General features: G+C 36.2%; 4 protein-coding genes across 6 annotated transcripts; 2 read left to right on the top strand and 2 right to left on the bottom strand.

Moving 5' to 3' along the window:
• Positions 1-3,538: 3,538 nt before the first annotated feature.
• LOC127117728 (probable LRR receptor-like serine/threonine-protein kinase At1g07650) lies at positions 3,539-10,503 on the top strand. Of its 3 annotated transcripts, XM_051047827.1 has the most exons (24): positions 3,539-3,825; positions 4,186-4,366; positions 5,104-5,175; positions 5,292-5,360; positions 5,464-5,535; positions 5,624-5,695; positions 5,793-5,864; positions 5,955-6,026; positions 6,268-6,339; positions 6,426-6,500; positions 6,592-6,663; positions 6,767-6,838; positions 6,942-7,007; positions 7,088-7,153; positions 7,239-7,277; positions 7,363-7,418; positions 7,501-7,880; positions 7,980-8,175; positions 8,311-8,472; positions 8,557-8,675; positions 8,787-8,997; positions 9,096-9,336; positions 9,440-9,590; positions 9,676-10,503. In XM_051047827.1, exons 1-24 carry the CDS (start codon positions 3,729-3,731, stop codon positions 10,060-10,062), a joined length of 3,072 nt encoding a protein of 1,023 aa, XP_050903784.1. In that variant the 5' UTR covers positions 3,539-3,728; the 3' UTR covers positions 10,063-10,503. The 3 variants fall into 3 exon arrangements, with proteins under 3 accessions (XP_050903784.1, XP_050903787.1, XP_050903785.1); XM_051047830.1 differs by lacking the exon at positions 4,186-4,366 and having other exon boundaries at positions 3,736-3,825; XM_051047828.1 differs by lacking the exon at positions 3,539-3,825 and having other exon boundaries at positions 4,209-4,358.
• An 11,326-nt stretch (positions 10,504-21,829) lies between these two features.
• Positions 21,830-22,889, top strand: LOC127117730 (uncharacterized protein P8A3.02c). Its single transcript, XM_051047832.1, has one exon. The coding sequence runs from the start codon at positions 21,913-21,915 to the stop codon at positions 22,720-22,722; it is 810 nt and encodes a 269-aa protein (XP_050903789.1). The 5' UTR covers positions 21,830-21,912; the 3' UTR covers positions 22,723-22,889.
• Positions 22,890-23,395: 506 nt separating this feature from the next.
• LOC127117729 (ubiquinone biosynthesis O-methyltransferase, mitochondrial) lies at positions 23,396-28,017 on the bottom strand. Its single transcript, XM_051047831.1, has 9 exons — positions 27,713-28,017; positions 27,367-27,456; positions 26,208-26,286; positions 25,878-25,955; positions 25,611-25,659; positions 24,651-24,700; positions 24,344-24,493; positions 24,009-24,089; positions 23,396-23,633 (listed from the first exon to the last, which is right to left on the bottom strand). Exons 1-9 carry the CDS (start codon positions 27,916-27,918, stop codon positions 23,520-23,522), a joined length of 897 nt encoding a protein of 298 aa, XP_050903788.1. The 5' UTR covers positions 27,919-28,017; the 3' UTR covers positions 23,396-23,519.
• A 38,802-nt stretch (positions 28,018-66,819) lies between these two features.
• LOC127117732 (mediator of RNA polymerase II transcription subunit 16) lies at positions 66,820-68,195 on the bottom strand. Its single transcript, XM_051047835.1, has 2 exons — positions 67,496-68,195; positions 66,820-67,244 (listed from the first exon to the last, which is right to left on the bottom strand). Exons 1-2 carry the CDS (start codon positions 67,868-67,870, stop codon positions 67,020-67,022), a joined length of 600 nt encoding a protein of 199 aa, XP_050903792.1. The 5' UTR covers positions 67,871-68,195; the 3' UTR covers positions 66,820-67,019.
• Between the last annotated feature and the right edge of the window lie 3,894 nt (positions 68,196-72,089).

Here is a 72,089-nt window from a genome sequence, read left to right on the forward strand (position 1 = left end):
ATAGGGCTTTCACAATCGTGACTATATGTATTTTTCGTAGTAGTGAGCTATTTCATGGAAAAGTACTAAACAAACTTTGGTTGCTACTTTTACTATGGAAGTCGGGTTTGTCTCATGTTTTGAAGCAACTTCTCATGGTGTATGGCTTAAGAGTTTTATTTCTGGACTTAGGATCGTTGATTCTACCTTTAGGCCTCTAAAAAAATTCTACGATAATTCAGCTGCTTTCTTTATGGCTAAGTACAATAAAAGTGGAAGTCGGAGTAAACAAATCAACATTAAATACTTAGCCATTAGAGAAAGAGTTAAAGATAAAGTAGTAGTCATTTAGCATATAAACCTTGATTTGGTGATTGTTGGTCCTTTGACTAACGACACGCCACTATTGAAATTCAAAGATCATGTAGGAATTATGAGACTTGGTTCCTCCTTATGATTGTATACATTCAGTTTATCAATAAAACTCTTATATTGTGATATTTTTCTCATATTCATACACACTATAGCTTTTGAGAAAATATATTTATTTGGACAAAAAATAAATATATGGTTTATTCAGTAGGTTTAATTACCACATTACATTTATACTTAAGAAACTAAACACGTTGTAATACATTGATGAAAATACTCACTTTAGAAGAATTATCGTCAGGATTCACGTGTCTATTTGTTAAAGAAGGTACATGATGATTCAGTTTAGACCAATAATTAGATCCTATAGACCAAATGGGAGAATGCAACACTATAATCGTTTTAAAATTGATTATTAGTAATTACCCGAATTTAAGTGGTCCATAGGTTTAGAAAATATTTATGTTAAAGAATCTCAAGTTTAATGGTTATTACGTTGGATGATAACTACTTTTAATGATCATTATATAGGATGATAATGGTTTTTAATCATATTAAATGACTCGTCAATTCTTGATGGTAAAATCAAGTTTGTAAATAGTCTTTTAGTCCTAAACTTTCTCTCATATAACAATTTTTACAATTCAGAATAGACATCATCTATATAGAAAAGGGTAAAAACTTAGAAATCTAAAGGACGTGAATGTAATTATACAATTTTATTTCCACATTTTATTTATTGAGTTTAATGTTCTTTTGTTATCAGAAAAATAGGATCATTATAAATTGTTATAATATTGAGTATCCCTTGTTCACTTAAAAAATCATAACTTGTTTTAATAAAAATACCTTTTATTTTATTGATGTTTATCTTTAGCATGTATTCTTTTTTCCTTGTTGCTCTTTTACCTTGGTTTGTTGTACTTTTTTTTCTCTTAAGTTTACTTTGGTCCCGTTCAAGTCACTCAATTATTGTTGCAAAGTTATCATCCAAAAAAAAACATTTTTTTGCGAAAAAGCTTATAAGTTTATTATTACATTTTTAGTGCTATTAGATTATAGTAACATTTAGATGAAAGAATTTGAATCACTCTAGTGTTTAATCTTGACAAATCCAACCTAGATTATTTAATGACTTTTTTCTAATAAAAATAGATCATCAGCACCCTTATTTGCAGCACCATAATAAACACCAGATTGGTTATTTAGATTGGATTAAAAATTTAATATAAATTGTATCCAATCTCAATTATTTACAAATCTAAATTACACATATTAAATGTTAAAAACACACAATTCACATTTTTTTTCAATAATATTTTAATATTATATTTTAACTTAAATATATTGGGTAAGCTATAAATTTTCTGCAATTAAATTTATGCCCTACTTTTTATACAAATTTTCATGTTAAAATTTTTAAGTGAATTTTTTTAATAATATATCATTGATAAGACCTTAAATATTATCAATTAATGATTTAATTATTTAAAATTCATTGATTTATCTGTAATTTTAAAGAACTTTAAATAACTTTAAATAATTTTAAATAACTTTAAGTTTATAATAAATTAATTGTTTAAACTTTATTAATTTATCTATAATTTTAAATAACTTTAAGTTTATAATAAATTAATTGTTTAAACTTTATTAATTTATCTATAATTTTAAATAATTTTAAATAAAGTTATAGATAATTTAATTATTAAAATATTATCAATTATATATCATAATTATTAATTATTTATTTGTCTATAACTTCAACGATTTTTAAGTAACATTAAAGTTATAGATAGTTTAGTTATTTAAATATTATTCCTTTAATAATTTAATTATTTAAAAAAAATTAATTTATCTATAAAATTTAAATAAATAAATGTTATTAACAAAATACTGTTAATATTTTGTAAAATAATTTTATAAATTATTAAACTATTAAATTATAATATTTTAAGGTCTTATCAATGACATACCATTATAGAAAGACAAGTTAACACATTTAACATGAATATTTGTATAAAAAATTGGGTTAAATTGAAAAAAAATTAAAGTTTAATCAAAAATATATTTAACTTCAAATATAATATTAAAATATTATTATCAAAAGAAAAAGAATTGTGAATTATTGAAAAAAAAAACTCAAGTCCCATTAAGATAGAACTCTCAAAAGATTTACATAGGCAAACGAGTATGTTCGTCCCGTTTAAGTCCGTCTCGTAAAAGTCCGCTAAAAAATAGGACGGGAAGAGCATAATTGAGGATGCAGACTTAAAATCAATCTAGGCCTGTTCTACAAAAAAAAAATGAGGGTGGGACGAAGAAAGTCCGCGGACACTGCATCTTTTAATTATAAAAATACAAAAAATTATGTAAATATTTGTGTCCGCAAAAGTGGGCGAAGAGAATGAGGTGGGACAGACACATTAGAGAGTGGAGGACTAAACCCTTAGTCCTCCCCGCACTAAAGTGCAGGAAAAACAGACATGTTCAACGGGCCGAGCCCATTTTTTCACCCATAATATAGAGTAACACTCTTCATCTTACAAGTCGATTTATAGGGTTGAGTTAGGTCAAACTCTAATTCTATCATGGTATCATGAGTCTATCGATTCAGATCATCCACCATTTATATATACACGCATCAAAACCAAAAAAATGTTGGGTGCAAGGGGTGCATTGGAAAAATCAAGTCTCGTATATCAATAATTCGGGTCAACAACCATTTATATCCATACATTAAGTTCAATAATGCTGGGAGTGAAAGGGTGTATCGAAAAAAATTCAAATTTCACATTGATAAATCCACACATAATTTATAAGAATGACATCTCTGAACTTATAAACTGATTTTTAGGATTAAGTTAGACAAACACCCTAATTCTATAATGAATTGTGTGTTTATTAATGCGTAAATAGATGTGATTTAGATTCATAAATAATTGAGGTTAAATTAAATTTTTAATCGAATCTAACTAATGCTGTGGTTATTAGCTGCGGAGAATCTGAATTATTCAATCTATATATCTATAAATACTTGAATAGTCCTATACTGTTGGAAAGTATTTAAAATACCGCGTGAATCCCATCTCAAGTTCTATAATTGACATTTGATTTGAACACTTAAATGAGAATATTTTTATTTTGTGTTATTGTGGGAAAAAAATCACAATTCCAACGCGCTTATATTAATCTCCCCTTGCAACTTGCAATTTTGCAATCTACTTATTTTGTTTCTTACTAAGCTTTTTTATTTCTATTTTTATCCTATGCTCCCAACCATACTAGCTAACAACATTAATGTCTTTCATTCAACCACAATCTATCTATAGTCTTTCACTTCCCCTCCATCTCATTCCATACTAAAAAAAAGCACTTCCATGGAGCTTAATGTATTCTTTTTTATACTTCTCTTTTGTTCCACTTTCTTCTCACACTTTACTTCAGCTGCTACACCAAAGCTCAACACTCAAGAAGGTAACTAAAACTCTTTCCTCCATTTGTTCATGCTTCTTCAAATAAGCTATTCTTATAAAATTCTAACCAAAAAAATGACTTTTATTTTTTTCTTTCTTTTTATTCATAGTTTCTATAAATCACGGTTGTGTTCACCATTAGATGCAAGAAGTTAGTTACAAAGTTAGTTACGACGGTAACTAACTTTTTGATCTACTAAGTATTGAAGTTAGTTATAACTAACTACTTACCATAGTTAGTTGTAACTAACTGTTGCATCTGTATGCAATTAAATGCGGTTGGTGCAACTTCAATTGCGGTGAAGTTAAGACTATTGATTCATTCATTTGTGATGTTAATTTCTAATTTTTGAGATTGTAGTGAAGGCATTGAAGGAGATAGGGAACAAGATTGGGAAGAAAGATTGGGATTTTGGAGTAGATCCTTGTAGTGGAAAAGGGAAATGGAATGTTTCTGAATCTGATAACTGGAAAGGTTTTGAGAGTTCTGTGATTTGTGATTGTTCTTTCAAAAACAATTCTTCTTGCCATGTTGTAAGCATGTACTGGCCTCTCTTATTTTCTATCTTCTCTTTTTTTTTCCTTTTTCTTTGTGATTTCTTGGATTCTTCAAAGTTAAAACATGTGGCAGAAAATCACATGCAATCATGTGCAATTGGTTAATTTTTATGTGTATTTTTTGGTCACATGTTTTTTTTACTATACAAACTTTGATGTTACCATAAAATCCTCACGTGCAATGTAAAGATTTATTTTTTTATTTCTTTTACATATAAAAAAGAATTTAATAAAAATTTATCATTCAAGTAACTATGTCATATAATTAATTAAAAATGATAATGTAAAGAGTTTTTATTTTTTTAAAGAAAGTTTTATATGGATGTAACTTCATGCTTTGTTGGATTCCATGAACACTAATGACAATGAAAGTTTTTTTCTTTATTTTAATAAATTCAGTGATTTATGCATATCCATAAACATATGTGGCTTGTCAAATAGCCACATTGGTCTAAATGTGAATGATTATTAAACTCAATTATTAATAATAAAAGATTTGAACATTGTGTAACATTGACTTTGAAAAACATAGCAAAACATTGACTTAGAAAAGGATGTGCTGTCTGTGTCTTTTCATTCTTTTGAGAATAAAACTTATTTATTTATTATCTTGTCACAATTTTTTGTTTAACTGAAATTTTTTCTTTGGTATTCTTGTTATGATTAAATTCTAATTTTCTATTTTTTTAAATAATTTCACATTATATTTATATTTCAATAGGTCCTTGAAGGAACAGAATCTTTCTGGCATTCTGTCGCCGGAGTTTTCCAAACTTCGTCATCTAAAAATATTGTAATGTTACTAAATCTCATCGTCTTTAAAACTACGGTTGCATGATTTTCTCATGCAATTTATACTCTTACCATTGATCTGACACCTTACGAACAATGTCATGTATTTTAAATCAGAGACCTTAGTCGAAACATCATCACTGGTTCTATACCTCGACAATGGACTACAATGAACTTGGTTGAGTTGTAAGAACTTTTCTTTGGTTATTGTCTCAGAAGTTTCTTGTTTCTCAAGTAAACTAACTGAAAATGACACACTAAAGTTTTGTTCACTATTGAAAATATGCAGATCTTTAATGGGAAACAGATTATCAGGACCATTCCCTAAAGTTCTAACCAACATTACAACTCTAAAAAATATGTAAGTTAAATCATTTCTTTACTTTCATACAACCCGTGTTCGTGATTGCGAACGCACTTCTTAGTTTAACATTGTAGGAATGTTACAGGAGTATCGAAGGAAATCTATTTTCAGGCTTTATTCCGACGGAGATTGGAAATTTGATCAACTTAGAAAAACTGTAATTCTTCTGAAAATTCTCTGTCTTCTTATTGGAATCGCAATCTCTGATTCTTTCTGTAGTGTTTAACATGAATGAATGAATTGTGTTTGTTTAGCATCCTTCAATCAAACGCATTCACAGGAGCGTTACCGTCCGCGCTTTCCAAGTTGACGAAATTGAATGATGTGTAAGTATTTGGTCTCTTATCAATTTCTGAATCAAAACAGAAATTCGTATTTCTTCGCATACTGACTCATCTTTCGGAAAATTATTTTAGGAGGCTGAGTGACAATAACTTCTTTGGGAAGATACCTGATTTCATTAGTAAATGGAAAGTGATTGAAAAGCTGTAAGTTTCCTAACTAGTTGTTTCTTTTTCAGTTGTTATCTATCGCGAAACCGTGGAAATAACAGTTTGTTCAAATTCTTCTATGCTACAATGAAAACACTAGCGTATCGCAGAATAATAGCGATTTGTTCAAATTCTGCTATGCTAACCGCTATAGCCTCTATTCGATAATACTGATTTGTTTTGTATTATTGTACACTATACTTTTCGTATCGATATTTTTCGAATTTTTTGGTTTCAGGCACATCCAAGGTTGCTCTCTTGAGGGGCCTATACCTTCCAGCATTTCCGCACTGTCAAAATTGAGTGATTTGTATGCTTCTAATGCTTTTATATAGAATTTTTTCATTATAGAAGATGAAATTTTGAACTGATTTTTTTGTTTGTTTTGATACTTAGGAGGATAACTGATTTGAGAGGTAGTAGAAGCTCTACTTTTCCACCACTAAATAATATGAAATCCATGAAGACACTGTGAGTTCAATTACTGACTTAAAAACGCTTTCACTTTTTCTTGAAGTCTTTTCAAAATGACCTATAATTTTACTTGGACGTCATAATGCAGAGTTTTGAGAAGATGCGCGATTAAAGGAGAGATCCCGGAGTATATCGGGGTAATGGAAAAACTGAAAATCTTGTAAGTGATTCAAAGAGTGATGTAGAATGTTTTCTCTTTTTCTTTTCAAATTAACCATTTCCTTATGCTAAACATGTTCATTAATTTATCTTAATTGATGCAGAGATTTGAGTTTCAATAGCTTGAGTGGAAAGATACCTGACTCTTTTGCTGAGCTTGATAAAGTGGACTACATGTAAGCGAACAGACTGAACCGAACCCGAACGAAACATATTTTTGGATCATCTCTTTGTTGAACATCTCGTATAACAAAATACAACTTCTGTCGAATAATGCAGGTACCTTACTTCGAACAACTTATCAGGAACTATACCGGGCTGGGTCCTTGAAAATAACAAAAATATGTAAGTCGAATACCTTCAAATATGCTACATATATTTCAAAGCATTTAGTACTAACATGAGATACATATTTTGGTGCACAGTGATATCTCTAACAATAACTTTGAATGGGAAAACTTAAGTCCAACCGAATGTCAACGAGGGAGCATGTAAGTTTCATTCAAGCTTCGAGTTTTTGTTATCGTGAATAAACATGGTTATCAGTGTAACGAGTTTTTGTTTTTTTTTTTCCAGAAACCTTGTCGAGAGCTACTCTTTATTATCGTCGAAGAAGTAAGACAGTGTGCTTTAAACATAATTGTTTTCATACCTTTTTGCTTAGTACATACATAACCTTATTCTTCGCTCTGTGTTGCAGAAGTAACATTCATTCATGCCTAAAAAAGAACTTCCCGTGCTCGACGGATAAACCTCGTAAGTGTGTGACCATACAAAATACAAAATATTCTTATATCTGATATGCTGCTAAGAATAGAGATTCAAATTTTGTTAACAGGTCGTTACTCCATGCGCATTAACTGCGGTGGTAGTGAAGCAAATGTTAGTGGTAGTATATACGAAGCAGACATAGAACGAAAAGGCGCTTCGATGTTATTTATCACTAACGGTTGGGCTCTTAGCAGCACAGGGGGCTTCATGGACAATGATATTGATTCTGATCCCTACACTGTGACCAATACTTCTAAACTTAATGTCTCTATGATCAACTCGAAACTCTACACAACAGCTCGTGTTTCGCCTCTTTCTCTCACATACTATGGCCTGTGTATGATAAATGGAATCTACACTGTCAAGCTTCACTTTGCAGAGATTATTTTCATCAATGATAGATCATTTAACAGTCTCGGGAAGAGGATATTCGACGTCTACATCCAGGTAACTATTACTTTATATGTTCGAGATGAAAAATAATTGAATTTTGTTGAACCGCGCGTTGATTTAGATGGAATGTATTGTTTTGTCATATGATTTAAGGGGAATTTGGTGCTGAGAGACTTCGATATCGAACGAGAAGCTGGTGGTACCGGAAAGCCAATTGTGAAGAAATTTAACGCAACTGTCACGCAAAATACTTTGAAGATTCAATTCTACTGGGCTGGAAAAGGAACCACCGGAATACCAACAAGAGGAGTTTATGGGCCTTCAGTTTCTGCTATTTCAGTGGATCCTAGTAAGTCACATCCTGCACCTTAGATTATATCTAGCCAACTTCGACTAAGTCATTATTTTTTAGCTTCTGATTGAAGTTTAGTTTTCGATCTTCATTCCTACAAAAGCTATAAATAGATACTTTTCTCTTTCACAGATTTTAAACCTCCATTAGAGCACGACGACAACAACAACAACCGAACCTATGTCATACTACTAACAGTTGGCATAGTCAGTGGTGTTTTAGTCGTTGTCCTCATTATGCTGGCTATCATGAGGAGGAAGGGATTGTTAGGAGGCAAGGATCCAGTTTATAAAGGTATGGAATGCTCCGCGAAGTTTCTTCGATTCTTTTGTTTATAATAAATGCTTCATTTTGAAAATTTTCCATTTTTTTCCACAGAGCTTCAAGGTATAGACCTGCAAACAGGATTGTTCACTTTAAAACAAATAAAAGTAGCTACCAAAAACTTCGATGCAGAAAATAAACTCGGCGAAGGAGGCTTTGGTTCTGTTTACAAGGTATTTTGATACTCAAAGTGTGATGGAAATTCATTAGATCTATCATGCTATATAACATTTAAGATATGTTTAAAATTGCAAGAAAAAAATAATACCTTAATCATGTTGCAGGGGCTACTATCAGATGGTACAGTAATTGCAGTAAAGCAGCTATCATCAAAATCTAAGCAAGGAAACCGCGAGTTCGTGAACGAGATAGGAATGTTATCTGGACTTCAGCATCCGAATCTTGTTAAGCTCCACGGATGTTGCGTCGAAGGGAACCAACTAATACTGATATATGAGTACATGGAAAATAATTGTCTATCCCGCATTCTCTTCGGTAAGTAAGCTTTATAGTCCTAATAAAAATGAATGAACTTAGATATAAATTTTGAATAAATGTGATTCATTATCTTTCTAACAATCGATCACATACAGGGAAGGGATCAGACCGGAAAACGAAACTCGATTGGCTTACCAGGAAGAAAATTTGCCTTGGTATAGCTAAAGCTTTGGCTTATCTCCATGAAGAATCCAGAATTAAAATCATACATAGGGATATCAAGGCAAGTAATGTGTTGTTGGACAAAGATTTCAATGCAAAAATTTCAGATTTCGGTTTGGCAAAACTTATTGAAGACGACAAAACGCATGTCAGCACCCGGATTGCAGGAACAATGTAAGTTCTTAGTAGTTTGGAGTGAAGCTTCACTCCTAGTTTTTCATGAAAAGTGAAATCATAAAGTTTGCACGAAATAACATACTTTGTTCTCTTTTTTCAGCGGTTATATGGCACCTGAATATGCAATGCGTGGCTACTTAACCGACAAAGCAGATGTTTATAGCTTCGGCGTGGTTGCGTTGGAAACTATCAGCGGAAAGAGCAATACAAATTACAGGCCGGACGATGAATTTTTCTACCTTCTAGATTGGGTAACTAGACTCGATTTCAATTTTTGTCATATTCTAAGTGATAGATAACAATACTAGTATAGTCTGAAATTTGAATTTCTGTTAGGCCTATGTTTTACAAGAGCGAGGAAGTCTTCTGGAGCTAGTCGATCCAGATATGGGTTCCGATTATTCAACCGAGGAAGCCATTGTAATGCTAAACGTAGCTCTCTTGTGTACTAATGCATCTCCTACACTTAGGCCAACAATGTGCCAAGTTGTGAGCATGCTCGAAGGTTGGACCGACATTCAGGATCTCCTTTCGGATCCGGGGTATTCGGCGGCTGGTTCAAGTTCAAAACATAAGAGCATAAGAAGTCACTTCTGGGAGAATCCAAGCAGATCACAAAGCATGTCAATACCTACTATTTATACCGATTCCTCTGGCTCACATGTTGAAACAGAAGAGAGCAAAAGTCTTGTAAAAATTAACTCAGTTGGATCAGACAAATGAAGATAGTTTACTAACATGTATTCATTACAAAAAATTGTGATGAACTTAATACAAAAAATAAAAGAGAGAGCAATGCATCACAATTTGAACTGTGTTGGTGAGGTTTTATGTGAGGCAATGCATAAGTACTTAGTAATGAATTAGGTTTGGTGTTGAGAAAGTTAGATAAGTGTTCCTAGTCCTTGAGCCGAGAGAATATCCAAAAAATTACATTTTTCCGGCTAAATACTTTTTCTTTGAATCAACATCAGACTTGTGATTCAAATCATATGATGTTTCATTAATTTCATAGTTTTGAATCCTTAAGGATAGGCATGAGTTAGATTAGGGGGTGTTTCAATATCCCATGCAGACACATTCTCCAACCAAAATGAGGATAATATCTGTCAGCAAAATAACAAAGTTTTCATGATAAATTCAAATCAGGATATTTTTGTGGAACTGCAGCACAAGTTTTTTCAGATATTGCAAACAATATACTGGTACCCATAAGCCTAGAATTTTAGTCATTGTTGAAACTCGGTGTGAACCCATGAAGCTCAAGAAAGTTTTCAAGAAGCTTGGTTTCGAGGGGTTTCTCGCCACTGAAAATCAAGGTTACGCAGGAGGTATAGTTGTTGGTTGGATAGAAGGAGATGTCAGTGTTTCCTTGGTCCATAAGAAATTCCAGTACATGCACATTATGGTGCAGCTCAAACATGGACAGACTTGGCACTTTACTGCTGTATATGCTATAATGGAGGTCAACGCATCTATGAACGTCTCGATAGGACTATGTGTAATGATAGTTGGAGGCTCCAATTTCCTGAAGGGTATGTGAAGGTTCTCCCTAGACTAGACTTTTCTGATCATCGCCCTATAGTTGGCAGGAAATTATGTGATTACATTAAAAAGGTGTGGAAGAGTCCTAGTGAAATTGCCACAATAAATCAAACCAACATTTCCCTTATCCCTAAAATGAAGCATCCTGAGTGTATTAACCATTTCAGGCCCGTATCTCTATGCAATTTTTTGTATAAAGTTGTGAGCAAGGTCCTGGTTGAAAGACTTTAGAAAAGAATCTCTGACCTCGTTTCTCCGTTTCAGTTGGAGTTTGTACCGCGAAGAAGAATTCATGATAATATAATAGTTGCTCAAGAGATAGTTCATAGCATGTGTTAAGAAATGTGGTTGGGCCTAACTCAACCTTACAAAACCGGTTGGTAGAGTGAGGATTACCCCCACTTATAAACACATGTCTAGACCATATATTGTCCGATGTGGGACTCTTAACACACCCCTTCACGTCCAGGACTGGACATATGGAGCGTAGAAATAAATGATGGGTGGCCCACCGAATCTTAAACGAGGCTCTGATACCATGTTAAGAAATGTGGTTGGGCCTAACTCAACCCTACAAAACCGATTTTGTAGGATTGAGTTAGGCCCAACCACATTTTCTTAACATGATATCATGAGCCTTTGGTTTTAGAAAGGGACCGGCTTACTTGTATCGAAAGTCAGCGACGTCAGTGTGGTGAATAAGAAATGTTCTGCTGAAGAGTGTCAACGGCGCCAGTGTGGTGAATAAGAAACGTTATGTGCGGTACAACATTTATAAGTGAGAGAACGCACCCACCTATCACCTTAAGGTTTTAGGTGAATATGTGGTGTGTCTCTCACAAAGGTGTTTCTCCAAAAAGAATTCCCTCACAATGTTCAATGCTCCATAGTGAAAAACTCCCCCAACAAGATGGAATCTGTTAGACTTCTTCTAGCCATTGCAGCCATTCAACATTGGCCTCTTCATCAACTTGACATCAAAAATGTGTTTTACATGGTGATCTTGAAGAGGAAGTATATATGGAGCAACCACCTAGATTTGTTGCTCAGGGGGAGTCATCGAATATGGTGTGTAGCTTACACATGTCTCTTTATGATCTTAAGCAATCTCCGAGAGCTTGGTTCAGCAGATTCAGCATTGTAGCACAACAGTTTGGTATGGTCCGTAGTGAAGTTGACCATTCTATTTTTTATCGTCACTCAGCCCAAGGGTGTATTTATCTTATTGTGTATGTAGATGATATTGTCATAATTGGTAGTGATCAACGGGGTATACTCTAGTTAAAGCAACATCTCTCGAATCAATTTCAGACAAAAGATCTTGGTAAACTTCGCTATTTCTTGGGTATTGAGGTAGCCCAATTTAAAGATGGTTTGGAGATTTCTCAGCGGAAATATACTATGAATATTTTGGAAAAAACATGTTTGTTGAATGTTATACCAGCTGATACTCATATTGATCCAGGTGTCAAACTACTACCCAATCAAGGGGAGCCCCTATCTGACTCAAGAAGGTATAGAAGATTGGTTGGAAAGTTGAATTATCTCACAGTCACTCGTCCATACATTTCTTTTGCATTTAGTATGGTAAGTTAGTTCTTAAACTCCCCTTGTCAGGAACACATGGATGTTGTTATCCGGATTCTGAGATACATCAAATGTGCTCCAGGAAAAGGTTTAGTTTATGAAAATAAAGGACATACTCAGATAGTTGGATACTCTGATGCTGATTGGGCAAGGTCACCCATTGATAGACGGCCCACCTCTGGGTATTGTGTACTTGTTAGAGGAAATCTTATATCCTGGAAAAGTAAGAAACAAAACGTAGTTGCAAGATCAAGCGCCGAGGCAGAGTATAGGGCCATGGCAATGGCAACATGTGAACTTATTTGGTTAAAACAGTTGCTCAAGGAACTTCAAATTGAAGAAGCAAGACCAATGACACTTATTTGTGATAATCAAGCCGCATTGCACATTTCTTCAACTCCAGTTTTCCATGAGAGGACCAAACATATTGAGATAGACTGTCACTTTGTCAGATAGAAAATCGAATCAGGTGACATCGTCACAAACTTTGTCAACTCTAATGATCAATTGGCAAACGTGTTTACAAAATCTCTGCAAAGCCCCAGAACTAATTATATATGTAACAAGTTTGGTGCATTTGACTTATATGCTCAAGCTTTAGGGGGAGTGTTGATATTTGTAAATATAGTATTAAGAATATTTGTATATCGAATAGTCTCACATCGACTATATCATGTAATTAGTTATAATCTATCTATATATAATAAAGTTTCCATAGTACTTTTCAAAACACACGGTTTATTCAAATGTCTCTTAGTCTCTTGTATTTCAACATGGTATCTAGAGCCTGCTAAGAGGCAATTATTTCTTTGTTGTGCTTTACCCGGTTGACCCACTGTCTTTTGGTGAGAATTTTTTTTTTGCAAACCGTGTCATCACTCTGGTTTGCCTCTCACTTTTCAAAATTCTATGGTAACCTACCAGCAGAACCGCCTCTTTCGATCCAGTCGTTCCCCATTTTTCATCAGCAGGAACCTTTGCACGTGACAGCACGTCCGACGGCCAATCCCGACAATTTTCCCACCGCTCCACTCTCCATAGGGCAATTGTTTCAGATTTGATACTCATGGCTGCTCCTCATAACTTTACGCCAAACTATGAGGATTTCCTCAGGTGGTATCAAAATTATCAGAACTTAGACTCTACTACTTCGGTAGCACATATTGGTAATTCATCTGCTTGTCTCTCTCAATCATCTTCTCTTGGATCTTGGGTCATTGATTCTGGTGTGTCTGATCATGTTATCGGTAATAAAAATCTTTTCTTTTCCCTCTCTACATCCGGTTTCTTACCTACTATAACTTCTGCCAATGGTTCTCACACCCGATCTGAAGGGATTGGTATGTTCAAATTTTATCTTCTCTCTTGGTTACTTTTGTCCTCTATGTACCTAATTGTCCATTTAATTTACTTTTAGTCTGTCGTTTAACTCGTTCTCTTGATTGTAGTGTCACCTTCACAAACAATAATGTTACCCTGCAGGATTGGAGTTCGGGACGGATGATTGGTGTCGGATGTGAGTCTCAAGGCCTTTATTACCTCTCAATGTCATCTCAGACATGCTCAGCCAAAGATTCTCCACTCGCTATCCATGCTCAGTTAGGTCATCTTAGTCTTTCCAAACTACATAATTTGGTGCCAAATTTATCGAAGGTATCTAATTTACATTGTGAGTCGTGTCAGCTAGGGAAACACACTCGTGGTCAGTTTCCCAATCGAGACAATAAACGAGCTTCGTCCCCGTTTGCTTTAGTTCACACCGATGTTTGGGGTCCCTCACGTACTGTCTCTACTCTTGAGTCTAGGTATTTTGTCACCTTTATTGATGATTTTTCACGTTGCACGTGGGTATTTTTAATGAAGAATAGATCTGAATTATTTTCTATTTTTGAACAATTCTATCAAGAAATAAGAACTCAATTCGGTGTGTCTATCCGTACCTTAAGAAGTGACAATGCCCGTGAATATTTATCCCAACAATTTTAGAATTATATGACATGCAATGATATTCTCCATCAAACATCTTTCCCTCACACACCTCAACAAAACGGGGTAGCCGAACGCAAAAATCGGCATCTTGTAGAAACCACTCAGACCATACTTCTCCATGGTAATGTTCCACTTTGGTTTTAGGGGGATGTTGTGCTAACGGCATGTTACCTTATAAATCGCATGCCATCATCTGTCTTTAACAATAAAATCTCTCATTCAATCTTTTTTCTCAATTCCCCACTTCACCCAATCCCCCCCCCCCCCCGATTCTTCGGGTCCACATGTTTTGTACACAATCTCTCTCCTGGCCTTGATAAACTCACAGCTCGATCACTAAAGTGTGTCTTTCTTGGTTATCATCAATCCCAAAAAGGTTATCGTTGTTATTCACATACTTTACAACGATACCTAGTATCGGTCGATGTTACCTTCTTCGAGTCGGTTCCATATTTCGAGTCCAGTCACGTAACTCCAAAACCCATTCAAGAAAGTACTCCCACATCTTTTTTGGCAGTTATTAATGTCCCGCCTACCATTATCCTCCATCAATCTAGGGCTCCTGACCCACACACTTGGAGTTATTGTATCAACTTCTTATCTAGAAATGAAGTTTCACTTGGAGACTGAAGAGATAACCATAATGAATTAATATCATCAAATATCTACAAATTTTACATGATTATCAAAGATGTCACATCGAACGGGTTCTCCTTCAAACATGTAAGTACAAAAAATTTAATTTCAAAGCTTACCGGATTAGATGGTTGAATTCCTAAACATATCTGCCTTGAGTCTATCCTTCTACAATAGTCCTCTAAGGTTTGATGTGGTGTAACATCCATCTCTACTTTCTCTTCTTTTACTTCCTCAGTAACTTTCAATGCTTCTCGTTTTGCTCTACAAATTCTGCATGTTATTCTTTCAATTTTAGGATCAATCGGTATCAGTGTCGAATTAGTATCTCGCATAAACAAACAAGAAATGCCTTAGTAGTATTGCACCAAACAGAATAGTAGAAAATAAAACAAAATAAAAAATTGCAAAATCAAGAACTAAACTAAAATTAAAAACTAAAGCATCGCGCTAAGTTGCCCTATTGAAATCAACAATCCCCGACAATGGCGCCAAAAACTTGATGACCTATCGGCAAGTGTACCGATAATGTCGAAATAATAAAAAAAGATAGCCTCATGAGGATTATAATTTAACGAGAGAATTATGTGCTAATTTAAGTAATTAAATTTAGGGGTTTCGTTAGAAAATCGGTTCTAAAATGAGAAATTAAAAGGAAGAAGTTCAAGATGAGAGATGCGATTAGGTCTTTGTTATCGAATCTCCTTATTTTTATTTGTTGATGAATTGTGTATTTATAGAGTTTCAATTAAGTTAGTATCTAACTGTGAATTAACAAATCTACTGCACTCAATTCCTTGGTGTGCAACTCACTAATTTATAATATAATTTGCTACTCCCTCCGTTTTTTATTATAAGTCATTTTTGACTTTTCACACATATTAAGAAATGTAATAATTGTGGTATAAAAAAGAGAAATTGTAAAAGGTTTTACAAAATTATCCTTCATTAATGATATTGGAAAGATAAATTGACATAATTGAAAGAATAGAGAATAATAAATATTTAAGGGTATAATAGGAAAAATAACATTAATGATGCATTGATATTATAAAACGACTTATATTATTATACAAAATATTTTTTCAAAACGACTTATAATGAAAAACGGAGGTAGTAATTCATTAGGCTAATTTAAAGTTAAACTAGACGTTCTAAGTGTGTTAATTCATAAACAACTACTTCTAATTATTTTTTCCTAGTTAATTATAAATCTGAGTAAACTTCCTAGATTAGATAAGTAGACTAACGGTTAGAAATTCCTACGTAAGCGACAAAAAACATTAAACTCAAGAATAATTTGTACACCCGTAAGCAACAAAAAACATTAAACTCAAGAATAATTTAAATAAGATAACATTAAAAGTACTCAACAACAGACATATGATCCAACATAGTAATAATAAGGTTCATCTCAAAAAGACCTAATCTAAAGAAACTTAGTTACTCATTGACAAATTAACAAATATCATGAGTTGATAAGTATTCATCATCAAAATGTATGGAAGAATTTCTCTTCAATGACTCCAATGTGCTTCAAACTCGCCCCTTGAATATCCATGGTCATTGCTCCGCGATATGTCAGCATCACGTTGTGATGCAAGTCTCATTGCGTAACGAAGGAATGCATCGTGGGCGCGAAAATTCCAGAAGCAAATTGCACTTTTTCTTCTCTTTCTCTTCACAATTTACATTGAGTGTTAATTTCTTCCTTGTCTTGCATTTTGCCTCAATTCTTCATACTTTGACATAACTTTGCTCATTATTCTTTCGAATTCATCATAATTTTCTCGAAAAAAATCACGTAATGACGACTGTCATCACTCGCCTTATAGAATGGTTTAAGCTAGGGCATGTCTTTGTAAAATAAAAGCTTTTTATGACTCTCTCGACATTGAATTGTTGCCTGATCCTCCATCAATGGAATCACGAAGGTCCAACCGTATATTTCGTCCACACAAAAATTATGATGGCGAATCTATTTTTCTTACTGCCACTTTATCTAGTATATATGTTCCTACATTTTATTCATAAAAAGCTAAAGACTCGTTGCGGATAAAGGTAATGCAAGAAGAGTTGCACGTACTTCAAGAGAACTATACTTTGGTTATTGTTTCTTGTCTACATACTACTAAATTCATTGGTTGCAAATGGGTGTATTATGTTAAATTCAATTCAATATGCTCCCTTAATCATTTCAAAGCATGACTTGTTGTCATAGGCAACAAACAAGAACATGGAGTAGATTATGATGAGACCTTCTCTCTGGTAGCTAAAATGGTTGATTTAAAGTCTTCCTTCATGGTAACTTAGAAAAATATATTTGTATGATTCCTCTTCCATGCTTGTTTTCCTCTTCTGCTAGTGTGTGCAAACTAAATCATTCCTTAGGACTTTAGAAAATTATTCTGATTTGATGGATAAAGGTTCTTTTCTTTTGTGGATTGATAAGATGATGAAAGTGGTAAAGAGCGGAAAGTAAAGAGCACCAAGAATTATATTGGTTCCCCTTACAACTTGAGAGTACTCCAGTCCCCTTACAATGTGTAAGAGATTTTATTATTGTTAGATCTCCTAAAGCAAACCTCTAACTAAGTGATCAAGAACAATCCTCTTGAAAACTTAACTCACAAGAAAAGAAAACAAACCTTCCTTTTCTAGACACTTATATCCAACAATCCTGGATAATAAGAAACACGCCTAAAACCAAACAATCCTTGGTACTTAGGATTTTACAAAGTAATTTTGAATGAATATGAATAATTGTATTGGACAAGACTTTAATCAACTGATTAGAATCTTCTTCTCTTTCAATATGAATGTTCAAGACAAAATAATCTCTAAGTGCTCAAGAATACTTTTGAAGAAAATGATATGAAAATTTTATTTCAAAAGTATATAAATATGAAAATATAGATGAAAATGAATGTATAGAGATTTTGTAAATTGATTTGAAAGAGGTGAATTTAAAATGAAAATATAAAGAGCATTTATAGTATGAATGCATCCCTTCAATCATAACATGGCAATGGTTAAAAGAGAAATCTGAGAATTGTTGATGAAAAGATGTAAGGTTTTTCCATGAAGAGTTATGATGAATTGGTGCAAAGAGTGGTGAAACAAAATTTCAGATTTTTCAAAAATTTCCCATCATCAATCGATTGACTCTCATGACCAATCAATTGACATAAACCAAAAATTGAAAAATACACTAAGACCAATCGATTGACATACAACACCAATCGATTGGTCCAGCTTTGAAAACGAAAAATTCTAAAACAGAAAGTTTGATCAACCGATTGCAATATAGCATCAAATGATTGACACAGACAAAACTTTGAAAATTTTCTAAGTTAAAAAACTTTTGAATATGCAATGTTTTAAACATCATTTTAAAACAAATAATCATGATAGAAAAATTTTTATAATGATCATATAATGTATGATAAAAACTTTTGAGCACTAGGAGTATATTGTCAAGAATTCCATATACCTTTACTAGATCCATAAAAACTTGAGCAAAGTTGATATAATCTTCTTTTTCCATTCTTTTGATATGGAGGGCTTGATATGTTATCTTCATCAAAATCTTGTAGGAAGCTTGTCTTCACAACTCGATCTAATGTTGTAATTTAGTTTGTGTTAAATTCAATCTGGTCTAATTCGGTGGCGGAGCTAGATTTAAAAAATTGGGATGACCGCTAACGTAAAATAAAGAATTTATAAATAAAAATATAAATAATATTTTGTATAAAACATTTAAGTTTAATTAATATAAAGTTGATTATCAAAAAATTAAATTACATGATTTAAAAGTACCTTAAAATAATACTTTACACATTCCGAGTGACTTGAAATCATCAATAATTCACTCATAATTAAAAATCACACTAATCTTCAATTCAATATATATTTTCATGCTATATCCAAGAAACTCAACATCCATTTTGTTTCTCAAATTAGTATTGATAATTTCCATTGCGGAAAAAGATCTCTCTATTGTTGTTCTAGAAATTAGAAGAGTCATAATAAGGTGAAGTAGTATATCAACCAAGAAGTAAATTTCAGTTGTCCAGTTGCAACTAAACATGAGCATAGTTCTTGAATAGTTGATAAATTATTCAAATGTGATGTTTGACGAGCAACAAATAGAAAATGTTGGAGTTGAAGTTGCAATTTATTCTTCTCTTGATAACTAAAATTCATAGGATAATATTTTTCAACTAGAGAATAATAAGTATCAATGTTAAAAGCTTTATAACCATCCTTAGGAGATAAATCACAAGAAAAGGTTAACAAATTCATTGTTTTCTCACTAAATCTAAATCTGTTATTCAATTCTTGTAATTGTTTATCAATGGTAGTGAAAAATATTTCACTTTAAAATAATGTTGAATTATAACATGATTCTCTTCAAGATAGGAGCGTCTGAATCTTGTTGTTGAATGAAAAACATTAAGATCAAGAATCTCAATACCATATTTTTCACAAAAAGATCTCACTTTAGTAAACAATATATCCCAACTATTTTCTCTCAAGTCTTGAATAAGACCTTTTGTTGAATCAACCAAGTGCAGAACATTAACTACATCTTAATTTTTTTTTGTAAGGCTCGACAAAGTGTATCTGTTATCCACATAATTTCTTTCATCAAGTACAAAATGAATATAAAATCAAATGCCTTCAAGTAATTGTAAGAACTATCAATATCCCCATTTGTCGCACAATTTTCTCTTTCTTTTACATTTTTTTAAAAATTGAATAAGTTGTTTCATATATGTTTATCAAGCTAGAATTGTAATGTGATCCCCAACAAGTATTTTCATTTCGTTTCAAATAACCAACTTGATTTTCACCTTTATGAGTTACAATATCATCGATCTCTAACAAATATCCAATTTCTTCTAATTTGGCAACTTGTAACTCATCATGGCACTTCGTAGAAGAACAAACAACATTGATAACAAACACAAGTTGCAATCGATGAGCAAAACAATAAACATAGTATACATAAGGACAATCCTTCATAAAAAATACTTGTAAAACCATTCCATTCTCCTCTCATGTTGCTAGCACCGTCATACCATTGGTCGCAGATGTTAACAACATCAAGGTTATATCGAGAAAGCATATCATATATTGATTCTTTAAGAGTTAAAGATGTGGTGTCTTTAACATGTGTCACATAAAAAAATATCTCTTATATTAAACCAATTTTATCAACAAATCTTAATACAAGAGTCATTTGTTCTTTATTTTTACTCATTGTGAGCTTCATTCACAATAATACAAAATTTGGAATCACCAATTTTCTCACGAATATACTTTTCACCCTATTAGAAAGAATTTGTAAAAGCTATGTTTAAATTTGATGTGAAGTATACTTGCAATTTTGTGGAGCACTTTCCAACATACTTTTGCAATTTCATCATTGTAATATTCTAAAAGTTTTAACAAAAGAAAGTTGCCTTGATTTTTTGAATTGTTAGTTTCAATGTGACCTCTAAAAGTACGAGTTTGGAGTGTTAACCAACAAATAATGTCAACTGAAGTCTGGAGACATAGTCGGTTATTCATTATTTCACTGAAACTTTACACTTGGATAACATTTTTGATAAGACCATTTTGATTCAAAAATTCTTGACAAGTTTGCATTGAATTATTGTGTGGTGAGAAAAGACCATTCCCTATGTATTTAAGAAAGGAACAATATTTTTCATTTCTAACTTTCTTCCAACTTCTAAAACTTGTAGAATGAAGACATGTGATTTGGGACGTCCACTTGATTTTTTTCTTTAAAAAAAACATGGTAGGTAGAATGTGTCGCATCTTCTAATGTTGAATATTCTAACCATGAGTGAAATATGTCAAAATCAATTGTATTGAAACCTTCTTGGATGATCCTCGTTACCCGACAAAAGGATAATTTTTTAAATGAATTTGACATGGACCCATTTTAGATAAACTATTTGTATTGCATCCACTTGATTTGGTGGATAATGTCGAATTGGATTACACTTTCGATGACGTTCTAAAGAATTTCAAAGTCATGACGCCCTTCAATTCTTAGATTCTCAAAAATTGTTTCATGTTCGGATGTTGGGATTATAATTTTCTCATCTATTTCTTCTCTTTCAATTTCACACGTTTTTCTCTTGAAAAAATAATTTTTATTTTTGTGATAAAAAAAATAAAACATAATAGAATATCAACAACAATTTCTTCCAATTCATACTTTTCTATAATAAAAAAAAACATTAAATAATATATCTACATCAATAGAATCACTAAATGATATTTCTACATTAAAAAGAAATTAAATCTAATAAGAATCTTAAACCAATAAAAACCATATTTTTCATACTTTTCTATAAAACAATGTTCATAAAACCATGTACTAATAAATTATTGATGTAGCTTTGATGCAGCAACAACAATAAACCAATTTTCATAACATTAGCAGAATAAAATTATAAAGTCATAAAATCATTCTCATAGAACTATCGTATCCATTAAACCATAAAGTCATAAAACACATTCATTTTCCTATAACAGAATGAAAAAAAAAATTAATGCAGCAAGAAAAAATATATTCTTATAAATCTATAAAGGAAATATGTCCTAAAGCAAATGTATTCTTATATCAGGAACAGTCTTTATATATATATATATATATATATATATATATATATATATATATATATATATATATATATATATATATATATATATATATATATATATATCCTCTGAGACGAAAAAATCAGATTCAGTTTTTGTTTGAGATTGAGAGGAGATTGGAGAAAAAGGGAAAAGATGATGATGATGATGGGTGGCGAAGACGATGAGGAGGAGCATCAGAGGTCAGTGTTAGAACAAGTCTTCGGACCCTCAATCTCCGACGAAGACAACGACTGCGACGGTAGATCCGATTCCGATTCAGATATGGCGGAGCAGTATCAGAGGACAGTGTTAGAACAAGTGTTCGGCCACTCATCCTCCGACGAAGAAGAAGACGACGACGGTAGATCTGATTTCGAATCCGAATCCGATAATTGGGAAAGTATCGAAGAAGTGAAAGGGTTATGGATATTAAGAAACTTCCTATCAATTCATCAACAAACTCGTTTACTCTCATCAATTGAATCGGAGCAATGGTTCACACAACCTTCAATCAATCAAGCAATGCGTTTCGGTTATCAAAACCTACCTCATTGGGCTATCAAACTCTCTCATTCAATTCATCGTTCTTGTTATTCGTCTTCTTCCCTTTTTCCACCAAATCTGTTGCAGAGGGAACCGTTGTTTGATCAAATGATAACAAACTTCTACCAACCAGGTGAAGGCATAGCTCCTCATGTTGATCTCTTGCGGTTTGAAGATGCCATTGCTATTGTCTCTTTGGAATCATCTTGTGTCATGAATTTCACTTCCGAGTCACAATCTGTTCCTGTTTTGCTTACTCCTGGTTCATTGGTTTTCATGTTTGGAGATGCTAGGTATAATTGGAAACATGAGATTAATAGGAAACCTGGGTTTCAATCATGGCAGGGAGAATTGTTGAATCAAACCACACGTACCTCTGTTACCCTTAGAAAACTCTGTTCCTCTGCTGCCCCAATCTAAAAATCAACCTTTTTTTTTCTTTTCACTAGTCTCTTTGTTCAACCAAAATCTCAAATTTCAATCAAATTAGTTTATTGGATATGTACTTTTGGACAAATCAAGAGTTTTTGTGTCATCAAGATGTGTAATTTTGGACTCATGAATAAAGTTACACCCTTTGAGATAAACTATTTTGATCACATAACTACTTTTTATTTCTTTCAACCAATTAAGTATTGTGTTTGTCTTTCTTCTTTCTTTGGTAGAGTTTTGCAAAGGAAAAAAGACAAGAACAACATATTAGGTTCTCACAAACGAGGTTTTTCATGAACTAAAACAAAGTCATTAGTAGCATCAAACTTGGTCATGAAACCAGCATAGGAGTTTCCTTCTCTAAGGGTGTGTAATCAGCATGACACTCCACAGTACAATTGCAGCATTGCAGCATTTCCTTCGTATCTTTAATATTGGTAGCATACTTGTGAAACTCAGAAGCAGCCTATTTACAAGATTGACACGGCAGAGAAGCAATGTAACACAAAACATGGGCGAACACCTGTTCCTGGCTAGATGAAGACCTTGCAGAATGGCGAGCAGTTCAGCTATCACTATGTCGAGTTCCCTATGTAACCAGTAATCTGTGTCTGAATTTCCATCTGTGTATTGTCTTGAAGAACAGTTTGAATATTCAAAGTCAACTCAATTTGTCCCTTTTTCTTTTTAAATTTCAATGTTTATTTAGCATTCAAGACAAATTTAATATTATTCTTACAAATGAACAAATAAAGAGCAAATTCTTAGTAATTTTTTTATGTATTCTATTCTGTGTTGTTTGTTTTAGTGCCCATGGCAATGAAATTGACGCTTATATCATCTGATAAAGACCATCTTCCTGTTACCGGGTTATATGTGAATCCCGCCATCTCCTCCACCTATGCACAACCAGAAACATGATAAGAACAAAATAGATACTCCCTCTGTCCTTTTTAATTATCATTTTTTTGACTTTTTACATGTACTAAAAAAACTAATAATTATTGTTACTTTTCGAACAATAATTTTTATTTTACCTATAATACCCTTATCTATTCATTATTCCAATTTACTTTTTTCTCTCTCCAAAATAAGTATTAAAGGTAATTTTGACAATACAATCATTAATGCTACCTTGTTAATGCTACATTGAGCTTTGAAAACGACAGTTAAAGTGAAACAAATTATTTACACAAAAATGACACTGGAAAAGGAACTGAGGGAGTAATGAAAAGGGTCTTGTTTATCAATTTATGAATTAATGTGTTGCTTACATTGATGCCGGCACGTTGCAGGATCAGAACTAACTCCTCTGGAGTAAGAAAACTTGACCATTCATGTGTGCCCATTGGAAGCTGCCATATTTCAAACATAATATGTCACATTGATGGCCACTTAATTCTAAATTTGCATCATAACAAATACTTCCTTGTGTACTCTAAGAGCCTTTATTATGTTGATTACAATCTTAACGTTTTTTTTAATATAACGTGTGTGCCAAGATAGATACTATAAAGTAATGAAAAGTAGCAAATTTCAGGGATAAGGTACTGTACTAAACTAAGGTAGAATTTAAAACATTAGAATGACCATGAGAAAAATAAAATACCCAGCGGAGGATGTATTCTGCGGCAACAATAGCAGTTGCATAAGCTCTCATTGAACGATTTATTGTCGATATGATGGTAGCTCCATCTGGGATTGTTAATGCTGCTAGAGATTTGCAGAACTCTGCAGGTTCTGCTACATGCTCGATCACCTGGGAAAAGATCCACTTCACATCAATGCTTGGGAACTTAGTTGTCATTATCTCTCTGTACTAGCAACTGTGTGTGTGTGTGTGTGTGTTAAAAGCCAGGTTCTTGTAACCCAATATGTGAGCACACAACCACAGGAAGAGAGCAGAAAAAAAGTACCTCCAGGGCCATGACTGCATCAAATCTCCTTCCTTCTTCAACTAGCTTCTCTGATCAAGTCATTTTGAAAAACTATTAAAAATTATGAGTCAAAAAATGCATAATACCCTAAATAGAAGGATAACTCCAAATAAACCAGATTAATAACTATATCTACAAATGATATCTAAAGCCATAGCCAGCGTTTAATTATTTAAACGAGGCACGAGCATATAATTTTCCACAGGCATGTTGCCAAGAAAGAAATTGGATGGACAACACAGGTAAAAAACAGGAAAAGTTACAAGCGTAGGAAGGAATAGAGTCATGTATGTGACCATCTTCGTTTTTTGGTAGAGAATGTGACTATCTTTTGAATTGGAAATTTATTCTCCTATTTAGCCAGTTTCATACCTAGAAGTATCACACGTTGTTAGATGAGCAACACTGTGGGATAGAGAAAGTTATTTCTTCAATGTAGAATGTTACTAAGACAAAATAGATCAAAAAGTACAAATAAAGGTTTTCTTAACAGTCAACATTCTGTTTTTGACCTCTCCACAACCAAAGATAGATTCTAAGGTAACATAAATAACATAAATTGGTTATTTATTGCAAGTTGCAGCAAGAAGTTAAGAACCAGAATCACAAACACTACTACTGACTACCGAGTGAAAGATGATTTGTAGAATAATATCATTTTGGTGCCAAAGCATCTTAACTTCAAAACCTTCTCAAACTCTAAACTATCCAGCAAAGAAGGACCCCAATACTTACTATGGAAAGACTACTTCAAAAATTAGGTAAAAGGAAATTTACACTAGTCGGCTTTGTACTTGTTACTAAGATTGTGCACCAAATTGTTAGATTAGGAAAAGTAGGATAGCTTCCAAATGGAACAGATTTGAAGAATGCGCACCATGGATGTGAAACAAAAGTACTCAAGAATATTTGTCTCACAATTAAGATTTGCATACTTACCGGCTGTTGTGCAACAAAACTCAATAGTTGAAGTTGCTGGATCTGATTCCTGTGGAAAGGGAACAGTAAGTGATTCAGCTAATAGTGAAGATATAATGAACTAAACTTACTTAATACTATTAGTCAATAATAGTAAAATCAAGTATTCAACATCTGCTTCCACCAATTAACAGCAATCTAATCAATTTGATAGGAATGTACGGACAAATTTAATATTGGAAACAACTATTGCTAAAAACCAATAGTCAACTAGTACACTAAGCATACAGCATGAAGTCGAGCAATGTTGATATTCTTTTCCACAGCATCAATACCCGTCACAGTAGCTCCCATCCGAGCTAATGGCTGAAACAAAGGAGATGCATAAGTAAAAATAACAATAAAAATAGCATTCTTTTGCAATTAAACACAATTAACATTCTTAATACTCTGCAAAAGGGAGACGGGAGAATACACATCAAAGAAAGGATTCATATTTTACATATCAAGCTAACAAATACAGCTATGAACACATCACTATGCTACATATTCCTACGAAGATCACTATAAAAAGGGAAAACGTCTTTTTTCAAACAAGAAAAAGGAGAAAATGTATACCTCGGAAAGAATTCCACCTCCACAGCCCACATCAGCAATTTTAAGTCCTTCAAGGGGCTTAGCACTGTAAGGGTCCTTCCTGAGACAAGGGAATTTTAATTACTGTCCAAATAATACCCCAGAGAGACAATATAATCATGTATAGGAACTTGTTACATTGTTATAGATTGCGGAAGGCCAAAATTCCACGATTTTAAGCTGTCATTTACCACCATAAAACGTCATGGAACCGCTATCCCTCACAAATTGACCATATACCAGTTGGCCAAAAATCGTCCATGGCTGCTATTTGATAACACCTATTATCATCAACAATAGCTATTTTCCTTTTGTTTCTCTTATCTCGTTTCCTCATTCAGTTTACATTAAAATAAATAAACATTTGTGACACTTTTTGCTGATAAATATTTCACAAGAGTTATCTAGGTCGTTAATATCGGATGGTGGCACATAGCGCCGAACCCCCAAAAGCATAGCAGATATCGGGATTACCATTATTGTGAAGACTAAAATAATATGTACATATTAGGTCAATAAAAGGGTGGGAAAGACCAACATATTCTAAGAAAAAATTAAAAACTAGTTTCAAAATATTAGGGTTTACAACTTTGTCTAAAATTAAGAATTGTGGCCATTAAACCGCTGCTATCACACCGCCGTAGCACCGCTACGAAACCGCTACACGCAGCCGTTATGACTGCTGTTGTCAATAGCGCTTCGCAGGCCAATAGTGTAGCGGTGGGGGGCCGTGCCGCCACGTTATGCCGCTATAGTGGCGCTATGGTGCGCTATCGACAACCTAGACTTATATCACTCACTAATTGTTGGCACTAAACCAGATTTTAGAGGTTGTATTAGTATCACAAATATCGAGTTCAAGGGAGTCAATACGCTATAACAGCTACAAAAATGACAGTTCTATCTCAGACAGCATAGCAAGTTAGGTTTGGTGCATGAAGGCAACAAAATTAGCAGTAGTGACTTAGTATCTAACCCAGCACAGCGAGATCATTATGTCTTACAATTCCCTAAATTCCTCGAGTAAACGAACGGAATTAAAATACAATACACATCATACCAGATTCAAAATGGAAGTAACAAAAGGAAATAAGGGCCAACAAAAGAATTGAAAAACACAAACATAAAAGAGGTTGCTTACTTGAAATGACGACACAATGCAGACCGAATGAAAGCAAGTCTTGTAGGATTCATCACATGTAATGGTTTAAAAGGGCCATCAAAATCCCACCTATTTTACATACATCAAGAAAAGGGAAAAGTATAAACATCATTCATATTTTCTTACTATAACAACCACCTAAATAAATCCATAAGCTTTCAATTCGCATGGTTCTTATGCATCAGTAGAAAATATAGTAAATTTCGAACTCTCTGATTGCAAAAATAAACACCCAGTTCCCAATTCAGTTTTGTCTAATTTATTTAGGATTTGATTCGTATGGGGCAATCAGAATTGAAATCAGAAGTAAATTGAGAGCTCTCACCATGATTCAGCAATGGCGGCGAACTTGGCAAGTTCATTGCGGTTCAAGGAAGAAGGAGGCGAAGGTTGTTGAACGTGTGGAGTGGTGGATTGTTGCGGCGATGAAGCATCGGAGAAGAAGTTGGTGTTGTTGAAGAGAGGGTGAAATCGATTACGGAGAATGCGGTGGTGAGTGTTTAGGGTTCGGAGATGGTTGAAGAGTTTCATGGTTCCGCGGGAAAGTGCAGTGGTTCTTCTTCTCTCTTGCAATTAAGCTTTCAGGGTTATAATCATGGCTTCAAAATTTAAAATAAATATTTTATTTGAAATTATAAAGGTAGGTTAATTAAGTCTTTAAAATTGGAAAATAACAATTTAGAGCAGTCACATTTATTATCTTTATTTAGACTTTTTTGTTTACAAAAGCAAAACAAAAGGAAAAAAAAAACAAAAATTTATATTTATTTAGATCCTCGTTGTTGTTAATGTGTCTAACTTTATCGTGTAATTTGCATTTAAATAATTGGATTTTGCGATTTAAATTAGACATGATCACCCAATAATATTCATTATACTTTAAAGTGTTTTTTACTTTAAACTATATTACGTTTTTTTTTTTTTAAATATCCTAAATTATAAATCACTTTATAATTCAAATACAATATTTATAATTGTTTTTACAATATACCTTCAAAATACTATTATTTCTTCTTTCTATTCTTTTAATTTCTCTTTATGAGGTATATTTTTCCAACTCTTTTAATTTCTCTCCCCTATGTAATTATGAAGGGTATTATTGTAACGTCATATATAATTTATCTTTTCTATAAAATAATAATTAAATTTTTTAATTGGTATGAAATACCAAAACGTCTTATAATTTAAAACCAAAAGAATATCATGAAAGAGTTCAAGTAAAATGTGGTTGCAAGGTCTATTATAGAGACTTAACATAAAGCAATGGTTGCAGGCACATGCGAACTCATTTGGATTAAACAACTTCTAGGTGAATTGAAATTTAGAGATATTAAACAAATGAAACTTTGTTGTGAGATAACGAGACAATAATATATATATATATATATATATATATATATATAGCTTTTAATTCAGTATTTCACTAAAGAATTAAGTAAATTGAGATTGATTGTCATTTCATTCAAGAGAAAAATCTCTTTAAAGAGGTTGTCAATGAGCTCGTTAGTTTCAACGATCAATTAACAAACACGTTTATAAAATCTTTAAGGGGGGTTGCATATTCAAAATATTTGTTCTAAAGCTCGAAACATTTGGTTTATATGGATTATAAAATAAATTAGAATATCTTCATAAGATTAATAACTAATTAAATTATTGATAAATTACATTTATGTATTGAGGAACTAGAAACAACATTTAGTGTAGGTTTGTTTTAACTTTCGAAAGAGTCAAAATCAATTCTAGAAGTGTATAACTGATTTTGCAATGATTTTGAGGTGTTTGGTTCTTCTAAAGTAGAATTGATTTGCCTTCATAATTGATTATATTTGAAGTTAGAATTTGTAGATTTTGAATTTAATAGTAATTTTTACATCGAAATTTACTATTCAACTCATTTCTACATAAATATATCCAAACATAAATCACTACGTTCAACTCACTTTTAACTATAATCAATTTTACATAATCAATTCATTCAAACTTGGAGAGGAAGATAAAGAGATTGTGCTCATGAGTGTCTTAATTTGAAGTTTAAATCCCAACCACATATTTAAATCTAATGGTTGAAATTGGTTCATCTCATTCTCATATAAGATAAGACATTTTAAGCGGATAACAATCCAAAAGAACATAAATAAAGAAAGGGAAATATATTATCATAGCCCTAAACAAAAGCAAGATATTGAAAAAGAAACCATTTAAAGAGAAACTCGGACATAGATAACCAAAACACCACAACCAATATCCTAAGCGGGGAACAATACACCCTCGAGGAATTATTAGCTCATGCAGAGGAATGATTTCGCCAACCACTCATGGAAAGTGAAAAATTAGTCAGAAGTCCTACCAATATAGCATTTTTCCAAAATGGAAGATGTTTATTGTTTAAACAACATTGTTCATATCCCTTGAATTTTGATGATAACAAAGTACTTAAATAACAAATGGGTATTCTAACCTATGTTCAAATGTGTAAGATCACAAGTATAGAATTAATTTTGTTTAAAACATATGTGGATCCAAACAATTTGTTGTATTCGGGTTCCGATACCTTGAGATTTTAGTAATTCTTATTCAGGTTTTTTATTCCTTTCAATATTAATATATGTATTTTGTTTGCTTAATCCGATTTACATATGCTATATTGATTTAATCTGATTGATTGTGTGATCCTAACTATAGTCACGATTTCGTTTGCTTAATTCGTTATCGAGTCCGTTTAATTCATGTTTGCTTAATTCATGAAACTTAATCCCGTTTGCTTAATTCGGATAATAGGAACATACAACTTATACTATCAATTGCGCTTGTCAGTTGATATTATAATTGAATAGGAATAGTTAATATGCGGTTGGAATTATGATAGTCGATGATAGGCAAAGACCGAATCAGTAAATTGTTGCTACAACTTATTTCAATAATCACTTATTTTAATCTCTTTTTTTTAATTGAATCCTAAACCAACCAAAACCCCATTAATCGTTACTATCATTGGTTAATTCATTCAAGAATCCTTGTGAGAACGATAATCCGAGTCAATTTGTCGTTAAACTACATTTTTGAAAAACTACTCGTTTTGATCCGCGTGCGACAGCGGATCAAATTGGCGCCGTTGTCGGGGATTCTTGTCGAATTAGTCAATAGTTTAGTTTTAAGTATTGTGTGTTTTGTTGTTCTGCAATTTCCTGTTATTTTTCCGAATTTTTCTACAGTTTCGCGTTCGGAGTTGCGTCTAGAGTCAGAAAAAACCGGTTTTTGGAAAATTTGTGTTTGATTGTATAAGTTTTTTGCCTACTGAAAGCAGAAAAATCGTGCAATCAATACTTTAGAGTAAGGGACTCTGACGTCAAATTTGCCAAATTCCTTGTTTTTCTATTTTTAATTAATTTTTTACTGTTTTCATAGTGTCGAAAAAATCCAAAAAAAATCTCAAAATTTTTATTTCACGTCATTAGATTAAGTTTGGTGCTTTTGTATTTTTCTGAATTTATGTTAATCGTTTTTCTTCTTTCTATTTGTTTTTGTCTATTTCAGACATAATTGATATTTCTGTGTTTTTTATTATTATTATTACATGGATGATCAAAGAACATTAAGGCAGTTTGCTGCTCCTGATGTTAATTATAATGATTTTTGTATTGAATATTCTAATGTTTCGGTTCCTTTTGAATTGAAATCTGGTTTAATACACCTGTTTCCAAGGTTTAGTGGTCTTGCAGGTGAGGATCTGCATGAGCATCTGAAGGAATTTGAGGTTGTGTGCTCTACACCTTCTGGATCTTCACTAGAAGATATTGTCAAACAAATGGCTGCAAATAATCTCCAGTTTCAACAACAAGTAGATTCTACTTTAAAGACTTTGCAAACACAGATTGGGCAGCTTGCCACTTTGGTGAATGCCATGCAGCAAGCTCAAGGATCAAACCAACAACCCTTGGAAGAACATTTTGTTTTTCAAATAGATTTGATTTCTGAAATTGTTGATGATTCTCGTAGTGATTTGTTTGCATCTGATTTTCCATCATTGTCTGGTTTTGATGATGTTTATTCTTGTGATATTTGTATTGAAACTAAAATTTGTTTTGTTTGTGCTGAAATTGAGGCTGCCTTGCAAGTTGATATTCTTACTGCAGATGAGGTTGCAAATAAAGTTGTTCATGTAGATAAAGCTCTTGACATCCCGGCTGCCCCAAACACTCCTTCTATTGAGCAGTCACCTTCCCTCGAGCTGAAGCAACTTCCTGAAAATATGAAATATGCTTATTTAGAGATGAATGAAAAACTACCGGCTATAATTTCTTTTAACCTTGATTTCGATCAAGAAAATAAGCTTTTGCAGGTTTTAAGGAAGCATAAAAAGGCATTTGGTTGGACATTGGCTGACATTCCAGATCAGATCACCTTCACGTGTCCATTTGACACTTTTACTTTTAGAAGATTCTTTGATCCTGGAATAAAAGGCGAAGATACTAATAAAAATTTCAAGTTCAATGGACATTACCCAAAGTTATTCCATGACAACCCCACTTTGGAAGAAGAAAATGTAGAATATATCTCTTTGGGAAAGGCTGCTTATGCGATCACCTATATATCCTCCTTGACTACTCGGGTGTGTTCTTTCCTCTCTCTTCTCTCTCTTATTTTATGTTTGTTTCTTTCATTGAGGACAATGCATATTTTAAGTGTGGGGGAGGGAATACTTTATTTTCTTTGTTTTTGTTCTTTGTTTTGTTTTGTTTTTGTTTTCTTTCAAAAAAAATTTGCATTTTTGTTGAAAGTTTTAGGCTATAGAATAATTTGAGGTTGGTTTGTAGAGACTTGGGAAAAGTTCACAAGATCGGTATCGTTTTAACACCTTAAATCTCTTGAATATGAAAATCATTTTGAATACTTGTTATGACATAGCCTTGAGTTCTCATTTTTCTTATAGCTCTTGAGTAGTTTATTTCAGCAGTCAGCACCATCTCACACGCACTCTACGCATGGAAGCCGATGAATATAAGTGAGTGCTCCGGAAAAAAAAAACAAGGAATGCACCTTCTAAGTTTGGTGACCCTCACCCGGTCACTTAACCCAACGGATGTAGAACCTTCAAAAAAATTGAAAATAAGACTAGTTGTCAGTTGGTTCAGCGGTTTCTGGTACTGAACTTGGTAGGGCGGATTACGGTCCGATCCCCCGCAACTACAACTGAATAAGCAAAGGGTTATGCCACGTAGGTACTAGAATCCCGTGTAAAAAGGATCAGAGCCACTAACCGGTCGCCTTGCTATGAGTGCGTGGAGATAACGGGCTTAATGTGATTGCGCATGAATGAAAAAGAGCAAAAAGAAGGAGGAGTAAGTTAGACTTTAACATAATAACATGATTCGAGTTGATTTGTGTATTCAGGAGGTTTATGACTGCACAATTGTGGATTAGTGTTCCTACAATATCCTTAGTGTGCAAGATTAGTACCTATCAAAACAAACTTAACCGAAAATGACTTGTAGCCTAGAATGAGTAACTGTTGATGTGTTTGTGTTTTGTTTTGTTTTTCATTTTGCTCGGAGTGCAAAAGTTCAAGTGTGGAGGAATTTGATCAGTGTATTTTGATGCACGTTCTTCCATGTTTGTACTTAATCATTTCTTCGGTTTGCTTTGATTATTTTTATGTTTTAATGTGTTTTCATAATTTATTTTATTTAATTTTCGTATTTAATTTTCAGCATTAACAGCTTTCGCGAGAAAAATCATATCTTGAGCTAGGAGTATCGGATTAGGACGTGCTACCAGTTGATGGAAAGCTAAGAAAAAGATCTACAACTTTTGTTCAGAAGTCGAGAGCTGAATCAGACTGTAGCAGGGCCAGAAAATTCGTTGAAGTTGCAGCATTAGTTTTATTTAAATTTTGGGTCATTAGTTTTGGGCTTGGGTTATGTTTTCGATCCAGTTGGGTTGTAAACCAAATTCCTTGTTTTCCATATACCTAGCAGCCGCATAACATTAGGATGACGACTATTCACGAAAGACTTGAAAGCTTTGGTAAGAATTCTCATGAAGAACTAATCGATCCAAACAATTTGCTGTATTCGGGTTCCGATACCTTGAGATTTTAGTAATTCTTATTCAGGTTTTTTATTCCTTTCAATATTAATATATGTATTTTGTTTGCTTAATCCGATTGATTGTGTGATCCTAACTATAGTCACGATTTCATTTGCTTAATTCGTTATCGAGCCCGTTTAATTCATGTTTGCTTAATTCATGAAACTTAATCCCGTTTGCTTAATTCAGATAATAAGAACATACAACTTATACTATCAATTACGCTTGCCAGTTGATATTATAATCGAATAGGAATAGTTAATCTGCGGTTGGAATTACGATAGTCGATGATAGACAAAGACCGAATCAGTAAATTGTTGCTACAGCTTATTTCAATAATCACTTATTTTAATCTATTTTTTTTAATTGAATCCTAAACCAACCAAAACCCCATTAATCATTACTATCATTGGTTAATTCATTCAAGAATCCTTGTGAGAACGATAATCCGAGTCAATTTGTCGTTAAACTACATTTTTGAATGAATTAACCAATGATAGTAACGATTAATGGGGTTTTGGTTGGTTTAGGATTCAATTAAAAAAAATAGATTAAAATAAGTGATTATTGAAATAAGTTGTAGCAACAATTTACTGATTCGGTCTTTGCCTATCATCGATTATCGTAATTCCAATCGCAGATTAACTATTCCTATTCGATTATAATATCAACTGACAAGCGCAATTGATAGTATGAGTTGTATGTTCTTATTATCCGAATTAAGCAAACGGGATTAAGTTTCATGAATTAAGCAAACATGAATTAAACGGACTCGATAACGAATTAAGCAAACGAAATCGTGACTATAGTTAGGATCACACAATCAATCAGATTAAATCAATATAGCATATGTAAATCGGATTAAGCAAACAAAATACATATATTAATATTGAAAGGAATAAAAAACCTGAATAAGAATTACTAAAATCTCAAGGTATCGGAACCCGAATACAGCAAATTATTTGGATCGATTAGTTCTTCATGAGAATTCTTACCAAAGCTTTCAAGTCTTTCGTGAATAGTCGTCATCCTAATGTTATGCGGCTGCTAGGTATATGGAAAACAAGGAATTTGGTTTACAACCCAACTGGATCGAAAACATAACCCAAGCCCAAAACTAATGACCCAAAATTTAAATAAAACTAATGCTGCAACTTCAACGAATTTTCTGGCCCTGCTACAGTCTGATTCAGCTCTCGACTTCTGAACAAAAGTTGTAGATCTTTTTCTTAGCTTTCCATCAACTGGTAGCACGTCCTAATCCGATACTCCTAGCTCAAGATATGATTTTTCTCGCGAAAGCTGTTAATGCTGAAAATTAAATACGAAAATTAAATAAGTGCAAAAATAAAATAAATTATGAAAACACATTAAAACATAAAAATAATCAAAGCAAACCGAAGAAATGCTTAAGTACAAACATGGAAGAACGTGCATCAAAATGCACTGATCAGTTAGAATCTGATAACTCTAAATGTATTTATCAGCATCTGAAGGTTCAGACTCTGGTCATGTATTCCAACCTCTGGTGACAGGTCAGACCCTGATAGGCTTGAGGAGCCTTTGATCCGTACATCGTACCAAAGCTGACCAGTCTTATCAAAGCGCTAAATTTCTGTATAGAGTCAACTAGAGTTTCATTTTGCAAGGATGAAGGAATGATAATGTAACCTCTTCGGTCTGTTCTAACTTTTGGTAGATACTTAGTACTTCGAAAGGTGTTGTGAACAAAGCCATTATTCAGTGGATAATGCTTCTAACCATATACATTCTCCAATGTCTCTTTTGGTATGCTTTTCCACTAAGTTTGCTTTTATGTTCAAACCCTCTAATTCCTTTTTCTCTACCTTTATAAAAGGAAGTTGGAGATTTTAAGGAAGGTGTATAACAACAACGTAATATAATATCTTGAGCATAACTCTGAGCTCTCATTTGTAACGGATATTGCATAAGATCTTAAGATTTCTTATCTTTGTGTATCTTAGAAATTTTAAGAGGTTAAGAACTGTTATAGTTGTTACACAACTAATGTACTTCTGATTGTATATCTAAGTATAATGGTTATCATTTTTATTAAACTATTTGTTTAAAGTAGAGGAAGTCTCTTGCCTGTGTGCTTGAGCAGTGAAGTCTCTTGCCTGTGTGCTTGAGCAATGAAGTCTCTTGTCTGTGTACTTGAGCAATGGAGTCTATTGTATGCGTATTTGAGCAGTGAAGTCTCTTTCTAGGTTGATTGAACATAAGTTTCTTGCAATGTTGCTTGAGTTGAAGTCTCTTTTTAAGTTGATTGAGCAGGTGAAGTATCTTGCAAGTGTGCTTGAGCAAAGTGTAATTTATTAATTATAGTGAAAAGCTCTTATTGAGGCAAGGGGATCGGACTACTCTCAATTGAGGAGAAGAACCATGATAATCTTTGTGTATTCCTTGCTATTTTTTATAATCATTATTATTTTCGTTGCTGTTACTATTTCTGATATCAGATTCTGAGTGTTATTTAGATTCTGAAGTTGCATTATCAGAAGCAGAATGAGTTTTTGGCATACACAATTCAACCTTCATCCCCTTTCTCGTGTATTTTTCTCACCTTCAATTGGTATCAGAGCATGATTTGTACTAATAGTTAATTATGGTGCAGTAATTGATCCTGAGAAAAATATACTTGCACTATCATGTCAGGTGCTTTTGTTTCTTATGACTATAGTGCTAATGAGAAAAGTCATTATTGTGCTAAACCACCTTCATTCAATGGTAATTCCACTCGGTTTAAATGGTGGAAAAGCAAAGTATATACTTACATAATTGACCTTGATAATGAGTTATGGGACATACTTGAATATGGCCTAAACTTGGGCGTCGATGGTGTTAGGATGGTTAAAGACAAGAAAACTCTTACACCATCTCAAAAGAAAGTGTATAAAAAACATCATAGAGCAAAAAGTATTTTGATTTAGGCTCTACCTCACTTGGAATACATAAAAATCATTTATAAGTTTACTGCCAAGACTATCTTTGAATCGTTGTGTTCCACTTATGAAGGGAAACAACAAGTGAAATAGGCTAAGGGAAATCTTCTTGTTCAACACTATGAGTTGTTCAAGATGAAGGATGATGAAAACATTGAAACCATGTTTTCTAGGTTTTAAACTCTTGTATTAGACCTTCAGATCCTGAGCAAAAGTTACACTCCGATTGACCATATAAAGAATATCTTAATAAGTCTCTCTGATAAACACTGACCTAAGGTCACAGCTATTCAGGAGGCTAAAGACCTGAATACGCTGAGACTTGCGAGTATAGTAATAAGTAAAATCTTCAAGGCCATGAAATGTAACTGAATGGAGATAAGCCAGTGATGAAACCTAAAACACTAGCATTGAAATCTGTGGCTGGAAGATCTGGTGGTAAAGTCGTCAGATCGCCTAAAGTCTGGAAATTAGAAGAATCTTTTGATGAAGAAGCTTTTGATGATGACTCTGATGAGAAGGAAATGTCCTTTATCATCATAAGGTTTCAACAATTTACAAGAAAGAGCAAAATATTCTCTGGTAATAGAAATGGCTTCAGAGAGTCCAGTTCTAAAGATAAAGTTAATGACCATAAGAACTACTTCAACTGTAAGAAGCCTGGTCACCTCAGGGATGACTGTCCTAATCTGCAAAAAGAAAGATCAAAGAAAGGAAGCTTCCAAAAGGATAACTTCGGAAGAAAATTAAAGAAGAGTCTCATATCAACAAGGGATTAATTTGATAACGAAGATGGATCAGACAAATATGAGGGACACGCAAATTTGGCAGTAATTGCCATCACATCCTTAGATACAAAATATGAATCAACCTCTGATTCAGATTCAGATGTAAAAGACGAGGTATTTTCTAACATATCTCGTTCTGATTTAATCTCTTTCGTTCAAGAGCTCACGAGTTGTTGTCAAGATAAAGAAAGACTTATGAAGACATTGAAAAAGGAATGTGATCTTATAAAAGAAGAACTAAAAAATTCTCAAAATAATGTTGAATCTTTGGATAAAGATCACATTACTCTAGTAAATAAAATATCTGATAAAAACTTGAGTGAGCATGAGATAGCTTTTCAAGACTTTATCATAACTGATCTTGAAGGACAAAACTTGCTTCCATGATATATGGAGTAAGTAAGAGCAAAGGAAAAGGTTTGTGTTACAATGAGAAACATGTTAATGTTAAAGCTCTACTCATAAAAACCTCAGATGCTTCTTCTTCAAGCAATGCTCAAATAGGGATGAAAACTTGTTTTGTACCTGCTTCTGACAAAGGTAAAAGTCTGGAAAAAAATCAGAACCCAAGATAAATGAATCAATGGCTCTAAATAAATCAATACCTAAGATGTCAAAATCAAAGGTAGTGAAGATACCAGAACCTAACAATAAAAAATCAAAGCTTCTAAAGAATCCATAACCTAAAAATCACAAGTATAAGGTTCTAAAGAAAGTGGAATCTAAGACCATTGGGCCCAAGGTTCTGAAAGGTTTGAATGTCAAAACTTATCCCAGAAAAAACTTTTATAAGCAAAAAGTATGGAATGAGTATAGAATTTTCTACCAGGAGAAGACTCAAAATAAAATAAAACATGTAAGAACTAACAATAGAGGACCCATAAGAGTATGGGCACCTAAATATCAAATTGATTTTGCTGCATATATGACTAAAAGAAGAAACAAGGCAACAATCTTGGTACCTGGACAGTGGCTGCTCACGTCATATGATGGGAAAAGTTTATGTTCCAAACCCTGACACTGAATGAGAAAGACAATGTGGGGTTTGAAGGAGGACAAAAGGGGAATATTATTGGTATGGGCACTATTGGTAACTCTCTAATCTCTGTAAATAATGTTTGGTTAGTGAGTGGACTTAAACATGACCTTCTGAGCATAAGTCAATTTTGTGATAGTGGTTATGAAGTTTTGTTCGATAAAAACTTATGTTATATTATCAATGAATTTGACAAATCTATTATGTTAAAGGGTAAGAGGAAGGGAAATGTTTATAAAATTAATATTTTTGAATTATCTGACCAAAAGGTTGTTTGCCTTATGTTAGTGAGTGATGAAAAATAGGCCTGACACAAAAGATTAGGTCGTGCTAACTAGAGGTTGATCTCTAAACGTAGCAAGCTAAAACTTGTTAAGAGGCTCCCAGATCTTGATTATCACTCAGATGCTCTATGTGGAGCATGACAAGTGGGAAATATTAACAAAACCTCTTTCAAATCTAAAAACATTATTTCAACCTCTTGACCCTTGGAATTACTTCACATTGATTTATTCGGTCCTGTTGAGACTGCTTCAATCAATGGGAAGAAGTATGGATTGGTCATTATTGATGATTACATCAGGTGGACTTGGGTTAAATTTCTCAGATCTAAAGATGAATCATATGGAGCATTCAACATTTTCTACAGACAAGTTCAATCTGAAAAAGAACTAAAAATTCTAAAAGTCAGAAGTGATCATGGTGGTGAATTTCAAAACGAGCCTTTTGAGATTTTGTGTGATAAACATGGAATTATCCATGAGTTCTCTTCTCCTATAACTCCATAGAAAAATGGATTAGTATAAATAAAGAATAGATCATTGCAAGAAATGGCTAGAACCATGATCCATGAGAATCATCTTGAAAAATACTTATGGGCAGAAGCTGTTAATACTTCTTGTTATGTTCAGAATAAGATATATATATCAGACAAATTCTAAAAAAAACATCATATGAGTTGTTTAAAGGAAGAAATCCAAGCATATCTTACTTTCATCAATTTGGATGTACTTTTTACATTATGAACAATAAAATTTATCTAAAGAAATTTGATGCTAAGGCTTAAAAGGGTATTTTTCTAAGATACTTTGATCGCTCCAAAGCACACATATAACTCTAAAACCAATATGGTTTAAGAGTCTATACATGTAAAATTTGATGGCAAAGGTCCTGATCATGATACCTCAGAGCATGTTGAAAGTTATGCAAATATTTCAGGTTTCTAAAGAACATCCAGATGTTGGACCTTCATAAGTTAGTATCTCATAAGTCATAGATTCAGAAGTAGTTGAACCAGAAGTTGGCCATATGTCTGAAGCCCCTCCAGAAGTTGAGGATTCATAAGATACTCAATAGGGTTCATAAGTGTCCGCTCAACCCAAAGAAGTCCTTCAAATATAAAGATTCTCATATAGAAGATCTAATAATTGGAAATAAGGATGATCCCTTAAGAACTAGATCAGATTTTAGAGATTATAAGTATATGCTAGGGTTTATTTCCTTGATTGAGCTAACTTTTATGGATAAAGCTTTATCAGATGATGGATGGATTATGACTATGCAAGAAGAGTTGAACCAGTTCCAAAGGAATGATGTTTGGGATCTGGTTCCAAGACCAAGTCAGAATAACATTATTGGAATAAAATAGGTATTCAAAAACAAGTTGAATGAGCAAGGAGAAATGATATAGTCAGTAGGAAGGTATATACTTCTCTAAAACCTTTGCTCCTGTAGAAAGGTTAGAGGCAATCAGACTTATTCTCTCTTATGTTGTTATCATGATAGTGTTCTATATCAAATGGACGTTAAAAGTGCCTTATTGACTGAAGTCATTTCTGAATAGGTGTATGTTAAACAACCCCCTGGGTTTGAGGACTCAGTCTACTCAAATTAGGTATTTAAACTTAAGAAATCACTTAATAGACTCAAATAAGCTTCTAGAGCTTGGTATGGGAAATTAAGTAATTTCTTGTTGAAAATGGTTTTGAAAAGGGGCAAGTTAACACTACATTGTTAAGAAAGACTCTGAACAAGGAAATCTTAATTGTTCAAATTTATGTTGATGACATGATTTTTGGTTCCACTAATGCCTCTTTGTGTCAAGAATTCTCTAAGACTATGTAGGATGAATTCGAGATGAGCATGATAGAAGAATTTAAATTCTTTATTGTAATCCAAATCAATCAAGGGAAGGATGGAACTTATGTTCATCAGTCCAAAAACACAAAGGAGCTTCTGAAGAAGTTTAATCTTGAAGGCTGCAAGATTATGGTAACTCTTATGCATCAAACTTGCAGTCTGAATAAGGAAAATTTAGCTCTAAGGTGGATTAAAATCTATATAGAGGTATGATTTATTTTTCGCTTTACCTCACAACATCTAGGCATGATATATTATTTAGCGTATGTTTGTGTGCAAGGTTCTAATCAAATCCTAGAGAAACTCATTTAACCGTTAATTTAGAACTTCTTTATAAAACAAATCCTTATATTACAAGTTGGTTGGATTCTATTTTGCTGATTATGTTAGGGGTAGAATTGAGAGAAAATCTACTAGTGGAAACTGTCAATTCATAGGTGAAAACCTAATATCTTGGGCTAGTAAGAGACAAATAACTATTAGTCTTTCTACAGCAGAAGCAGAATACATATTTGCTGCTAAATATTGCATACAACTACTCTGGATGAAATGACAACTAGAGGATTATCAGATTTATGGAAACAATATCCATATCTTATGTGATAATACTGTTGCTATTTGTTTAACAAAGAATCTAGTTCAACACTCTAGAACCAAACACATTGAGATTAAACATCACTTCATTAGAGACTATGTTCAGAAGGGAGTTATAGATATTCAATTCATTGATATTTATCATCAATGGGCTGATATAGTTACAAAACCTCAGATATTGAAAGATTAGATTTTATAAAAAAGAATCTGAACATGGTCTATATTGAAGAATACTGTGCGTTTTGGATTAGAGTATCAGAATATGATGTTGCTCATAAGTAACTTTAGTCAGAGTATGGAAACTGCCTCTGATGAAAAGTGGCTTCTAAAAGATTATCAGATTCTGAGACTCTAGAAGTGGATTACTTGCTTCAGGTAGCACCTAAAGATCTAATAATTATCTTGCACAATAGTTGTTTGGGTAAACACTATTGGGTAATGATGTGAAACTCTTTGATTTTTGTGAATCTGCCTCTTTGTCATCACCTCTTATTTTCCTACTTGTTTATTTGTCTTTATTGTTTTATTTCCTAAATATTTTTCTTTGAGTGGTCCTAAAGCAAAGACAATTGTCTTTCATTTTCCTGATAATTTGTTGGCTATATCTTTATAAACATATTTCGTTTAACTCATTTATGTCTTTTATCTTCTCTCTTTTTGAGTTATTCCCTTAGCTAAGATAACTTCTAGATTTATTCTTGATATGGAAAACCAATTGGTAGTCATCATTTAAGGACTTGTTAATTTTAAATAGATGATGGCTCATGGGTTTGATCTTCAAAGAACTATCTCCCAAAATGGTTGGGTTAATTTATTTGATATGCTCTATGGTTCTACTTACGCTAACCTGATCAAGGAATTTTGGGTAAATGGTTTCATCCAAGAACTTAATCCATAACATATTATTCTTTTTGTTATATTCAGTGTTCCTATCACCATCACTCCCACTTCTATTGCTAATGCAATTCTATGTAAGGATGAAGATGTGGTTCTAGATATGTTGTTTGGGGAATCCTCTTTCTATTCTCATCTTATCTTTGATAATCTATCTGATCTATCTAAGGTTTCTAATATTAACTCCAAGGCATCAATCTGGTATCAAATTTTGATATCAAACCTTCTGCCAAAGAACAAAGATCTAGACTCTCTAGATATTGATGAAAAAGTTTTTTTGCTTCTTCTCAACTCAGATCTGAAGATTAACCTTCCTCAAGTGATGTTTGAATACTTGAAGATGACTCTCAAATCATTTCATAAGGGAAAGTCATCCTACATTCCTTATGGAAGAGTTCTTTTAAAACTTTTTATTCAACAAGGGGTTGTGACAACTATGGTTGAGGTTACTTCACAAGCCTAGGGAATTAAGTTGAAGATTCCAAAAGCTTTGAAAGCTATTGATTCTTTTGTGGTCAAATTGGTCTCTTTGGATGGGTTTTTCTATTCTGTTTAGTTGCTTTGATTCTTTTTAGGTTATCTATTTTTATATTTAATAAAAATTTCTTTATTTGCTTTCTTTATTTTTTCTTTCTTGTTTTTCTAACTAATTGATTGAAAATCATTACCAATATTAAAGGATATAAAAGGAAGTTTGTTTCTATTGGAAAAGGAATGTAAACTATATTAATTCATAAGACATTACATGATATGATCCTAAAAAAACTATTACATCTATTTTCAGACTTGATCATTTGTCTTCCTCTACTCATCGACTCCACAAGATGTGCCTTCTTCATCTGCCGTCGTGGATCTCTGAGTCTTTGTTAATTCCCCAACATTCTTATTCTCTTTTCTTGCATTCTTTCTTATCAAATTACGTATCTCTTTTGCAAAATATCTCTTGTATTCCTTGAATGTCTTTCTTTTACCGATTCTTGTATCTTCTAGAGAAAATCTTGAGTTGTGTATTTTGCTGTTGTTTCTGCATCTGCTCTTATAGAGGTTTGTTTCAAATATCCTATATCTTGAAGACTGTATTCTTTGAGTCTTGTGCCTCTGTGATTACTGTTCCTTGAAAACTATGTTGTCATAATCTACTTTTTGACCATCTTGAAACATGTGGTACTTATGCTTATCAGTCATCATTATCTCTCTTTATTAACTTTATGTTGATGACAAAATGGGGAGAAATTTATGGGAATATTTAAGAGGATTAAAAGTATTTTTTTAATTTACCTAAAGCCTAATTATTTTGATACTGCTTTCATCTGAACATTATTTTATCAAAATAAGTTTAAATTATCTTGGATATGACTTAGGGGGAGCTTACAAAACTCAACTATGAACTATTAGACTCAGGGGGAGCTTACAAACCTCATACTCTGATGTTGTCAAGTTAGTTAAACTAGTCAACCATTATTCTCAAATACATTTGTTTGTCATCATCAAAAAGTGGGAGATTGTTGGAACAAGATTGTTCATATCCTTTGGATTTTGATGATAACAAAGTACTTAAAGAACAAATGAGTATTCTAACATATGTTCAAGTGTGCAGGATCAAAAACATAGAATTAATCATGTTGAAAGCATATGAGGAGAAGAAATATAATTTGGATTCTGATTGGTCAGAATATGATAACTTTGAATTTGTTCATCAACCTCTGAAGGTTCAGACTTTGGTCATGTAATCTAACCTCTGGTGACAGCTCAGACTTTGATAGGCTTGAGGAGCCTCTGATCCGTACACTATACCAAAGTTAACCAGTCTTGTCAAAGCGTCAAATTTCTAGACAAAGTCAACTAGGGTTTCATTTTTCTAGACTCAGGGAACAGTGATGTGACATCTTCAGTCTGTTATACCTTTTGGTAGATAGCTAGTACTTCGAAAGATGTTGTGAACAATTCCATTATTCAGTGGACAATGCTTCTAATAGACACATTCTCAAACATCTCTTTTGGCATGCCTCTTCACTAAGTTGGCTTATATATTCAAACCCTCAAATGGCTTTTTCTCTACCTCTATAAAAGGAAGCTGAAGATTTGAAGGAAGGTGTACAACAACAACACAATACAATATCTTGAGCATAACTCTGAGCTTTCATTTGTTCAGATACTGAAGTTGCATTATCAGAAGAGAAATGAGTTTTTGGCATGCACAGTTCACCCCCCCCCCCTTCTTGCGTATTTTTCTCACATTCACTTATATCCATCAACTCCCTAATTTTCATAGACATACCGAAAAGATAAGATCGATTTGGAATTTCAAAATGACCCACACCAAAGAATGTCAAACTAGGGTGATGCTAACTCTAATCCTAGACTTATTTCCTTAGGATTTAGGCAACCCGAACAATAGATAAATATGGTTAACTAGAAAGACTTATCACCATAGCCATCTAAATATCATATACCACGAACTCGTTGTTGCCCCAAAGGTGACAAAGAGGTGAGAAAAAAAATTATATGGATATTTGGAATAAATCACAAAAGATACCATTTGGACCTATTAAGATTGAATATCTAAAGATATTTTCCTTGAAGGGATCCTATATTGAATAAGTTGTCAAGAAAAGGCTATCACCTTGGAGGGATCCTCTAAAATAATATTTTTTAGGCAAAATTACACCACATATCCTTTAAATTATTTTCTTGTAATATATTGGTCTTATAAGTTTTTTTGTGTAATAAAAGAGAAAAGAAAGAATTGTTTGACTTGAATTAAAAGAGAGAAAGTTGCTTGAATTGCAAAGAAATGGTGCAATGAGGGAAAAATAGGGAAATGAGAAAGGAGTTGCTTGTGTGTGGTGAATGTATTGTTTGGACCAAAAGTTATGTTGTTTGAACCTATATGTTAGGTGTGTATGAACCAATTTGTGTGTGGCGTCAATCAATAGATGTGTGCCTAATGCAAGGTTGTAGGATTTTTCCTAGATCCAAGGATAAATACCTATAAAAGAGGGTGTTTGCCTAAGCACCAGGTCTGAAAAGGAAAACAAGAAAGAGAAGGATTTGTCTAAGCACCGGGTCTGACAAGACAAACACGAATGGAGTGTGTGTGTGTGTGGGGGGGGGGTGTCTAAGCACGAGGTCTGACAAGGCAAACAAGAAAGAAATGGACTTGTATAAGCATCGGGCCTGACAAAACAAACATGCATGAAGATGAGGGTTTGTCCAAGCATGAGGTATGACAAGGTAAACGAGAAAGAGAAGGATTTGTATAAGCACCGGTCTGATAAGACAAAAATGCATGAAGATGGGGGTATGTCTAAGCACGAGTTCTGACAAGGAAAACATGCATGAAGAAGAGGTTTGCCTAAGCACGAGGCCTATCACGACAAACATGCATGAAGAAGGGGTTTTCCTAAGCACGAGGTATGACAAGGCAAACATGCATGAAAAAGGGGGTTTGCCTAAGAACGAGGTATGACAAGGAAAACATGCACGAATATGGGGTTTGCCTAAGTACGAGGTCTGACAAGGCAAATATGCATGAAGATGAAGGTTTTCCTAAGCACGAGGTCTGATAAGGAAAACATGCGTGAAGAGGGAGGTTTGCCTAAGCACGAGGTCTGACAAGGCAAACATGCATGAAGAAGGGGTTTTCCTAAGCACGAGGTCTGACAAGGAAAACATGCATGAAAAAGGGTTTTGCCTAAACACGAGGTATGACAAGGCAAACATCCATGAATAATGGGTTTTCCTAAGCACGAGGTCTGACAGGGAAAACATGCATGAATAAGGGGTTTTCCTAAGCACGAGGTCTGACAAGGCAAACATGCATGAAAAAGGGGTTTGCCTAAGCACGAGGTCTGAAAAGGCAAATATGCATGAAGATGAGGTTTGCTAAGCACGAGGTATGACAAGGCAAACATGCATGAAGAGGGGGATTTGCCTAAGCATGAGATCTGACAAGGAAAACATGCATGAAGAAGGGGTTTGCCTAAGCATGAGGTTAAGGTTTTTTTTGTTAACCAAAGTTCAAACTTGAAAATGACCTCTAATCCCAATGCCATGTGTCGCATCCGCGAAAAAACAACCGGCGAAGCTCAAATAAAAACACACACAGAGCCGCCACTGCGCGTTATTTATCCCAAGATAGGGAAAGGAAACGCTCAGAGAAACCTGGAAAGGAAATGGTCTTGCGACCAAAGAGAAAGGGTAAGGGAGTCGGTTACGCAAGGGGAAGGTATTAGCACCCCTCACGTCCGTCGTACTCGACGGGATCCACGTTCTAAGAAAAGAAAAGGTTGCTAGACATCACACACACAGGGGACGCAGGTGGGGTTAGGAGAAGGGAGCTCGATAGGACGTCGCATCCTATGCCTACATATCTTGTCTGGAACAAGAATCAGAGCCACTGTAGTTCGGCTTACGCACGCCAAACAACACAAAACATACAAACAAGCAAGGGTGGCAAACATGGAGCCCGACAACCACTGGATGGAATTACGTCAGCATCCGAACCAAAACACGCACAAAACGGCAAACGTGGAGCCCGACTGCCAATCACTGGGCTTACGTCGGCATCCGAACCAAAACACAATCAGATAACAAACAAACACACGCAAAAAAGAAAAAGGTTGCCCGGAGTGGTCTCGCACGACCACCTGCCTACATACCTCGTCTGGAACAAGGATCAGGGCGATGTAGTTCCCCTGAAAGGGACTGAATTGCTAACCAGAAACCAGGGAAAGACACACTACTAGGGAGCTGGACTCGAGCCTAGTGTTGTCATGCATCGTTACCCTAAGTTCAGTTTTCTATCCTACTTGCATAAGCAAACTACTCCTATCCAGGAAAGAAGTAAGCACACAAGCATACAGCATAATTCAAGCATACATCAAATGAGAACAAGCATCTCAAACAGATATCCACACAGCACGCACTATAACCAAACAAGTGGCTCACACAATAGGTTTGACTGCCGAAGCGAGTCGTCTGTACGGGCTGGGTTTGCTCTTAACCTTGCCATTACGAGGCTAAGGTGAAGCAGATGAAAGGTGAAGTGAGGATCAGACCTCACAGCTCTTATCCCTAACCAGGGAGAGCTTCTGACAAATGAGCATGGGTCCAGAATGGGGGAACCCTTCTATACTCAGAGACTCTGACACAATGTGCACTGCACAAGATCTTGGGCTAGGATCTCAATGCTACAACCATGTAATGGGAGCAAGGAGAAGACTCACAGAATAGTGGGGGATAGATTGCATATCCCTACCTTCCACCAATTGCCTTGATTAAGGACTTTACCTGCTTAGGCACAAAATTAAACAATCACAATCATCGCCTCTTAAGGAGGACTTCAGACATTTATTTGCCCGGCCCGGTAACAGCCGGGTCTCCAGACTACATGAAGTTAGGAAGTTATACCTCAATGCAAGTTGCTTAAGCAAAGCAAAGCAAAAGTTCACAAGGAACTGAGCAACTAAAAGTACCTGGAAACAGTCAAACACAGTTAGTACTCAGACAGACAAAATAAACAGCAAGTATTAATCAGTCAGACTATACAAACTAATGCACAACAAAGGCAAGCTATGAGCTCAAGCCCAAACTTCACAACCTACAAAACAAAGTTGTGTTAGTGTACAAACATCAAACAACATCAATTGAATTGACTTGGATCATTCTCCATAAGCATTGCACCTTTTCATCCTGAAAAATCAAGCAAATATTAGCAACTAGACCACTAGGCCAAGCCTAGGGTCCAAAGGCAAGAAAAATTCCTAAACAGCAAGGTATCTCTAACCAAAGTCAAATTAATGCAAATAGAAAACCAACACAATTAGTCCCATGTCCATATCATTCATTATATTCATTCCATGCACAAAACAATCCAACTTATGCCAAATGGAACACAAAACATCCAAACAGAACTATTGCATCCAATTCCAAATCAAAACAAATCCAAAAAATCTCAAATAAATTATACCTAAACAGGACCTAATCCAGGTATGGCACACCAAATTTCAGCTTAATTGGGCAAAGGGAACCATGTCAATGAAAATCAACAAAAACAGACACAATTACATGCTCCAAATCACAACATCAACACATGCTTCCACTTCAAAAATTCATAACTCAATGAAAACAATAAAGAAATGGATGAGACCAAAACAGGGATGTCACATTATGTGTCTATTACAAGCATATCAAATTTCATATTCATTCAATACCATATGAGTATTTCACATAAGATCTACCAACATATGTCACACAAGCTTGCACATTTGACCAACAGAGATGAAAAATAGCAATCAAATTGAAAATGCCACATAAAATTCCACAAAAATTCACATAGCATCTTAACATGTTAATGAACATCCATGCAAAATTTCACATTAATCCAACAAGTATAGGTCACTCAAATAAATCCAGCAAGTTGGCATAATGAGGTGTGACACAAATTGTCACACCTAAGTTCCAAAATTCATAACTCAATGATCACGTATCAAAAATTCATGAAATTTACATGTAAATAAGCATCAACCAGTCCACAATTATCACAAAAATTTTCAGACATTTATTTATAAGCATGATAATTTCATGAACACAATAGCACAAGGTACCAAAAATGCACATATGTGAAAGAACCCTAGGTCAAACATTATTTCTACCATGCACAACTTTGACCAATAGGTCAAAAATCATCTACAGTCAACAAGGAAGTCAAAGAAACAATCCTCATATTTTTCTGAATTTTCTATAATTTTCTATGAATTATTCAAGGTGTTAATGAATTTTTATGAATTAACTAAATTAATTGAAATTTGACAATGGCACAATTGTAATTATGTTATGGCGGGGGCGGCAAACAGCCTATTCAAAATTTCAAATGGTTTTTTGGATCAAATGCTCTAAAATTTCCAGAAACGCGTCTTCTTCACCCAGCCATGCCAAGAACACGAAATTTTCAAACCAACATCAAAATGAGCAAGCGCATAGCCGTTCGAACCGTATGAACATGTGGAATCCAAATATCAATCTAGTTTCGCCTAAAAGTTCCTAAAACTCCTGAATCGAGCAACCTAGGGTTTGACATTGAAACTTAATTTCCAGATTTCGTAAGCTATGGTTCATCATTTGCTAAACTACTCACATCATTGGAATCTACGTGGAAAGCTCTACCAAATGCATATACCAATCAAGCAAAACGTGAGATTCGATTTTCACTCACCTGGAAATTGCAGCGCTAGAATTGTTGTTCTTGAAGCTCTATTCCTCGAAACAGATGAAGTACAATCCTCAGGAAGATGAATGATGTGCTTGAATTCAATTGATGCTGCTCCTACTGCATGGAAACTCGTTTTGCCATTGATGAATGTACTTTGGACAGCTGCGATTCCGCACTCCTTGCAATCCAATCTTCACAAACAGTTGGAGATGATGATGATAGGAGTTCAAATCAAAAAGAAACTCGAAGATTGATCAACAATTGATGAAGCTTGATGAAGTTGAAGGTTTTGGTGTTCTTGAAGATTTGAGAGAATGTGTTGAGTTTTCAGATCTGGTTTTGGGATTTGTGATATTCTGTTATGATTAGAATGTGTTTAGGAATATATATCATAGCTTAATCATCCCTTAATCATGTTAATTAACCAAGTTGAACATGTTAGTGAAAATGCTAATTTCAAGCTTAGGGGCAAAATTGGAATTTCATAATGCCAACTCATTGCCACCTCTTTGACAGCTCACACAACTTCCAAATGACATGTGTGAGCTGTTGCAACTTGTCCCACTCTCATTGGATGTGTAATTTTGAAATTCACCATGTGGTAGCTTAATGTCCAATTTTGCACTTTCATTTTTCAAGCCAAATTCCAAACCACAAGCCTTTGCCATGAAATGATGATTCCAACAAATTTCAAATACCATTTGTGAGGTGTAGCAAAAATCCCCACTCAAAAATTCCAATTATTTCACAAGTTGGACAATTTTGCCCTTGGTCCATTTTAACTGTCCAGTTGAAATTTGACTTTTTGCACTGACCACTTTTGAGAAAATCCAATTATGCACCATGAAAGTACATGTCAAATGGAGTTTGTGCATATAAAGAACTTGCAATTTGGACAAACCATGTGGAAATTATGGCCTCCTGATTATGGGTCATTTTTGAAATTCACTGAGCCATAACTTTCCAACCATACATGGGATTTTCAAGTTCTTGGACTTTTTGGAAAGGTGAGAACAAGATCTACAACTTTCATGTTGAACAAATTTTCATTTGAAGCTTCCTTGGACACGTGGCTTTGAGGTCAAAAACTTTCCATTTTTGGAAACTTCCATTACAAGTCACTTTCTATTTTTGGCAGTTTTTGTCCTGACTTGGTTTTCTTCATTTTTAAGCTTTGAGATGTCAAATAACACTTGTTCCAACATGAATGAAGTGTATCCAACTCATTTCCACCTCCAAATCCATCAAATCATGTACAGTTGACCACAGTTGACTTTTTCATCTGATAGATGAATTTGGCATAGCATAGATCAATCTGAGCCCCAATCTTCAACTGAAATGGCTCAAGGGTGAAACCCTAGCCTCAATAAGCACAATATAATCATATAATGAACCCCATATCCATCATAGACCCCATCTCCTGATCATGCCCTGATTGGCCCAATGCAACTGATTAGGGTTGACCAGTGGTCAAAACCCTAATCTCAAGGAACCTTCAACACTTGGTGATAACCAATCATGATGATGATGTATCATTGTAATCAAGATGAAGATCAATATCCTTGAGAATCATAAAACCCTAATTCACAGCCCAATCCTCAGATGGCCAATGATCAGTCAGTAAACCCTAGGCTTGCACTTAGACTTTCTCATCTTCTGATCAAGACTTGGGAAGATAGCTTGCACAATGTAACCACATGATATGCAATATGCAATGCCTAATGACCTAAAATGATATGTACAATGATAATGCTAGTCCCAAGAGAGGAGGGCAAATTTTGAGGTGTTACAGCTGCCCCTATTCAATCCACTGTGAACCTGTCGATACGAAATAGCCTCGGCTTTCGGATGATCAGGATGAAGAGTGATTGAATACCAAGAACAGACGAACAATTTGCACTCTGATGGGATAATAATTAACGCCTGTCAGCATCGGCGAAGAAACAAACTCGAAAAACGTCGACCTGGGTACCAAAATAAATGGTAACACAGGGATAACCATGGTCTGAACACCACACATCCACTCGGGATTATCATATCTCTTCTTTTTCTGCTTTTCTTGAACCCCAAGGTTTTCTCTATTTTTTATTTTCTTGAACCCCGGAATTTTCTGCGCTAACGATCCTCGGATCTCTGCATTTGAACCCCGCTCTCCTTTTTCATTTTCTTGGTCTGAACACCTCTTCGGTCTGGATACCACTTCGGTCTGGATACCACTTCGGTCTGGATACCACTTCGGTCTGGATACCACTTCGGTCTGGATACCACTTCGGTCTGGATACCACTTCGGTCTGGATACCGGGAAACTGGCCGGATTGCCGCAAGCTGCATCGATCTAATCATCATGAGCTTCTTCGATCTGGAAATCGGAACTGGCCGGAGTGCCACAAGTTCTTCGTCCTGACTGTTGAGAACCTCTTCGATCTGGAAATCGGAAACTGGCCGGAATGCCACAAGTTCTTCGTCCTGACTGTTGAGAACCTCTTCGATCTGGAAATCGGAAACTTCTTCGATCTGGAAATCGGAAACTGGCCAGAGTGCCACAAGTTCTTCGTCCTGACTGTTGAGAACCTCTTCGATCTGGAAATCGGAAACTGGCCGGAATGCCACAAGTTCTTCGTCCTGACTGTTGAGAACCTCTTCGATCTGGAAATCAGAAACTGGCCGGAATGCCACAACGACCCATGCTGAGGATGACAAGCCCTGAGCCGACTGCTCTCTATTCAACCCTGGCAGACAAACACTTCGCGTTTAGCTGGGGATTATCTTCTTTCTTGTTTTTCTTGAACCCCGGAATCGCGCTGACCGCGTAACGTCTTCTGATATTACTTCCATCTCTGTCCGATGGAAACTTACCCTCCAGTATCGTACCACTGGGGAATCCTTGATTAAAACCATGATGCTAAACTCCTCGGAGTAACACCTTCACTGTCTGATAAAACCAATCCTCAAGCGGTAACCACGGCTTGAATCGCGCTGATCGCGTAACGTCCTCTGATTTTATTTCCATCTCTGTCCGACGGAAACATTTCCTCCAATATTGCACTACTGGGGAACATTGCTGATCTGACGTCCTGATGCTAAACTCCTCGGAGTAACGTCTTCGCTTTCTGGCACAACCATCTCTCAAACGGTAACCACGGCTTGAGACTAGCTCTATGCTTGCAACAATGATGCATGACTGATTTTTTCTGCGTAATGCTCCATAATTATGGAAATGCTACGCGATTTATTATTTTTTCTATGCAATATGCTATGCTATTCTACATGATGAATGCATAAAAAGTATCCCCCTCAAGGGATTCTTCTGGGGAGCACGAGACACTGCGTTGAGGAACTCGCCATTGCTCCAACTCCGCCCTGCTGGGGAATAACACTGCTGCTAGGAAAAGGTAACCCTTACTGGGGAAGAACCTCCTTTGCACCCAATCCGTTCGGGAAACTGCTGGGGATAAGCACCACCAACACTCTGTGGGGATACAACAGTTTTTGACTTGCTGAGGATATCAATCCCAACTCTGCTTTGGGAACCCTCACAGATACCTGACGACTTCACTGGGAAATGCTCACAGATACTCCGCTGGGGAAACAGCCACCTTCAGGTCTGGCAACTGGGGAAGCATCACTCTGTCACCTGCTGGGGAATAACCATCCTGACCCTGCTAGGGAAGACGCGTACTACTCCACTGGGGACAACCCATGCAATCCATAGGTAGAATCAACTCAGCTGGGCATGCAAACACCCGTCCGTTACGGGAACTCGTCCAATCCACTGGTAGGATGAACATTGCTGGAGATATATTTCATTGAAACCCGCTCCACTCGGGGAACTGCTACCCTCAGGCCTGGCTGCTGAGGAAACACCGTTTACCTGCCGGGGATAACCACCTTGACTCGGCTGGGGAAGTCACAGACCTTGGATCTACTGGGGAGCTAGTCCCTCTAATTCTGCTTGGGGACCTTGCTGGCGAAATGAGAAAAATTGGCACAGAGCACCCGTCGACTCGTCGAGCCACGGTATCTACCCCCCAATCTCGTATCAACTTTCCACCTTTGAGAACTCCCAGACTCGTCTGGACCTTTTCTGCTCCATCATCTTGTATTCCCAATCGCTCCGCGCTCGACGAGAACGTACTCCTGGGATGTATACAGACTTTTTAATCTTCCGATTTTGAAGAGTCTTCTTGATTACCATCAGGGATTGTCATACGCCTCAACGTCACTTCGCCGTTCTTCATCCATTCGTTCCTGAGCGAACTCTCTTGGGACTTGTTAAAGCTTCCACACCACGACCTGCAAGTGAGTGAAGAATATCTAACAGTTCCTGCAAAACAGACCGTTAGATAAAACCGTGCCCCAGGCGTGTCAAGATTTCAACACTTGGGTCACTCAACCTTCCAAATAAGATTTCAAGCTTTCAATCTTATAAACATGCATTGGAAGGAACCTGTATGCATTAAAATGCAAGATTCTTTATCAAAATAATCGGATGTTTTTGCAATCAAAGCGGTAATGAAAACAAAAAACAGAATTATTTGACTGAATATGCATTTTATTGATTGGAAAAATGTGTGGCTCAAATGAGCAATACAAAGGAAGCAATTCCTGAAAAGAGGTAATTGCTCTCAAAAGGAAAAATCTATCCTAATGGCAATGTGAAACCCGTGATCTCATCGAGTTCCAACTCGGTTACACCCCATATGTCCTCAGACTCTCCGCGCTTTCTGCCTTCTGAACAAGACGATTCCGATTGATCCCTACCGGGTATTCTCCATGATGCTTTAACCAAAGCGCAAACGATCATGCCAGACGCAGTTGTTCGTTTTAATCCTTCTTTTGCCTGGACCGCCCTTTCGGGTTTTCAGTCCACCAGGATACCCTTTTTTGCCCAAGTCGCCTTTTCAGGTTTTCGACTTGCCGGGTGTACATTTTTTTTATTTTATATCCCTAATTTTTGCCCGAACCTTTCTTTCTGTTTTTGGTTCGCCGGGATGCCCATTTTTGCCTGGACTATTTTATTCTTTTCGTCCAGCGGGTCTATTTATACGAAGTATTTTTTAACTGCGTCCGCATTCACAGGGGATGGACAATCCTCGCCATCCATGGTCGTCAACAACAAGGCTCCACCAGAGAAAACCTTCTTGACCACGAATGGACCTTCATAATTCGGTGTCCATTTGCCCCTTCGATCGTTTTGAGGAGGAAGGATCCTTTTCAGCACCATATCACCTACGTGATACACCCGAGGTCGTACCTTTTTGTCAAAAGCACGCTTCATCCTTTGCTGGTACAACTGCCCATGACAGATGGCTGCCAGCCTCCTTTCCTCAATTAGGCTTAATTCTTCGTACCGGGTTCTTACCCATTCAGCCTCTTGCAATTTCGCGTCCCTCAGGACTCTCAAAGAGGGAATCTGAACTTCAACAGGTAACACCGCTGCCATTCCATATACCAATGAGAAAGGCGTTGCCCCAGTAGATGTACGTACCGACGTTCGATACCCAGTATACAAGCTTCGTACTTAGCCACCCTGTTGGCGCATTCAAATGCTATCCTGGCAACAAAAGCTCATTCACCTTAACATCCCCATCAGACATCAGAATCCGTTCGGATTCAGGGTCAGGCCCCTCCTCCGGGATCGGTCACTCTCAATCTTTCGATTGGAGTACTTCCAGATGTCCTCATCAGGGAATTCAAACTTCATCGGTTGATAACCTCAACGGGTTCCAGAGAGATGTAATCAGACAATACACTCCCCTCGATTGCTTTCTGAGAGATATATCGAATATCGTATTCAATCAAAATCATTGGCCCTTTCGCAACCCGCCCGGTCATTGCTGGCTTTTCAGATATGTACTTGATCAGATCCATCTTGGAAATCCACAAAGTGGTATGAATCAGCATACTGTCTCAGTCGGCGAGCAGCCTATGCCAAAGTACATCAAGTTTTCTCGAACAGTGAATGTATTGTTTCACAGTCGGTAAACTTTTTGCTAAGGTAAATTGCATGCTCTTTTCGACAAGACTCGTCATGCTGACCCACTTCACCTCATAGACCCCTCGAAGGCCGTCAAGTACAGAATTGATAGTTGTTCCTTCCATAGGAGGTATCAGAATCAGAGGTTCCTGCAACTTTTATCCTTTTATTTTTTCAAGGCCCCTTGGCAATCATTATTTCACCTGACCGTTTGATCTCTTTTTTTTCAACAACTTGAATATTGGTTCACACGTGGCTGTTAGATGAGAGGTGAACCATGACAGGTAGTTCAATCTTTCTAAGAAACCACGAACCTCTTTTTCTGTTTTTCCTCGGTTCAGGCATTCTTTTTTTTTTTTTTTTTTTTTTTTTAGCAGGATCAACCTCGATTCCTCCCTTACTACTTATGATGAACCCCAACATCTTACCGGCCCGCACTCTGATAGTGCACTTATTCGAATTCAACCTCAGTTTGAATTTTCTCCACTGGTCAAACGACCTGCCCCGGTCTGCCAGATGCCCCTCTCCTGTTTGGGACTTTGCTATCATGTCATAGCATAGCATTCGATTTCATGACGAATCATATCATGAAACAAAGTCACCATGGCTCTCTGATATAAGCACTGGCGTTCTGCTTCTCCAGAGGACAGTCTTCTCTCCATGGTAGCTTGTGAGCAACGACATTGGTATTCGGCCCTGGCATATCCTGACATGACCAGGCGAAGGTATCCACATGTCCCTTCAACAGGACTACCATTCTGCTCTCGACTCGCCTCTGAAGCGGCCCCGATTTTCCTATTTCCTTCCTGACCTCGGTGTTTGGAATAATGATCTCAATCCGCTCTTCATGCGGCTGAATCACCTTCTCCTCTTGTCTAAACAACCTGGCTAATTCCAGCAGATCACAATCTTCTTCGCCTTCTTCTTCAGCCAGATTGCTCGGATTGTCGAAGTCATATGAGGGGTAACCGAATCGTTATCAACGAGATCCGGAGAATATTTTTGAATTCGGAACGAGACAAATCAAAAAGGAAAATGAAAACAAACATTGCCATTTTTATTTGTTTTTAAACTGCAAAAATAAATGAAAAACAGGGAACACCGCTTTTTGACTGAAAAACATCCGTTTATTAATGATGCAGAAATGCAAATTCAAACATGAGGTGGCCCTTACAATGAACCATTACGTGTCGGGCAACACGTATGGCTTTCATGCAAATAAAAACTGAAAACAAGAAATATTACTCTTCCGGACGAGTGTCAGTGATGATCTTGTTTAGGCCTTCCAGCTTCCTGGTTCGCACGATTTTATCCATTGATCAATCTCCCAGTCACTGTCAGTTTCTTTACCCACCGTATAGGCGTGATCTGAATCTAGCATTCCGGCACTGACAAAGGTGAACGACGGACGACGTCCTCTGTTCTGCTCAGACGAGTCTTGACCTGGATGATAACCAATCCCAAACATATCCGCCTTTACCACAATGCCTATAATTTTCCCCAGCCTGGGATCCCTCCATTTCTCAACATTTCCAGTGCCTGCTTGTAAGAAGAAATGGACGGCTTTTTCTCTTTCTCAACACCAATGGCATTTTCCACCTTGACGGTTTCAGTTGCCAGACTGAGTGCTTTACACCTTGCATCGTCCATTTCTGCTTTCATCATTCTTTGGACCGCTTCCCCAATTACTACACACTCTTTTGTAGCGATAGCGGCACAACAGTCATCAATACGAGGAAAAGCTCCACTTTTTGTTGGACGTTTTGGGACCACAGACATTGGCACTTTTAACTGATCCTTCTCAGTCACCTCTATCCCTTTCTTGTCCTTCGACATCATTTCCATTTTTACAGGACCATGCCTCGCCACGGGGTTAGCACTATCATTTGTCATCGGTGCAAAGCTGATTGTCTTAGAATCCACCAAGTCCTGGACCACATGCTTAAAAGCTTTGCAATCCTCAACATGATGTCCGGGTGCCCCAGCATGGAACTCGCACCTGACATTCTCATCGTAACCGGCAGGCCTCTGATCAGGTTTTAACAAAGTCAACATCCTCAGCTGCACCAATCCAAGATCCTTCAACCTCTTAAACAGAGAGGCGTAAGTCACGGGCGGCTTATTGAAATGACGATCTGTCGTCCTCCTTCTCATTTGGCCCACTGCTCTTTGGGTCCTCTGTTGAGGTGGTGGTTGCCGCTGTGGTACAGATGAATCACCAACAGGAATGGTTACGGTGGCAGCATAAGGGTGGTAACGATCCTTACCGCATTCTCTTTTAGTCTGCGTACCACCTGATTCAACCTTCTTCTTGGGCTGACCACTGTCAAGGGATTTCTTCACCACAGAGCCAGAGGGATTTGTTACTTCGGATGACGAAGCCTTTTCCTGAACTTTCTCTTTGATCATCCAGCCCTCAATCCTTTCTAATCTCTCGGCCATGACTTTCTGCCCCAAGGCAAGCCCTTGCACAACACTGAACAAATCCCGCACCATCTCTTTCAATTCGAGGATGTCGGCGTTGGGAGGATCCATCAGTTTGGATTTGTTGCCCCTAGCAGGATATCTGAGCAAACGAGCTATGTGCACCGGTCGACACCTACAAAATAGCAAATGGGTTAGTATGCATGACTGCAACGTCTGTCCATATGAGGAAGATTCTGTCCTTTGATTCTGGTTTCATCGAGACAGCTAATATTTTGATATCCACATTCTGAAATTCAAGATGTCTCTCAACCAGATTCTCAATCAATAATACTCCCCATATGGCTAGACGTGAGTTTGATGCAGATGAATGCAAAATGAGAATGATGCAGATGTATGCAATGCACTGGGCCATCCTCCAAGTCATCTGATCATTTGTTGCTCTGAATCACAGCCCTGATCTCTGAACCGATCACAACCATCTGAAGGCGAAAATGTAACCACAAATCCAACTCAAGGGTTCCGAAATAAACGGAAGACAGATACATCATCATCATCATCAAACCATCTCTGAGCTGATACCCACAATCATCTGAATCGGCCTGGGGAATCCCGAAATAAACGGATCCCCACTGACAAACAACTCGGCCCGGGGAATCCTGAAATAAACGGATCCCCACTGATAAATAACACGGACAGCACTCCGGCGTCTCGGCAATAAACGGCCATAAATCCGACTTATAAATATGACTCTGATCCACGGAACAACAAGTCACCATCTGAGTCACCATCTGAACATGCATCTGTAAGAATCACCCTCCCCTCACAGGTAAACTCTAATCAGGTTATCCTAAGGCGGATAATAGTCTCGACAATCGGGCGGAGATACTCAATGGGTTTGCCCTTTCGGGTGTGCCATTGTAGCTCCCTTAAGATCGCCTAAACCAAAGATCCGGGAAATGATCGGTCACCAGAGTCAATAGCCCAAAAGAGATAATCCAACCTAAGCGGAATAACTCCACCCGGCCAGACTCTCTCAAATGAACCTCGTCCGGCTGTGGTGACATGTCTCCGCATCATGTCGTACAACATGTGAAGAGACATGAGACCACGCTAATCCTAGGTGTGTACTCAGGCCTGGGTATTGGGCCTCACTCAGAACACCCACCCCAAAACAGAGGAACCACCTGCAAAGAGGACGACAACAACATGATAGTATGATGCATGCAAGTATTAATGCAAATATATACACAGTGGTTAGAATAATAAATGCAATAAATAATACAAAACAAGCAACCTAAACTATCCTAGAACGCTAGGAAGGACTCGCTTAGGGAAGATGGACCAGCATAGGTCTACATCTGTTGGTCCCCAGCAGAGTCGCCAGCTGTCGCATCCTGCGAAAAAACAACCGGCGAAGCTCAAATAAAAACACACACAGAGCCGCCACTGCGCGTTATTTATCCCAAGATAGGGAAAGGAAACGCTCAGAGAAACCTGGAAAGGAAATGGTCTTGCGACCAAAGAGAAAGGGTAAGGGAGTCGGTTACGCAAGGGGAAGGTATTAGCACCCCTCACGTCCGTCGTACTCGACGGGATCCACGTTCTAAGAAAAGAAAAGGTTGCTAGACATCACACACACAGGGGACGCAGGTGGGGTTAGGAGAAGGGAGCTCGATAGGACGTCGCATCCTATGCCTACATATCTTGTCTGGAACAAGAATCAGAGCCACTGTAGTTCGGCTTACGCACGCCAAACAACACAAAACATACAAACAAGCAAGGGTGGCAAACATGGAGCCCGACAACCACTGGATGGAATTACGTCAGCATCCGAACCAAAACACGCACAAAACGGCAAACGTGGAGCCCGACTGCCAATCACTGGGCTTACGTCGGCATCCGAACCAAAACACAATCAGATAACAAACAAACACACGCAAAAAAGAAAAAGGTTGCCCGGAGTGGTCTCGCACGACCACCTGCCTACATACCTCGTCTGGAACAAGGATCAGGGCGATGTAGTTCCCCTGAAAGGGACTGAATTGCTAACCAGAAACCAGGGAAAGACACACTACTAGGGAGCTGGACTCGAGCCTAGTGTTGTCATGCATCGTTACCCTAAGTTCAGTTTTCTATCCTACTTGCATAAGCAAACTACTCCTATCCAGGAAAGAAGTAAGCACACAAGCATACAGCATAATTCAAGCATACATCAAATGAGAACAAGCATCTCAAACAGATATCCACACAGCACGCACTATAACCAAACAAGTGGCTCACACAATAGGTTTGACTGCCGAAGCGAGTCGTCTGTACGGGCTGGGTTTGCTCTTAACCTTGCCATTACGAGGCTAAGGTGAAGCAGATGAAAGGTGAAGTGAGGATCAGACCTCACAGCTCTTATCCCTAACCAGGGAGAGCTTCTGACAAATGAGCATGGGTCCAGAATGGGGGAACCCTTCTATACTCAGAGACTCTGACACAATGTGCACTGCACAAGATCTTGGGCTAGGATCTCAATGCTACAACCATGTAATGGGAGCAAGGAGAAGACTCACAGAATAGTGGGGGATAGATTGCATATCCCTACCTTCCACCAATTGCCTTGATTAAGGACTTTACCTGCTTAGGCACAAAATTAAACAATCACAATCATCGCCTCTTAAGGAGGACTTCAGACATTTATTTGCCCGGCCCGGTAACAGCCGGGTCTCCAGACTACATGAAGTTAGGAAGTTATACCTCAATGCAAGTTGCTTAAGCAAAGCAAAGCAAAAGTTCACAAGGAACTGAGCAACTAAAAGTACCTGGAAACAGTCAAACACAGTTAGTACTCAGACAGACAAAATAAACAGCAAGTATTAATCAGTCAGACTATACAAACTAATGCACAACAAAGGCAAGCTATGAGCTCAAGCCCAAACTTCACAACCTACAAAACAAAGTTGTGTTAGTGTACAAACATCAAACAACATCAATTGAATTGACTTGGATCATTCTCCATAAGCATTGCACCTTTTCATCCTGAAAAATCAAGCAAATATTAGCAACTAGACCACTAGGCCAAGCCTAGGGTCCAAAGGCAAGAAAAATTCCTAAACAGCAAGGTATCTCTAACCAAAGTCAAATTAATGCAAATAGAAAACCAACACAATTAGTCCCATGTCCATATCATTCATTATATTCATTCCATGCACAAAACAATCCAACTTATGCCAAATGGAACACAAAACATCCAAACAGAACTATTGCATCCAATTCCAAATCAAAACAAATCCAAAAAATCTCAAATAAATTATACCTAAACAGGACCTAATCCAGGTATGGCACACCAAATTTCAGCTTAATTGGGCAAAGGGAACCATGTCAATGAAAATCAACAAAAACAGACACAATTACATGCTCCAAATCACAACATCAACACATGCTTCCACTTCAAAAATTCATAACTCAATGAAAACAATAAAGAAATGGATGAGACCAAAACAGGGATGTCACATTATGTGTCTATTACAAGCATATCAAATTTCATATTCATTCAATACCATATGAGTATTTCACATAAGATCTACCAACATATGTCACACAAGCTTGCACATTTGACCAACAGAGATGAAAAATAGCAATCAAATTGAAAATGCCACATAAAATTCCACAAAAGTTCACATAGCATCTTAACATGTTAATGAACATCCATGCAAAATTTCACATTAATCCAACAAGTATAGGTCACTCAAATAAATCCAGCAAGTTGGCATAATGAGGTGTGACACAAATTGTCACACCTAAGTTCCAAAATTCATAACTCAATGATCAGGTATCAAAAATTCATGAAATTTACATGTAAATAAGCATCAACCAGTCCACAATTATCACAAAAAATTTCAGACATTTATTTATAAGCATGATAATTTCATGAACACAATAGCACAAGGTACCAAAAATGCACATATGTGAAAGAACCCTAGGTCAAACATTATTTCTACCATGCACAACTTTGACCAATAGGTCAAAAATCATCTACAGTCAACAAGGAAGTCAAAGAAACAATCCTCATATTTTTCTGAATTTTCTATAATTTTCTATGAATTATTCAAGGTGTTAATGAATTTTTATGAATTAACTAAATTAATTGAAATTTGACAATGGCACAATTGTAATTATGTTATGGCGGGGGCGGCAAACAGCCTATTCAAAATTTCAAATGGTTTTTTGGATCAAATGCTCTAAAATTTCCAGAAACGCGTCTTCTTCACCCAGCCATGCCAAGAACACGAAATTTTCAAACCAACATCAAAATGAGCAAGCGCATAGCCGTTCGAACCGTATGAACATGTGGAATCCAAATATCAATCTAGTTTCGCCTAAAAGTTCCTAAAACTCCTGAATCGAGCAACCTAGGGTTTGACATTGAAACTTAATTTCCAGATTTCGTAAGCTATGGTTCATCATTTGCTAAACTACTCACATCATTGGAATCTACGTGGAAAGCTCTACCAAATGCATATACCAATCAAGCAAAACGTGAGATTCGATTTTCACTCACCTGGAAATTGCAGCGCTAGAATTGTTGTTCTTGAAGCTCTATTCCTCGAAACAGATGAAGTACAATCCTCAGGAAGATGAATGATGTGCTTGAATTCAATTGATGCTGCTCCTACTGCATGGAAACTCGTTTTGCCATTGATGAATGTACTTTGGACAGCTGCGATTCCGCACTCCTTGCAATCCAATCTTCACAAACAGTTGGAGATGATGATGATAGGAGTTCAAATCAAAAAGAAACTCGAAGATTGATCAACAATTGATGAAGCTTGATGAAGTTGAAGGTTTTGGTGTTCTTGAAGATTTGAGAGAATGTGTTGAGTTTTCAGATCTGGTTTTGGGATTTGTGATATTCTGTTATGATTAGAATGTGTTTAGGAATATATATCATAGCTTAATCATCCCTTAATCATGTTAATTAACCAAGTTGAACATGTTAGTGAAAATGCTAATTTCAAGCTTAGGGGCAAAATTGGAATTTCATAATGCCAACTCATTGCCACCTCTTTGACAGCTCACACAACTTCCAAATGACATGTGTGAGCTGTTGCAACTTGTCCCACTCTCATTGGATGTGTAATTTTGAAATTCACCATGTGGTAGCTTAATGTCCAATTTTGCACTTTCATTTTTCAAGCCAAATTCCAAACCACAAGCCTTTGCCATGAAATGATGATTCCAACAAATTTCAAATACCATTTGTGAGGTGTAGCAAAAATCCCCACTCAAAAATTCCAATTATTTCACAAGTTGGACAATTTTGCCCTTGGTCCATTTTAACTGTCCAGTTGAAATTTGACTTTTTGCACTGACCACTTTTGAGAAAATCCAATTATGCACCATGAAAGTACATGTCAAATGGAGTTTGTGCATATAAAGAACTTGCAATTTGGACAAACCATGTGGAAATTATGGCCTCCTGATTATGGGTCATTTTTGAAATTCACTGAGCCATAACTTTCCAACCATACATGGGATTTTCAAGTTCTTGGACTTTTTGGAAAGGTGAGAACAAGATCTACAACTTTCATGTTGAACAAATTTTCATTTGAAGCTTCCTTGGACACGTGGCTTTGAGGTCAAAAACTTTCCATTTTTGGAAACTTCCATTACAAGTCACTTTCTATTTTTGGCAGTTTTTGTCCTGACTTGGTTTTCTTCATTTTTAAGCTTTGAGATGTCAAATAACACTTGTTCCAACATGAATGAAGTGTATCCAACTCATTTCCACCTCCAAATCCATCAAATCATGTACAGTTGACCACAGTTGACTTTTTCATCTGATAGATGAATTTGGCATAGCATAGATCAATCTGAGCCCCAATCTTCAACTGAAATGGCTCAAGGGTGAAACCCTAGCCTCAATAAGCACAATATAATCATATAATGAACCCCATATCCATCATAGACCCCATCTCCTGATCATGCCCTGATTGGCCCAATGCAACTGATTAGGGTTGACCAGTGGTCAAAACCCTAATCTCAAGGAACCTTCAACACTTGGTGATAACCAATCATGATGATGATGTATCATTGTAATCAAGATGAAGATCAATATCCTTGAGAATCATAAAACCCTAATTCACAGCCCAATCCTCAGATGGCCAATGATCAGTCAGTAAACCCTAGGCTTGCACTTAGACTTTCTCATCTTCTGATCAAGACTTGGGAAGATAGCTTGCACAATGTAACCACATGATATGCAATATGCAATGCCTAATGACCTAAAATGATATGTACAATGATAATGCTAGTCCCAAGAGAGGAGGGCAAATTTTGAGGTGTTACACCATGATACAATCAATATGATTCAAATTGGATGGACCAATGTTAGTTTTTTTTCCAAGTCAACCGAATGGTGCCCAAATAGCCATGATGTATCACAATGAACCATAGGTTTGAATTACAAGTGCATGATGAAATCCTAGCTCATAAATCCTCCACAAGCCAATGATTTATATCATAAACAACAAGACCTTTGAATCAGTGATGTTTATCTAAAAAAATGCAAGTGAATAATCTTATGATAGATGGCTAAGATACGAGCATGCAGATGAAATGAGCCATGAGCCAGATGAAAAATGGAAAGAGGTAGGGCCAAATCTGGGGTATGACACTCCCAACGGAGAGCCAAAACAATGAGACCCATGCCTAGCTTGCATAATATTACCCAAAAGCAACGTCTGATCATGGAGAATCCTCCACTTCCACTTGCTTAACAAATCAAGATTAACTAATATGAGATCTCTCACTCTTAAACCCCCTTCCCTCTTGGACCCACACACACCCTCTCACTTAACCCAAGCACCCTTACCTCCACCTTTGGAACCTCCCTAGAGAAAATGCATTTGCGTACTAACCAACTTCTTCCCGACCGAGGCAAACATATTCATGAAAGATAAAAGAACACTGGAATAATGTTCATCACTAAATTCAAGAGAACCACTCTACCACCTAAACTTACAAATCTATTTCTTTAGGAGGCTAATCTCTTAGAGACTAGCTTGACTAGAGGCTCCCAAGTACCCTTCTTATTAGGATATGCACATACTGGAAGCCCTAAATACTTGAAAGGGAGATCACCCACCTTACAATGCAGAAAGCCTTCTGCCAACTCCAGAAAAGACATACCCACATTAACTCCAAACTGACAACTCTCGGTGAAGTTCACTTTAAGCCCGAAGTAAGCTCGAAGCTTATGAGAACTGCCTTAATAGTCAAAAGATTCTCAACAGACGAAACCCCAACCAATATCGTATCATCTGCATATTAAAGATGAGTCACCTCTAAACTGCTCGATCCCACCTTAAAACCTTCTAGCACTCCAACCGAGACAACTTTCTTCAAAGAGGCACTAAACTCGTCCATAAAAAGAAGAAAAATAAATGGGCTAGAGGGTTTACTTAATTTAAACCTTTTTGGATACTAATCTCCTTCGACGGGCACCCATTTACCAAGATTGAAAGGCTACCAGAAAAAACACAAGTTCGAATCCATGTTATCCACCTAACATCGAACTCAAATCTCTTTAGCATGTAATCCAAGAAAGACCAGTTATCCGAGTCATAAGCTTTCTCAAAATTCACTTTAAACACAAAACACTCTCACTTAGATAAATTAGCCAGACCTAAAACCCCATTCAGGGAAACCAATATATCCACCAAAAGTCTCCCTTTAAGAAATGTCAGTTGCTTTGGGGAAATCAACTTCCCCATAACCTCTACGAGCCTAGACGCCAACACTTTCGTCACCAAATTATAAAGAGAACTAATAAGAGAAATAGGTCTAAAATCACCTAACTCTAAGGGAGACTCGACATTTGGGATAAGGGCCACAAAAAAAGACGTTAGACTCTTAGGCAAAATTGCATTATGAAAAAACTGGTCAAACATCACATACACCTCCTCCTTGACTAACCCCTAAAACTTCTTTTAAAAAGAGAAATTAAAACCATCAGGGCCCAGACATTTGGACCCATCGATCTCGGTTGCCACAACATCCACCCTGAATGTAAGAACCTAGAAGAAAGGAACACAACCTCATCTGAAGCATGTCAATGGAGAGAAACCTTGTCTAAGGTAGGCCTATACACCTCAAAATTAGAAAACTTTTTCTTGAAAAACCTAGTAATCTCACCCTGAACCTCAGAAACCTCTTCCAGCCGACTATCGCCCACTCAGATGGCTACCAAACTATTCCTCCGACTCCTATGCTTAACACATGCATGAAAGTATCGGGTATTAGCATCTCCCTCATTCAACCAAGCTAATCTAGATCTCTGAAAGATTTGAGAATGAGTGTTGATTTATGATGTTAGACTCTTGAGGCGATGATGTTGGTCTCTGATATAATGGTGCGGGTGGACCTACAAGATTAACACTCCAACGTCCAAGTCAGTTCCTGAGTTCAAGATGAGTAAAATAAAAAAGTGGAGATCAAAAAATTATACCATAAATCTCATGTGTCCCGATTATATAGGTTAGATAATTTTATTTGGGCTTAAGATAATTGAACTAAATACTAGGATTTCGCCGGCATTTGATCTATGGTCGGTCCTGCACAATCATCGATGAGGTATCTTCTTACAATAATACTACCGTTGATGGTGCCTCTTTATGGCATTGCAGACAAGGAGACCTATCAGATTCTATACAAAAATATAGTTTCACTTGATTTCCTTTTGTTTCTTATAGAAATTATTCCTCAGTTCCATTCAGTTTCCTTTGTTTCTTATAAAAATAATTCCTCTTCTCTTTATGATATTTGCCATTATGCAAAACAAAAAGTTACTCCCTATACTAATACAGTTTTTTCCTCTAATCATATATTTGATTTGTAGCATGTTGGTATTTGGGGCCTTATGCTACCCATTCTGTTTTTGGTCATAAATACTTTTTTAACTCTTGTTGATAAATAATTGGGAGGCAATACTGAAATAGTTCTTTTGTGGTAGACTTAGGGGTGGACATCGGTTGGGTTGGATCGGTTTTCGGGCCCAAATTCCCAATCCGACCTAACCATCGGTTGGAAAAAACATAACCAAAACCGACCGGTTTGCAATTCGGTTATTTTCGGTTTCGGTTTTGTTCGGTTCGGTTTCATAATGCGGTTTATTCGGTTTTAAAAATAATTGAGCTCATTCCAAAATAAACCCAACACAAGTGGATTTTATCTAGGATTTAAATAGCACAACATGACATAGTAAATGCACATCAGATAATTTTGTTTTGTACAATTGCTCTTTACCATAGTAAATGCACATCAGATGCTACGTAAAATCACAGAAGCTTTGTAACCCTGTCATTATACTAATTACCTTGTAAATATAGATTATTCATAAACCTTATACAACAGTGTTCTGCTCCACCACAACATGACATAAAATAACAATATGGCATATGTAGAGTACCGCCCACTGTCCTCAAGGACTTATATATGGAGGTGTGCCGAGAAAGAAAGGCTTTGATTAACAGAAATCTTTAACCTCAAAAACACGAGCTGTATGATCTAACGAAGCCGTGACAAGGTACTCACGATTAGCAGACAAAGAAAGAGTTTGAATGCCTTCAGAGTGTCCTCTGAACACTTTGACACATTCACCAGACCGACTATCCCATAATCTCACAGCTCCATCCATAGATCCGGTAGCCACATATGATGCACCAAGCCATGTCAAACATGTTACTCCATACTGCTCACAATAGAAATTTTCATTTCATCAGACATAAAAACGAAAACATGATTCTAGATAAGAGTTCATTCAGTTTTTAATGCATAAGCATGTTACTTGCACAATGCAAGATTCCAACAAACCTCGTGCTCACAAGTGCTTCGGGCTAAGGAATATTCTATATTCCAGATGGTCATACCTTGTTGGTTACTATGCATACACAAGTACAAGAAGAAAAAAAATGAAAAACTGTACAAGACTTCTTTTCATACCTTGTACCAGACCCCTTCAAGGCCATTCTTCCATACTGCAGTAACAACATCTCTTCGAGATCCCATAATACCAAGATAAGCTCCCAGACTCTCTGAAGTGTTCAACCCAAAAGCTGCATCTCGTTCGGACATCCTGCGCTTCCTTGGCCACAAGCCACTGGCTTCATGATAGATATCACTATTTTCCAATGAATTGGAATCAAGTGGATTTAAAAGTGTTGGTGCATCACTTGCATCATCCTCATCATCTAGATCAGTCCAAGGTCCAACATATGAATTTTGTCGGTGCCACTCTTCTGCTGGAGGATGGAGATCTAGCTCGCGTAGTAGAAGACCAGCGGCATCTGCACCTCTAGGGCGAGGCATATTCTGCATAGTCGTTTTTTATTTAATTATGGGGCAGGCGCCACTCTTAGGAAATTTAGCCACTCAGTCCAAGGAAAGAAACAGACCTTAATTCACCCAAATGAAATAAAACAAACAAAAGCATGTACTATATCAAGAGCTCAATATTCATTCATATTAACTGTTCCTACATGATCTATAACAGTGTGCTTTATGATTAAATGAGAAACAACATGCTAGTTTAAGACAACCGAGCCCCTTTCTATCCCTATTTCATTCATTTCTATCATTCTTGCATCATATTTTCAAATCATGAATTGAGTGGCATCTTAAACTAGTGGAAATAATGCATCATGCTTGTGAAAACAGAAAACAGAAAGTTACCTGCATATGTGGGCCAAGGGATGCTTCCACAACCTCTGGCAGTACAGTGTAGTTCCCATCAATATAATGCAAACGAACCTGAATGTTGCTGCTCCCCACCTGAGAAACTGGCAAGGGGTGTTGCAGACCAGAAGTTCGGCGACAGAGGTCCATAACTACTAGAAAAAGAACCTTGACCTGCATTACTAGTGCTTTAAAACCTCAAGTGAAATAACAGTTCAACTGCTGTAAGCAAAGGAATGAATTTCCATGGTTTCCAAACATTTATGTCAGTCACAAATAACAAAAATAAGATATTTTAGGCAAGTTGTAACTAAGTTATACCTCTTCAAAAGTATACCCCTGACCTGCATTTCCAGTACCAAATCTTGAACGCCCTAGAGACTGTTCTTCACCTCCTCTTGACCTAGGCACAAGCTGAACTCGTCCTGTCTGATTGTCATCTCCAGGATGTCACTGTCCTTCAAGACTTGAGCAATCTTTGAATAAATAAAACTTCAACCAAACACATGCATGATCCATCAAGCATACATGACATGAAAATGTGCAGAAATGCACATGCACGTAGATTATGAACAGTTAACTAATCTTATAAAAAGTTTACTAATCTTAAATCATACCTTGGTGCGAACCCAACACACTCAATGGAACTTGAATGAGAAGGCACAGAACTAACAACCTGCCAATAGGATATAAGGTTTCTTAGAAATCAGGCAGAAAGCTAAATTTATATGCTCAAACGTCTTGGTTAGTGGTATTACACAGGCAAGAGAACATTACACAGGCCATCTCCTCAAGTAACATCATCCCAGTATACTGCACCACCAAAAACAGATTAGCATAACATGCAGTATTCAAACTCAGTTTGTAAGCTTGAGCACAAATGCAAAAGAAATACAAGTGACATTATGTTTGTGTACTTCGGTAAGAACAATTGCATAAGCCCAAGACAACGTGCCTGATGACCAGCAAACGCAGTAGCTACTGAAACGGTTCCATCCTTAGTTTCAAAAAATGACTCCAAAAAAGAAAGGCTTGTCTTATTGAATCACAAAGTGACTCCAAAATATTCAAAAATTCACAGCTGCAAATCAAATCAAATCAGTAATGTAAGACATAAAACAAAACTATATTTTTCATACCTAGGCGAGAATTAAATAGGCCCAGCCTGTGTAGGAGCAGCTGCTCCACTAGTAGCTACTTGAAACTCTACAAGTTGTTTAAACATACGTTAAACATATAGCAAGAGGCTTAATTTTAACAAATATTTAAAATAATGTTAAAAGAGACAAAGTTTTCATTAATAACGTACCTGAAACAATTGATTCACTAATCTCATATTCTTCAGTCATATTAAGGACATTTAGATCATTGTCAGAAGGCTTCAACCAGTTTTGAGTACATATAAGCGCTTCGACCATATCTGGACTCAAAGAGCTCCTATAGATATCTAAAATCCTCCCCCCCGTGCTAAAAGCACTTTCTGAGGCTACACTAGAAACAGGTGTTGCCAACACATCCCGAACCAAGGTTGCTAATATAGGATAACGGGTGCAATTTTCCTTCCACCAATTAAGAATACTAAAATTTTCCCCCTCCCCGCAACAAGGGTCACCTAAGTACTTCTCTAGTTCATTTTCATTTTCAATTGTGTCTTTTTCCTTCAGATGTTTCTTAAAAGCATTAGCCCTTGTAAAAGGTGATGGTTCTTTTGGTTGGGAAGATGCTTCTCCAAGGGAAGTGCTCCCTGGTGCACTTAAAGGACTAGCCCCAACATTCTTATCATGATCAGATTTATGCCAATTATATAGTTTAAACAAACTAGTTTTGACACATTCAATATTTTTCTTGGCAAGGTCACTAGAATGCCCATACATATCATTAAAAGACCACTCAATATAGTTAAACTTAAACCTAGGATCAAAGATCACTCCATAGTAAAGAAAATGATTCACTTTTCCCACATCCCCCCAATACTTATCATATTTAACCTTCATATGTGAAATCATTGGAGCCACATAAGAATTCAAGTTAAATGAAGCTTCTTGAAGCTCACACAAAATTGAAGACAAGTTATGAAAAGCTAAATGCAAGGACACTTCTTGCGAAGTTGAAAACACTTTGGTTGCCTCATAGAAGGTTTGTAAGAAAACCACAAAAGCCCTAACTTTTTTCCAATCCTGAGAACCCGGTGGACCGGTAAGGAGGTCAAAATATTCGATGTATCCAGGATCCTCATCAATCATATTGTCAAATGCAGCTTCAAACTTTTCAGCAGCATCCAACATTAGGTAAGTGGAATTCCACCTTGTAGAAACATCAAGACAAAGTTTTTTTTTACAAGTTATGCCCGCAAGTTCAACACACTCCTTAAACTTCATAGCTCTTTGTGGAGAAGACCTTACAAACCTAACAGCAGTGCGAACTGATTCAATAGACCCTTCATGTTCTTTTTCACCATCTCTCACTACCAAGTTCAAGACATGGGCAGCACACCTCATATGCAAATAATCACCTACACCCAGTAAAGCATTCTTGCTCTTAAGTCTTCTATCCAAATAACTCACAGCCACATCATTTGCTGTTGCGTTATCCAGGGTAATTGTAGACACTTTCCTAAGCCCCCATTCCCTCAAAACGTCCTCGACTTTCATGCCAATGGTATCACCTTTGTGATTTGGAACTAAAGAGAAACTAATAATTTTTTTTTGGTACTTCCAAGCAGTGTCAATGAAGTGTGCAGTGGTGGCCATATAACTAAGGTTTTGTATCGAAGTCCAACAGTCTGTGGTTAGTGCAACCCTAGTACAATCAGATTTAAAAAAGGCTTTAAGACGTGACTTTTCAGCTAGGTAAAGCTGAAAACAATCCCTAGCAACGGTCCTCCTAGTAGGGATAGCCATTTGGGGTTGCAATTGTTTACACATTTGCTTAAAACCAACACCCTCAACCACTCTAAAGGAATGTTCATCAAGGATAACAAAGGTATTAATGGCCTTCCTACAGGCTGCAGCATTAAACCTTTGACTAGTTGGAACTAAAAACCCACCCTCGCCGCTTACAAGGTTTGTCTGATTGGGGTCTTTCAACAAAAGGGCAGGGTTTTTGTAACACACTTTCGAGTGAGCTAGCATGTTAGAAGTACCATGTGTTTTAGGGTCACATCGGTACCTTTTATGACAGTGTTTACACGCGGCTATAGGTTCAGGCTCATCCGGTAAAATGTTAAACTCTTCCCAAACCGTAGAAGTTTTTCTACTACCACTAGCATTAAGTTTCCTTTTTCGAAGTGGAGGGAGTGCAGTACCAGCAGCTGCTCCTATAATTCATACATTTAAAAATGACAGCATAACATGTATCACTTATTAAACAAACACTCAGTATAAAAATGACAGGTGATGGCATTACCTTGACTCACTCCTTGATCTACAACTCCGCTAGGAACTCCAACTCCTTGCAAGCTAGGAACTCCAACTCCTTGCAAGCTACTTTTGCCGCGCTCCATTGGCGGCAGAACTCATCCAACTCCTTGATCTAACAAGCTCGGTGGTGATTTGTGGTTGAATAATGGACGGCGACGGTTCTTCGTTAAACGATGAAACCACGAACTAGCATCAACCGAAAAATTGGAAGGTAGAAAGAGTTAGTTCTTAAACGATGAAACCACGAACTGGAAATTGAAAGGATGAACCCTAGAATCAACCGATTACCTGAGAGAAAGATGAACCCTAGCGGAGTAACGTTGCTGTTTGTGCGTATGAATCTCACGAAGAAGTGGAACTAATGAATTGAGATTTGAGACTGAGAGAGAGTCTTGGTTTTTTGTTAGTTCTCTGTGGATACATCGAATATTTTGTGCGTATGA

The sequence above is a fragment of the Lathyrus oleraceus genome, chromosome 2 (assembly GCF_024323335.1).
Source record: "Lathyrus oleraceus cultivar Zhongwan6 chromosome 2, CAAS_Psat_ZW6_1.0, whole genome shotgun sequence".
Taxonomy (NCBI): Eukaryota; Viridiplantae; Streptophyta; class Magnoliopsida; order Fabales; family Fabaceae; genus Lathyrus; species Lathyrus oleraceus.

Bases quoted from the DNA above. Each gene is read 5' to 3' on its own strand.
- LOC127117732 (XM_051047835.1), bottom strand. From the start codon at position 67,870: ATGCAGAATATGCCTCGCCCTAGAGGTGCAGATGCCGCTGGTCTTCTA. The intron at 67,245-67,495 runs GTATGAAAAGAA...TATTGTGAGCAG, and splicing joins TTGAAGGGGTCTGGTACAAG to TATGGAGTAACATGTTTGAC.
- LOC127117730 (XM_051047832.1), top strand. From the start codon at position 21,913: ATGATGATGATGATGGGTGGCGAAGACGATGAGGAGGAGCATCAGAGG.
- LOC127117729 (XM_051047831.1), bottom strand. From the start codon at position 27,918: ATGAAACTCTTCAACCATCTCCGAACCCTAAACACTCACCACCGCATT. The intron at 26,287-27,366 runs GTAAGCAACCTC...CCCTTGTCTCAG, and splicing joins GCATTGTGTCGTCATTTCAA to GAAGGACCCTTACAGTGCTA. The intron at 23,634-24,008 runs GTAAGCAACACA...GGTTGTGCATAG, and splicing joins TGCAACGTGCCGGCATCAAT to GTGGAGGAGATGGCGGGATT.
- LOC127117728 (XM_051047827.1), top strand. From the start codon at position 3,729: ATGGAGCTTAATGTATTCTTTTTTATACTTCTCTTTTGTTCCACTTTC. The intron at 9,337-9,439 runs GTAAGTTCTTAG...CTCTTTTTTCAG, and splicing joins ACCCGGATTGCAGGAACAAT to CGGTTATATGGCACCTGAAT. The intron at 9,591-9,675 runs GTAACTAGACTC...AATTTCTGTTAG, and splicing joins TTTTCTACCTTCTAGATTGG to GCCTATGTTTTACAAGAGCG.